At 43.5% G+C, this 72,089-nt stretch overlaps 1 long non-coding RNA gene across 3 annotated transcripts; it reads right to left on the bottom strand.

The window, feature by feature from the left end:
- Window positions 1-42,093: 42,093 nt before the first annotated feature.
- On the bottom strand, window positions 42,094-59,798 carry LOC110469304 (uncharacterized). Of its 3 annotated transcripts, XR_014949635.1 has the most exons (4): window positions 56,313-59,798; window positions 51,984-52,037; window positions 42,477-42,577; window positions 42,094-42,249 (listed from the first exon to the last, which is right to left on the bottom strand). It is a non-coding gene; the product is annotated as an uncharacterized LOC110469304 (long non-coding RNA). The 3 variants fall into 3 exon arrangements; XR_014949634.1 differs by lacking the exons at window positions 51,984-52,037; window positions 56,313-59,798 and adding an exon at window positions 42,741-43,699; XR_002465223.3 differs by lacking the exons at window positions 51,984-52,037; window positions 56,313-59,798 and adding an exon at window positions 42,746-43,696.
- Between the last annotated feature and the right edge of the window lie 12,291 nt (window positions 59,799-72,089).

Raw genomic sequence — 72,089 nt, 5'->3', positions numbered from 1 at the left:
CCCCACAAAATGCATGGGAAATCTGTAGGAAACAAAGTGCTTAAAATGGTTAAGAACTGAAGGGAAGAGCAGCCTATGGAATTTCACGTCTTTATCTCTCTAATATAATAAACTGGACTTAGAGTATCTTCTCTTTTCAAATATATGACCTATAAATTAAATTCTTGCATTCTCTTTTTTTTTTTGTCATCTAATTAAAAGGCAGCACCATGGCTAACATTTGTATTTAAAAGAGCAGACTGCTTTATTTTAGTAGTTCAAGAATAGAGGAGACTTTTCACCCCAAACCAAAGGGTTTTGAAGATGGGTGGGTACATAAAGGCTAGCAAGAAACTGCATTAGGTATTGGTCCTGCACATATCTTTGCATTGTTGCAATAGTATTTCAGATGCAGGTTTACTGCAAAATCACTGCATGAGAAGGACAGAAATTCACAAGGAGGGAAAATTTATGACAAAAGACAGTGAAATGGCAAATCTAAGCAGAAAGCTACCTAATTTGTACTTGTTGTATATTTTGCCTCAAAACTATGGGCTCAAATTATATAGAGGCTGATCTGTGCAAAGCATCTCCACTTGGAAGCATTTATTTTACAGGTTAAATTAATGCTCTTTATACTCAGTGCAGCTCCAAGCTTTTGGACAGCTGTGGTTTTTGGGTTCATAAGAAGCCAAGGAGCATGTCTCTCTCTCTGATCCTGGTCACTGTGGGCAGTGTCAGGACTCCCTCCTGCACTGGTGGTGAAACATCTGGCTGGTCCACACAGGTCTAGAAAGGAGAAATTAAAATAGCTATGGAGATATGGGAACAAGGAAAGAAGCCTTTATGGGGGGATGAATACCATGAATATGACAGCAGGCATGAGATGGGAAATTAGAGGAATTGGAATGACAGGAGTTTGTGGCTGAACTGGGAAGAGAAGTACTTGCATTTTAAAGTGTCTTGAGGCAGAGGGAGCTGACAAGGACAGGCAGAAGTATTTGTAAGCATTAAGGTTAAAGATGACTGGCCTTCCTCCAGAGGGGAAGACATCCTCACAGGAGCACACCGTGTCCTGCTGCAATCTGCTACAACAAAAGTACCAGATTTACAAACCCTCCTGACCATTTACAGGAGACAATTATTCTGCAAAAGGGCTACTCCTCATCAAATCCATTTTCTCAGCTAGTCTATCACTCACAAAGTCTCATGTAGGAAACTGGTAATCTACATAAAAGTGAAAGGAATGTCATGCAGAATAGCTTAAAATATGGATCCTCCATCACAGAGCCTGTCATGTCTTCCTACTGTATTTCCATCACTGCAGACAACATAATGCCACTGCACCAGTCATGTTTCAACTAACACCTCAAGTCAGGTAGACACATAACAGGTTAATTAGGGGCTTTGGCAAATTGAGTCCATGGGCTGTAATTACCAGCACTCAAGACCTACAATTTCTGCTTTAATTAAAATAAACAGTGTGGAGAAGCTGACATCACACCAGAGTAACCAGCGTGTAAGTCACAGTTAATTATATTAAGCTGTGGCCTCCATCATAAAAAATACTCGGTTTGGATCTGGATTTATAGAGACTGACTTTACCATTCCAGCAAAGTTTAATTGCTGTACAGAGGCCACCAACTGGTCTGGACAAGTCAGGGTTGGGGTGATGGGATATGCTGTGTGTGGAAGAGCTTCTTCTCCTCTTGGGGTGGCAGCAGGCAGTGCCAGACTTTGAATATTTCCTTCATTGCCTCCTGCAAACATCTCACACCCTGACAGGTCCCAGTTGTATCCCATCCACACTCGAGCTGCCTCTGTTGCATCAAAAAGGATGGAGAGATGCTGCCTTTCCCAAAAAGCATGGCCAGGGAAATTGAGCCTGAGGAAAAAAGCTGGAAAATGAGTTTTGAGGAGAGTCTGGGAGATGGCTTTGATGTGCTTTGGGCACCTCTAAGCTCAGGGAATCCCCCAGTGACAGACAGTCAAGGCCCGGGTGCCTGAGCATAGCCAGGGCACGGGTGGCAGGTCCTGCTCTGCCCCAGCAAAGCTCCTGCTCGGGCACAGCTCTCACCCTTCTCTCCTCCCAGGTAATTCCCTCGGCGCTGCTGCAGCGTAACCACGGCCCACATCCAGCCTCTCATCCGCCACCTCTCCCGCTTCTCCTCCTCCGCCCAAGCTTCCCTCCCAGCCCTGCCTTTTGTCTCCTTCACCCACTTGCAACCCCGGGCCTCCTTTGATGCCACCCGACGTGCGAGGTGCAGCCGGACCCACCCTGCCAAGCCAAAAACACACCTGTTTTGCAAACCAGCCCAGGTGTATGGGACACACGCTGCTCTGGGATGGCTTTTACTGCGTTACACAACCCCTGCTGCAGCCTGGCAGCCGGAGCAGCCGTGGAGAGCAGACGTCTCGCAGGCTTGCCAGGACACCCAGCAGGGCCCTGCAATACCTGGGCAGATAATTAGACACTCAGCAGGGTAGAGGTGACAGATCTCAGGTTTGTACTTTTCCAGTCTGGTTATGAGGAGCTGTCAGGTGTCCCCACAAGCATTTGCTCAACCCACGGATGACAAAGCCCCTGACAGGCTCCTCGCAGGACCTGGGAGGACTCACCTGAGCTCCTTGTTGCCAAGGATCTCCAATAAAATACTGGAAAAATTGTCTCAGCATTTCCTGGGGGATGTGATGGTAACTCCAGCAGAAGCTGCAGGGCAATGCCAAGTGTCCCAGCAGTGCCTTTGGGGGTACAATGAGACCCCCTGGAAGTGACAGATTCAGCTTCTGCAGTGGAACCTGGGGAGTGAAATGCTCTGAATTTCCATATGTCCCTATCCTGCACTTCATCTCTAGGACCAGCTTGCCTGTGGAATCCCTGGAAAACAGCATTTCAGTGGAGTCCCTTTCCTGGGGAGGGAGAAAGGGAGCATAGGGCAGGGAATGGTGCTGTTTTCAGTTGTGAAAGGTGTGGACCTGGTTAATCATCCCAGGATGTTGGATGGACAGCTCAGATACAGACCAGACAGCATCTTCTTTTGCTTTTTCTCAACAAGAAAACATTTATTTCAGTCTATTTTCAAGCATGTAAAAGCTATGTAAATTGCTTTTTTTTAGGTTTTGCATTAACCTACCCCCCTTTTTTTTCCTGAAAACAAATAATATGCTCAGGCAGTATAAATAGAAACAGTTGCTCTTTATTCATTCAGTCACTTCAGGATTTGTTTCTGACTTCCACAATGTCAGAAGTGGTTGATCCTTATTTAGTTAAATATGGTTTCCCTGTTACCTCTCCATATGAAATTTTGACTCTCTGTGATGTTTTGATTAGCATATGATTAACCAGTAATTTTTTCAATGCCATAGGCCTCATACAGAAATTCTTCTTTTCAACATATCTTTCATTGTCCTGCCACTATTTCCTAACAGTTGCTGCAACTGCAGTCCAATTATTTTCATTCCCACGATATTTTGAGCCCAACCTAATAGAAGCAGCCTGGTGAGCTTTAAATTCAGCAGCTAATATTTTAAAAAAAACCTCTTTAACACTGCTGTCCAGCTGGCCATGGGTATGGCTGTGGGCTTGTTGCTCACCTACAAAGCCCCACAGAAAGGTGATGTTTGTTTGTTTGGGGTGTTTAAATGCAGGATTGCTCTCTGCTTTTGGTAACCATGTGAGGCACCCCGTGCAAGCTCAGACACTGGTGTTTGGTGTAGCCCAAGCAAGAAGATTGCCCTGTGCTCCCTGCTGTGGGTTACTAATGCTTTTGGCTTCTGCAGGTGAAAGCCAAGTGACAAAGCAAAGTCACCAAGCAGGGTGAGCAGTGGCACTGCAGGCACCGGCAGAGCTGGCGTGATGTGGGCACTGCCTGATCAGAGTGACCTGGGAAGCCAAGGGTGCTCCTTCCCCGCAGGTGAGGAGGAGGAGGAAGAGGAGGAGGAGGAAGAGGAGGCAGGGTGGTGACTCAGAGGAGCAGCAGAGCCTTCAGGGCTCTCCTGCACACCCCGGCTGTGCCCCCGGGCTCTGCCAGCCCCTCGCTGCCTTCAAAGCACCCAGAGCAGAAGCAGTGACCTCCCTGCAGGAATGGAGCTCTGCCCCAGCGCCCTGCTCCTCCAGAGCCCTGCACACCAATTCTGGGACACGTCTGAGCCCTCCTCCTCCCACCCCACGGCTCCTCAGCCACAGCTCCAGCTCTGCTGGGTGGCAGTGACAGGGGCACAGCGTGGCTGCCCAGGCAATGCACTGACCCAGGGCAGGGCCACTTTCTCTCCTGGAAACCAGCAGCCAGGACAGAGGCTTCCAACAGCCAGGACATCCAAATTACTGTTGTTTGTGCTGCCAGGATACCACAGTGTCATTCAGGGTTTTATCCCACTGGAGGGATGGGCCATTCCACAGCACTTGGACTTTCACTGGCTCTGAGGATGTGTGGTTTTAAACTTTAAAATTTACCTAATTGTAATGAGCCATTTGGGTTGTTTCCTCCTCTTTTTAGAACTGTTGCCAGACAGTTTGTCCTAAATTGCTAGTTATGGTGTTGTGTTTTTTTTTTTTTTTTTTTTTTTTATTTTCCTCCTTTTATCAAAGCAGGATGCCAGGAGACAAATTTATTGTCCTGTGTAACATCCTCTTTCACATCCTTCCTTGCACACTCCAGGAAAAGCAAAGTGCCTGCACACCAAGCCCTTGACAGGTCAGATCAGGGAGCCCGCAGGAGCAGGCCCCAGTCTGTGCTCATGAGAGGCTTTTGCAAACCCCATTGGAGAGATGGGATGAGTTTTCCCTTACTTCTTCCAGCTTGGGAAAGGGGCCAACATCCTTCTTGAGTCCTCTGTCCCTACATAAACAATATACCTTTCCTTTGGTATACCATGGCTGGTGATGTGAGGAGCCTGAGCAGCGTGTCTGAGATGTAATAGGGGGGCCCATCACTTGGACAGAGATAGGGGAGGCTGGAAGGAAGAGGAGAAGAAGGGAAGCCCAGAAGCAACACAATCCAACCATGTCCTGCTGCTGGGACATAGGCAGAAAATCCTCTTCATGTTACTGGAGTCTTGTTGTCCTTGAATCATAATCTATTTTAATTCAGGTTATTGTACAGTGACACCTAAATACTCCTCAGTGAGTGGAGTGTGTTCTCTTGTGTCTTCTCACAGGCCAAGCTGTGTGATGGGAGCACAGGAGCTGGTACTGACCAAGAAGCCACAGAGCCCATTGCTTTCTGTTTTGTAATTACTACATCCATTGTCTCCAGGGGCTTGATTAAGCCTGATTAGAACTGCTCACTTTTGAGGCAAAATGAAGTCCATTTAAATCTACTGAAACTTTTAAAAAAACTCCCTCTCCTGTTTTTTTTTTCTTTTTGATCATTTTGCTCTGGCTGAACCCTCAGGCCTGGAGCTTGTAGGACCAAAATCAGCTCCCAGTAATTGGGAACCTGAAGCCTCCCTTCCCTCAAATGCTGCCATAAGCATTTCCAACAGAGTAATATAACAAGGAAGCACCTGCATTTCTAGAGTCCAGCACTGCAGAGAAATATCACCTCTGCCCTGCAATCTTGCTTTTGAAGTGACCTAGCTGTAGATAGGATAATGGGTGAGCAGCAGCAACCTCGTTAAAGCCAGTGGAGCACCTCCCATGGCTTTTGGGGGCACAGGCTGCCTGGGTGTTGAGGCTGGAGCAGACCCTTTGGAAATGTCTAAACAAAAGGAAAAAAATTAAACCCCAATAGACTTGCTAAAAAATGGGGGGTGGCATCTCTGTGGGCAGAGAAGGCTGCAGGCCATGGGTACTCATTCACAGTCAGGATGTGCCCCTCACAGCTGCCCTGGGGTGTTCCCATGCTGGCAGTGTTTTGGGGGACTGTCCTGGCTTTTTCTCAGCTGTTTCAGCAGGTGCCCTGTGTGGCATTGCTCCCACAATAATTATGTCATCATCTGGATTGCCTTTGGTATTAAAAATAGCTTCAAACTGCAGTGGCTGGGCCATGATGGGTCAGCTGGTGGGGAAGGAAAAGCCCCTGTTCTCCACCCACTGGATATTTTGGAGACCTTGTGCAGGCAAACAGCCAAGGTGTGTGAGTGAGGAGCTTTATTTTGGCAGCACTTGGGTGAAGCCAGCTGGGAAAAACAACTACTTTTTCATAAAACTTTCTTCTATCCCACTGCCTACATGTTTCAGCACACTCTGGGGAACTCACTGCAATGAGTGACGTAGATGCTGCTGAGAGACCGCCTAATAAAACTGTATCTTCCACATTTACCCCAATTAAGAGAACAGGAGTCAAAGTAGGTTGACGATTTCTGTTCAGTAAGATGTTTTGGGGTGAGGACAATGGAGGGTTTGAGAGAAATTTGTCTTTTCTGTGAAATAAAGTGGATACGAAATTGATGAGATGAATATCCACACATTTTTTGTTGTTATTGATTTCTGCAGATGTTGAAAATTTTGATTTCAAGTGAAACTTTTCTTTTTACTGTTTCTATTCTTCTAGTGCTGTTCAGCCACAATTCCAGCCCATGCCAGCAGCAGTGGTGGGGGTGACAGATCAGGTGTCACATCACACTGAAGATTTTACCCTCCTTTAGTTAATCCCTTCACATTTGCTCTGCTAGGGAGGGGCAGGACATGACCTGCTAAATCCACCCTGAAGTGAAAAATTACTTTAATTCCTAAAGGGACAAAAATACTGGATATTCACCCAATTGCAACATCAGGACCCCTGGAAAGCCTCAGGAAAGGGCAGTGGAGACTCCAGAGCTGTGTGTGCCCCAGGCAGGGTGCCAGCCCCACGGAGATGCTGCTTCCCCTCCAAGCCCCTGGGGTGTCAGTGTGCATCCCCTGTGCTGGAAGGTCAATGCTGCCTTTCCCCTGTGCAAGCAGCTTCTCCTGAAGTGACCGTGGTGCTGCCAGCTCAGCTTTTGTGCCTGGTCCTTCCAGCTCTTCCCCCCACATCCAGAAAAGAGGACCTAAAGGAAACACCTTTGGCTGCAGGGAATATGTAGTGGCTTTTGTGTTCCCTCTGCTGCCCTTCCCAGCCCGGTGACGTGGGCTTTTCTGATATTTCCTGAGCAGCTGCTGGATGCTACACCTTTAGGAGCTCCAGCTCTGAAACCTCCACACCCTTTCCCCTTCAGCAGAATTCACATAAAACAGCAAATAAAATTAAAAAACAGCTATAAAAGCCAGCCTGGTGCTCACTTGGATGGAGTGGTTCTGCTCTCAGTTGCCTTTGGTGCAACCTCAGTGTCCTAGTGGCACCTTTGGGGTGAGATGGGCAATTGGAGTATTCAGACAATATATCCCAGCCCCTCCTGAGTTTACTGGAATGGTTTCTTAAATGTAGTGTGGATGATTTTACTAATTTGGGGTCTCTTCTAAAAATAACCTTTTTTTTTTTTTAATAACTTTTTCTCTAAACAAAAGTTAGGATCCAGGTGCTTTCTGCCATGTATGGAGCAGGCTGAATGAGCCCTGGCTTGTTCTGTTCTTGGTAGCTGCTGCTCCTCTGACACCTCTCAGATCACACTGACAAGGAAAACTTTTATTCCTCAGCCTGTAATTCCTGTCTCTGTGTGTGGGACAAGCTCACACACCTTGTAACTATTTCACTTCGGCTCAGAACTCATCTCCTCATTACCCAGATATAATTACATCTGACAGAAGTATTGAATGCACCAAAGCACAGAGAAAAAAGACAGAGGGATTAAATTGATTCAGGTCTCTCACCCCTGAACATTATGCCCCCAAAAGAGCTCAAGGAGGAAGAGGATGAATAATTGTTGAAGGATAAGTGCCATGATTACAGGGTATGGTCTTTCATACAGCACCTGAGGAGTCAGACTATAGAAACTATAAAGAAAAATCAATCTCAGCACTAAGATGGGAGCACAGGGGTATTTGTTTGTTTGTTTTTCTAACAGAAAAGCAGAGAACTTGATTTGTGACTTAACATTTAACTTTGCATTACAGGTGGGCTTTCACAGGCACTTAAGGACAGCCTGGCAGCTGCCATGGAGCCTATTGCTAAAAAAAAAAGGAAATAAGCAGGAAATCATTTGAGAAGCACTGATAACAACAACAACAGCAGCACTTCTGGAAACAGGGTCAGGTAGAGGATGCCCTTGCTGGGGTCAGGGCTGCTGTGGTCAGGGCTGCAGGTGGGGCTGGTGATGGGCAGCCACAGTGGCTGTGGGGTCACCCAGGTGCTCTGGTCACTGGGGATGCTGCCTGTGCCCCTCTCAGCCCCTGCACGCCCTGCCTGCCCCTGCTCCTGGGCAGCAGCCTGCCTGCAACAGGCCTTCCATAAACTTAGCAGCAGGTTTATGTGCTGCTGAAAACTTGCGAAGAGGTCGTGGCGAGAGGACGGCGCAATTTTCTCGTTAAAGCGCTGCTGACGCATGCCAGGGAAAATGTCAGGAGTGAAGGAGAAGCTGTGGATCACTGGCTGAAAGTTGCTTTCTTTGTTGCCTCTCCTGTTTTCTTTTAATTACTAAAAGGGGAGGAAAAAACAACTGAAGTATCTTCTTGTAACAAATGGAGGAAAAGAGAAAGTAAACTCATAAAGGAGTGCCAAAAAAAAATTACCTGGGAAATTCGAAAATGAAAGTATTTTGTTTAACAATTTCAATTAAGGTTGCTAAGTAACAGCAGTGTATCTACTTATCAGCTCATTTACAAAATCCAAGCACTGAAAAGCCAAGACATTAATAGTGGTGGAGATCATAAATCTTATGCTGCCGACATAATAAGCGTACATGCATTATTCTTATCAAGTACAAAGAAAGTAAATACATATTTCATCACAACAAGCTTAATGCTGACCTCTAAATAAATAGCTGTCTTTCATTAGCAATCTCAAAATAAAACATAAAGCAAACCCTATTAAAAAGAGCCATAAAAATTATGTATGTAGACACTAATGACACATATTGATCAGCTTCACATGCAAAGCCATACGCAAGCATAAATCTGCCACAAATCAACATGGTTATGTGGTTTTTTCCCCTCAAATTAGACATTCCATAATATTCTCAAGGAAACATAATTATCAAGGATTAACTAAAAGTCAGCTGTCACTTTGATAGATATATATGTTTTATATAAACACTCTTGTAAGCCTCAGTACTCACTGTATCTCTATAAGAGCACTTTAGCATTGTAACTGAGCTTACCAAAGGAATATGATTTTAAAGGTCAGAGTCAGGGTTGCTGAGTTCTGCTGGGACCTTCTGCTGTGCTGTGTTTTGTGCCTCAGAACGCTCCCTCTCTCCTCTTGGTGCTAATTAGGAGAGTCCCTTGTAATCAGTGGCGCAATTCCAATTTCCATTAGCTAAGTTTTGGACTCCAAGGGCTATTCCTTCCATGGTTGTCCCATTTCAGTCGAGCATTTCACCATATGCCAGCCCTTCTGCAGGTGCTTAAACTCCTAAGAGTTAAGAAATTCTAATGTTTGGGTGTTGGGATGGGTCACAGGGGTGATGCGGGAACATGGAGGAATGTGCTTGCTGCACCTCAAAATCCCAATTCCAAGGTGCTTTGTCAAACAGTGTGTCTTTTCCAGGCATTTTGGCTGTTTCCAGGGGACAGATAGACAGGTACTGAACCTCCAGCCAGGCCCATGTCAGCAGGTGTTGGATTCTCAATGCAGCTGTGACAAAACCGAGATGAAGCAGGATGGATGGAATGGTGAGAGCAAGGGCTGAAGGGGAACAGCCCATCAGCCTCGATGGACCTGGGTGGTCCTGAGGGCAGTTTGAGCAGATGATATAAATTTGTCACAGGTTTTAATCAGCATTGTCAGAGTTCCAGGTCCCAGCCTGCCACGAGCCAACATTCCTGGCTGTGCTGATGTCTCCCAGCCAAGCCTTCCCACATGACATCCATGGACTGAGACTTTCTGCTGGATGAACAACTGATTTTGACTCCTTGTAGGCAGCATTTGCTCTGCAGTTATTGCCACAATATAACAAATCCTTTTTTTAAAAAAATCACACTAAGTGCACTGAGGTTCATATTGTCACTGAAAGAAACTTCTGAAAACTCATGGATAATAGTTAAATCCATTCAGCTTTGAACACTTTAAAAACTGATCAGACCTCTTTCTTAAAGCCCTGAAGTGCTTTTAACTCCCACTGAAGCCAATCAGGGCTCTTTGAAAGCAGTGAATGGCACAACTAGCCCCTGAAACATGTGAGCCCAGCTACTGAGAGTGGAAGCAGAAAATAGGTTACCCCTCCCAGCACAAAAATGCAGATGTGAATTAGCTCCACATATGTAATGACATTTAAAAGCTACATTCAGTAAATCTTATTCAGAGTGAGGAAGAAATATGAAAGAAATCCATCAACATTAATTTAACTCAGACAAATAACTATTACTCAATGTAAGCCAAATTGCAAACTGCAAGGACTCGTGTATCAGTATATTTTAATGATCACTCCACCCCCAAAAATGTTTAGACAAAAAATGGATAAAGTAGTCCTTTCATTCAATGGCTCATTAACAAAAAGAAAAAAAAAAAAGAAAGAAAAAGAGCAAAACTATGCTGAAATTTGAATTAAAGTGTTCATTTTGAAGTAACGAAGAACTATAAAAAAATCTCTCAGGTTCTACCCTCCTCCTGGGAGAAAGAGAAGGGAAGAGAAAGAAGTTTGTGTAGCTGTTCGTGTTGTGCAGAAGGCGAAGATTTTTCAAAGCCTTTCAGCTCTGCTGATGAGGAAAAAAGTTTTCTTTGAAACTAGTTACATTGCTCACCTTCCCTGTTTTCCCCTCCCATATTTCTTGGATGGAGCACCATGGAGCAAGAGGTGGTGAGAGGAAGATTATGTCTGTGTGGGCAGAGAACCACCAGGAAGGGACTTCCCTTTAAAATTCTTATTCTTGTACCTTATGAGTAAGCTCAGAAGGGATAGAAAATTGGGAGAAAGTGAGGAAACCCCTGAGGCTTCTTGCCCAGTAGCACTGATTCGTGTTTTGGCTGCCTCCTCTTCCCAGTAATCCTCTTCATTTTCCTCACTGCAAAAAAGGAAAGCCTGGGCTCAGACCTGGAACAATGGTGATAATGAGAGCAACATTGGTTTCAGATTAATTGTGAGCAAGGAATTAACAATTAAATTGCTGATTGCCACCATGGCCAGTCCTTTTCCTTCAGCAGCACTGAGAGCACATGGCTGTTGGACAGTGATGTGCAGTGATGGGAGAAAAAGTATTTTCAGCCAGAGATAGAGGGAAAAGTGTGTGTCTAAGATTTCTGCATTAAAAGTGGAGGGAATACCCTGTGTAGGCAAAGGATAACATACACTGGGTGCTATGCATATGTCAAAGATATTTTTTTAATAAAAAATAAGCAAAATAAAGGTATTTCAAACTTAATGATTTTATAGACTATAATCAGTTTGTGTTAATCTGTCTAAACATGTCAGTGATGACAGCACTTCCCTGTAGCCAGATAATAAATCAGGGTCTAAGAAGCAAAGAAATTCAGAAGCTTATTTAGTATGTTTTTTATGCTGGAAGAAGTAATTTATATCCATTTAGATTCAGTAGGATATATTTAGTCTTGAGTCCGAATTTATCTTTAAAATCTAAATGTATGGGATACTGAGAAAGAAAATGCTTTACACCTGCTGATACCTGCCTGTGTGTCTGTGCCACTTGCACTGTTTATTTTAGGAAAACAAGTGGGGATTTTCTGTTTGGTTTTTTTTTTTTTTTGTTGTTTTTTTTTTTTTTTTTTATCCCTTCAAGAGGGTGCAGAACTAATTTTTAGCTGATTATGGAGGTAATCTTGCCTTGCTTATTTGACTTGGGCTGTTTCCATAACATCTGCTTTCGTGCAGAGGCGCTGGGCGCTCCATGGATGGAAGCAGCTCTGTATGTGGTTACATTCACATGTTGTTCACTTAATGAAACCCTGGCAATTGGCCCGTGTTTGAAACACATCTGAACCACAGAGAGCTGCTCCACGCTGCTGCTATCCAGGAACCTCCAGAGGAGGGCCAGGGCATTGTCTGTGCTTTCTTGAGAGAGCTCAGCTAAAAATATTAAGGCAAAAAGAGCACACATGCTTTCCTAAAACAACCAAGAATGCACAAGGAAATTCTGGATCAGGTGCTAAGGGGTATTCTTAAATAGAGATGGAGGGAATGTTCTTGCTAGTGCTTTTAAATTGCTTTATACCGAGTGTGCTCACCCGTTGGCTCTCGGTGCTCTGCACAGAAATCCGACTTTTGCCAGGCTCACAGGCAGAAGTGGATGGATTTGTTTCCAGTCCTTTGAGTCTAAACCTGAATCCCCAACTCACCTGTGTGGTTCCATCCTTCCCTCAGTGACCAGCACTGGCACCCACTGGGCAGCACAGGAGCTTCCCATTCCACAGAACAGGTCACCTGGAAATGCTCTGGTGCTTTTCTCTCTATATATACACATTTTAAAATGTATATGATTTCAGCTGGCAGATAAAAAATAAACTTGCAAACAGAACTTTTTTCCTGTGAAAAACACAGAAAAATTCAAATTTTAAATATTGTTGCCCAAAAGCAAACATGTCATTTTTTACTGTATTTTTCAAAATTATTTCCATAATTTCAATTAATCCGTTTAGTCAGTGAAGTGGAGAAGGAGGCAAGAAGGTTCTGATGTGGAACAAGAGTTATCAAAGGTGAAGTTAACTATTATACTCTTACAATAATCTTCTGGTGAGTGTGACCGTACAGGACTGTTCTTCCCCCCATGGGCACTGCCAAGGTAGGAGCTGGCTTTTCCCAAATCCACACATATTCCTTGCTGGGACACAAACCCCATCGTGTGCTGTTTGCTAATGTAAAGATATTTGTACTCCCCAAATCACAGCAGAAATAAACTGATCTATTCTGAAGCCAACCCAGACCCAAAGGCTTCTTTATGTGTTTATTCACAAGCTGCTGTTTTATCTCAGGGCATGTGTCAGCCAGCAATTCATTCCTTTCTGTTCCAGGGATTTCATGCTATGGGAAGTGATGGGGATTTTTGAATAAGGCAGCAGAGAAAGCCAAATGCTTGGGGCTCTCAGGAAAGGCAGAGGGACGTGGCAGGGAGAGGAGCATGCCAAGGGGGATGGAGAGGGAAAAAGAACCTCAGAGCTCACGCTGTTTGCATCACTGCTTGGAGTGCCAGCTCATCAGCAGGTAATGCAATCCACTGGGATTGCTTCACGGAGCTGCATCACCACCAGGAACTGCTGAGGTCAGTGGGCGTTCAGGTGGAGGTGCCCTGAGTCAGAGAAGACATCAGTTGATGGAGCAGATCAAGGGGCTAGTTGTGATTTTATTTCTTTTTTTTCCAAGATAATAGACATTAATCTCCTGAACTCCAGCTTGGTGAGATGAAAGTGCTCTTGTACCAAACTTCTCCCAGCCCGTGAACCGAAACCAGACACACACATGCACAAAGTGCTGCCATCTAAGATGTTAGAATTTTTTTTTTTTTTTTTTTTGCTCTGCTAGGAGCTACATATTTCCAGAAGGATTTGAATGCAGAGTTGTGAGAGCAGGTTTTGGTCTTCAGCAGGGTCCAGGTTGTGGCAGCTGGAGTTCCTTTCTGCGAGGGCTCTGGCCATCAGTGTCAGCACCCACATAACCGACCTTGAGCTCTTCCAACATCTAAACCAGGAGAAACTGTGGCTGCACAAGACTGTGTGTGGGTAGGTGTGTTTGAGAGAGATAATTATTGGGTAAGGCAAGAAAACATTTACCTACTGCTGTAAAGTGTTCTCTGAAGACAAGAAGAATCCCTATCCTTTAGCCTTTTAATTGATTTTAATTATTCAAAGCTCCTTCTCTCCGTGCTCAAATAGCAGTGTGATACAATATCGTTGCAAGTGTCTTGGTGCCTTTTGAGATACTTAAATATGAATAGCTGGGAAGCTGGTGCCTGCTCCCCCTCTCAAGCACACAGCCAAATCTTGCTGTGCAAGGCAGAGCCCACCGCACAAGAGCCAGATTATTCTAACAGCACTCTTCATTTCATGGGGATTCGTTTAAGTGGATTCCACACAATACTCTAAAAATGTTATGAGAGATGATTCTAATAAGGCAGAAGCCACTATGGCATTTAAGGGGAATTTAATCTTATTCTCCTACCACATAAAAAGGAGAGAAGTGCTGACATTTCAGCCCACTACTGTCCTGCTTCACAAACATTTCAAACTGTGCTGTTCCATTATACAGCTGTGTATTCCACTTACACACATATGTAGATTGCATCAAATCTCTTTTTCTCCCCTGTGATCCCCTGTTCACCTTCCTGCTCTTTGGAAAAGACAAACACAGAGAATGGTCTGGTTCCACTCTTCAGAAGCTGAAGTGACTCTGCTTTGAGGAGCTGGGGTGTGCTGAGTGTGGCAGTGGTGTCGCAGCATGAAGGGGCAGCACACTGCTCTGCTCTCACCAAATCCCAGCAGTCAGGAATGTTTAAAGAGTGTGCTGGCACATGGGAGCAATGCTCCAGCGTGCAGTGGGTCATTGCTGTGATTCACTGCTGGATAGGCATGGCTGTCCAGCCCACCAGAGTGGGAGAAGCACACTGAGTCCTTGCTGTTGCTCCTCTCAGCTGTTCTGGTTTTGGCTATCCTGTCAGACCCTCTCTGGGAACCTGCCCCAGTGCTGCAGTGAACTCGTGTGTCTCAGGGACTGGTTTGTCATCCCGTGAGCACAGAGGTGAATGGAGGGCAATGAGCAGGCCTTTGGCAGCTAGGGGATGCTGCTGAAGTGCTTAGGTGTGCTCACATACAAGTTCACTGGAAGAGCTTGCAGAAGAGGGAGGCCCTATTCCCCCTAAAGCAGCAGTGGAAGCAGGCTGGCTGGAGGTGCAGGGCTGCCCAGGTGCATGGGTGTGGCTGTGCTGAGCCTTCTCCCTCTCCTAAGGCTGAACAATCCCTCCACACAGGCTGGTTTTCTACTGAAGGCTTCCCACCCCAGCCTTCCACACTGTGCTTGGACCTCCTGCACCACACCACTGCTCTGAGCCACACAGCCCCAGGGCAGGGCTCGGGCTGCCTGAAGCATCAGAGGGCTCCGCTGGCTTTGCTCTTCCCACTGCCTCTCCCACTCGGTGTTGCACAAACCAGCCTCCTCCTTCCTGAGGCATATTCCTGCCATTATGCTTCCCTGGAGTTGGCTTCCTGGGGTAGCCTTCATCCCTGTGATTGAGCTGATTTACCCAACCCTGTTCCTACTCCTCCCTCTGATAACATTAACCTATCTATTGCATATGCCAGGTATAAAGTTACAAGGGTAATTATACTTCCAGCCATCCTCTGGAGTGGCTGTTTTTCTAGTGCTGTCTCTGACTTTGTGGTGGGTTAATGCCTGGACTCAATGACCTTAGAGAGCTTTTCTATCCTAAATGATTCTGTGATTCTACAGTAGATCTCTAGCTGGTGGTGGGCTCCCTACTCAGACAGAAGGTTCATACACAGAGGAGTTTGTGGACTGTTGAATATAGGGACCATTTTTCATAGAGGTTTGCATAGTATCCACCAGGAAATACCTTTTTTTATTTGTATCTTTCGGTACTGGCGATGCTGCCAAAGAGATGAGCCATACCAACATTAGCTTTTGTTATTTGTGTGGCAATGATGATGTGGGGTGGGATGGGAGCACTCTGTGTTTGGCTTGGGGATGCCCCAAATGCCTGTACTGAGTGACAAGGAGCTCAGGAAAGGGGGTACGACCCCTTCGTTTGCCATTGCTGCTTAATCTGATCCAACAACCAGCTGTAAAATAATCCCAGTATAAAAGGAAAGGGAAAAGTCCCAGTTCGAACCCCAGATTCGAGTCTTGGCTCAGGCAACTTTCTTTTCATCCTTATGCAAATCTAAGACAACTCCTGCTTATTTCATCATGAAGTGGGAGGCAGGGTAAGGCTGACGTAGTCTGCAGTACCTCCCAGGAGTATTAGGAAGGTTAATTAGTTAATGTTTCCAAAGTGTGATTATACGAGTGCCAAACAAAACTAACAACAAGAGGAAAAAATGACATGACAAAGAAAATAAACAAGCATAAAGCCAAATTAAACATAGTTAAGGGAGGTAACTCTATGATATTAAATATGAAATTGTAGAACAAAAATAGAGATTGATGTAACTTACATGAGCTACAGAATACTGAGTGCAAAACTTTTTGCTGGGTGCACTGTTATGACCAGACAGACTGATTCTTAAAAGAGAGATTTTAGTTAAGTTTTAGGCTGCTGTGACAGTGATTTATTTTAATGATACACAATACTTCACTTCACATTTGTGATTTCAAGACCTCTCTAAGTTTATGTAAATTCTAGCTACTAGGGCACAAGATAAAATCATGGCTCTTACTTACTTTTATAGTGTCACATAAATGTGAAAAATTGAAGAGTTGCTCCAGGCCAGCATGCTACATTTTGACACAGTGAGAATCTCTGTATCCTGCATACCCTGCTCTGATCAGGGAATATCTGTGCGAGCATGTACAGAGGAAGAAACAGAAAGCAAAGGACAAAGCAGCTGACATTGTCGAGGATCCAGAAGCACTGCTCCCTCATTCCCAAGCTGTTTCACTATGTGGAGCAGCAGGTAAACAGGAGAAAAAAAAACTTAGCAGGCCTTTAAACATATGAAATATTCTCAGTGGGATCCAAACAAGATCAGAATATTTCTCATGAGCCTGTCAGTTGGGAAACACAGAATCGATCCTCTCTCCATGCAATCCTCAGGTGGAGATGGGGCTAGCTTGGAGTGAAATTATGGTGGAAACATGCCTTGCTTTGCGATTTTGCTTGGTTCTGTAATCAAATTTCACAATAATGAAAACCGTAAGTCAAGAAATTGAGGAAATGTCATGAAAAAGACACCCACGAAATAAATATGCACTGAATAAATCCATCGCCATTAACTTGGGAGAAACAGGAATAGTGGCTAGCACAGCACGTCTGCCCTCACAGCTGATCACTGAATCATGGTCTGACTTGGAGCACATGGCTGAAATCTTGCTTAGCTGTGGTTTTCTCCTCCAGGAAAGAGAGAGAACAAAGGATGTGTGTGCCAGGCTTGCTCCCTGGCTGCCCACTGCCCCGAGGCTGAGGGCGAGGAGGTGCATTCCCGAGGAGGCTCCTTCAGCACATCCAAGGCAGTGTCACATTCTGGCTGGCTGGTCCTCCCGCCTGGTGACAAAGAATGGCAGCGAGGACAACGCCGATGTGCACCCTGGTGTGCCAAAGGGCTCTGGGAGCCTGCTGGCCCCTGGCTGCTGCCATGCTGAGGAGCCCCAGGCCAGCTGTGCCCTGCAGAGGAGCTGGGAAGGCTCAGCATGGCAGGAACTCGGTGTTTCTGCTCTTACAGTCACTGCAAGGCACGGCTGGTAGCTTTAAACACACCTTGGCTGTGTGGCACCATGTGTGTCCCGGCTCAGCTGCACGCTGTGGTCTGCCCTAGGACCACTGCCTCTGCAGAGCTGAAATCACTGAGGCTCCCATGGGTTTTGTCCAAAATCCTTGCAGCTATGGCTGCAAGATCCAAGGAATGTGTTGAACTGTGTCAGTCACACCAAGCTTCACCCATGGAAACTGGTCCAGGATGCTGGTGCACTTTTCATGCTGGCAAGAGTGTCTCTTCTTAAATGGGGATGTGGCAGCTCCTGTGTGAGTCTCTCTGCCTTTCCCCAGGGTCAGGGGACAGGTATCACTGCTTCTCTGTGAGAAGTGTGTGCTACACAAACTGAAAATGAGTATGGCATAAAATGAAAACTCCAGACCCTGATGAGGCCAATCTTTCTGCTAGCACAGGGAATCCTTCAGACAGTCCTATTCAGATTTATTCCACATGCCACTGAAGCCTAGTGCCTCACCTCTATGATGTCCATGGAAATTTCATCCAGTTGTTTTTTATTGCTTGGAAATTACATTTATTCCAACACACATTTAACCCTTTTCATGCTGTACATAACATGCTTTTCCTCCTCCAATCTATGATCTTCCACTGCAGGACGCTGAAGGCATTTAGTTAATTCTACAACCCATAAAAGCTGTTCTTAATGGCTTTTTTTTTTAACCTGAGCAGTCCTATAGATGCTATTCCAAAGGCCTCTATGTGATAGAAGCCAAAGAAATTGCAGGGCAGGCCAGGTTAAAGTAAGTTCTACTGAGTTAATTTTGATTGAGAACACTTCTGAATTTGGCCCATCTCTTTTCTCCAGTATACATATCTTCTGTACCTGGTAGCAACACTGAAAGCACCCTGCAAAGGAGAAGACAGGAAGGGGAAAGAAAATGTGATTATGAAACATCAGAGTGGATCTGATCATGTCAAATTCCTCAGGAGAAAAAGACAGAGAAAAAAATTACCAGCACACCGTGCTTGAAGTCAATAAATGGAATTTACCCAATTCAGCAGAGGCATCAGGGAAATCACTCTTGATTTGTCTTTGATAGGTTGTTTTAATGCGTTCGTAACTAGGCTTCCAAGTACATTGAACCCAGGCCAGATCTCAGCTTTATAAGACCAGCCCTCCACGTCAATCAAATTTGTAGCTGGTGAGAAAAATGAACCTTTTTTTGTGCCCCTTGTTCTCAAGTTGGGCAAAGAGCCCAAAAGTGTCTGAGGTTTTACTTTGCCAAGCTTCTGAAGGAAAATTTACTTACAGGAATGAAAATGCCTCATGGCTGTCTGTAGCACAATGAAACAAGTCAGGCCAAAAACTGCCCCCAGAGGTTTCCTTGTGGCATCTGTTGGAGTCAGCAGTGCCATCATGTAGGTGAGCTGAGGGCAGAATTTAGCTTGTTGATAATGGAATTAGGCATTATGAAACGAAGGTATGTTCTGCTCTCCGTGCCGGCAACATTAATGAATTAATTCGCTGCTTAATTAATATACAAAGCCGCAGAGTGCTGTTGGCAAATTAACTGTCAGCAAGACACGTCGCTCCAAGGGTGACTGGGTATTTCTTTTTTCTTCACCCTGCTTGTGTCAGGGGCAGAGATCACGTTAGGTGCTGAGTCATGGAGTTATAATGGGAACTACTGGGACCTGAGCTCTTTGGAAAAAGCTGCTCCATCTCCATCTCTGGATGCAGGAGAAAAGGTCAGAACTCCATCCAATGTGAGGCACTGCAGAAGCATTTCTGCCTCTTTTCAATCCTGCAGTGACAGTCACCACCCCCTCACCAGCACTTGCTTTATAGTTGAGAAACAAGATTATCTATATTAAAAAAGGCTAAATATATTGGAACTTCAGTGCCATAGGTGTAAAGAAGAGCTGAAAATCTAGCTGCAATGGTATTATATGAAGCTGTGTCTGACTTTTCCCCAAATCTGGTCAGAATTTTTAAAAGGGGTCTAGATTCACAGCAAAGCAGAATCCTGATTGCTTGCTGTTTTAACATAGCTGATATTTCTCATCTCAGTAAAAGTGAAATACATGCTTGGACTTTCTTGAAGTGCTTGAACTTCTGAACAGACTGACAGTGAGTAGAAAACACCAGAAAATCAGGGAACTGTGCCATTCTAATTCACCTCAGGAGTGAGCTGAGGACTCAGCTTCCCCTCTGACCACACTTTTTGTTGTGAGCTCAGAGTACACCACAGCTTCAAGTGAGACCCCAGCTTTTCAGCATGTTTCTGCAGAAATCACATGAAAACAGTGAAAACGTTGGCCAAAAATGAGCTCTGGTGCACTTGAAAGGCTTTGTGAATCATCTCTGCAAAGAGTTGCACAGTCATGAATCGAAGCTGAAAGCTGGCAGGGTGCAGTGGGTGGGTTACTCACTGCACCCAGAGCTCAGCACCCAATCCACACCTCACTGGATCCTCTGGGAGCTCTTCTGGGCATTCCTCTAGGCTTTGGCAGATGCTGGATTGACAGCTAGAGCAGGATCTCTTTTCCATGTGTGATGCTACTGCTGAGGGTACTGAGGAGAGGTTTTTTTACAAGGAATGCTGCATCTCAGAGCACGGGGAAGACATGATTACAGAAAAAAAGACGCACCAAATGTTTTACAAATCTGATTCTCTATCAGAAAAGTAATTTCACAGCTATGTAAATGCACAGTTATTCCATGAAAAAAAAAAAAATTAAAAACGTTGTCTTGCTACTTGCACAAGAGGCTCCTTTGCAGTGATGAAGAACACCTGCCACCATTTAGAGCAGACTCCAGCGTGTGTTTGCACTGTGTTCAATCTCCCAAATGCACGGGGACATGGAGTGGAGGAACTTGGTTTGTTGGCTGGGAGAGAGATTTCTACAGGAAAACAGGGGGGTGGGAGCTCAGGGAGAGCTCTGATCCATTGTCCACTCTGCCTAAAGCCTGATACCTCTGTTAGAGCCATGGGTGATCAATGACAGAGCCTCCCCACCTCTCCAAAGTTATCTCCATGGACTTTCTCCATTCCACATGCAAAAGAAAGATTATTCTCTTTCACAGTAAATCTTCAGATAAAGCAGAGTCTATGATCCATTAAGAAGGATCCTGTATTTCACAGAACAGTAAAGCTGAATTTGATTAGAAGCTCAGCAGGAAAAGCAGAGTCACAAACAAGTGGACCTTAAACTAACTGGAATCTTTGTATTGACTTCAGAGAGCTCTCTGCAGCACCTAAGGTATAAACATATGAATTTTGATACTTCTTTGGCATTAAAACATGGGATGAGTGACTGCTTATAAGAGAAATGAATGAACTGAAAAGAAAACCTCCTCCACAAACCAAAAATAATCGACAGCTAATGAAGTATTTCCAACATACAAATTATAGGAGAGCTATCCAAGCTGCTACAACTGAAATGCCTTTCTGCCCTCGTTACTTGTCTCCCCACTTTGACAGCAGTTATCACTAAAATGGATGTGTTTCAGGTCACAGCTGCTATCAGGAGGACACTTTCTAGCCATACCAGCTTGACAGACCTCCAAAACTGTAAGGGATATGCTACAGGGTTAGTGATGTGAGTTTTTAAAATTTAATCATAATTGTTTTTCTGTATCAGTGTCTTAGTTATGCAGAACTGTATCTTTTGCATTTCAAATCATGGCAAAAGTTTATTCCTAGCATGCAAAAATAGAAATAATCTTGCTAATCAGAAGCTTATCAAAAGGCAGATACTGACTGTGCATTTGATTCATGTGCCCAGACAATAGACATTGTGTTTTAGAGCTGCACTGCTCTAAATGTAACATCTGCTGGTGTACCTGGCTGAACTGTGCTCCTGCATCACATCCCTGCTGCTTCCCTCCTGCCCTGGGCTTGCAGCAGGGACCTGTGGGCTCCTCTAACCCTGCAAAAGGGAGAGTGGAACTGTGTCATTCCACACCCAGGATTAAGAGCCCACCTTAAGCAGGATCTGACCTTTTGTTTGACGTGGTTGGAGCAGGTTTAGCTCAAAGCTTCTCAGCAGGGGGAAAGAAGCAGAGAAGAGAGAGATAGTATGAAGCATTTGGGTGGTTGAGAAGTGTAGAAGATGATTCTCTACAAGTGTGGTCTGTTTTGCAAAAGCTCAGTGTAGGCATCTCTAGGATCCCTGTGAAGAAGAGAGAGGAGATGTAGGTGGAACAAATGGGCAGCAACAAACCAGTTTTAAAATCTTAGACAAGGGGTTCCCTATGAAAAGCCAGAAGCTTTTATTTTTTTCATAGTTTCTTAAAAAATAGGCAAAAAAAATCTGTTCTGGATCACTCAGTCACAAGGTACCATCGATTCCTACCTTCAATGCGCACCGGTGTCAAAGCCAGTTTGTCAATCCACCACTATTGACTCACTCACTTTGAGAGACAAATAGAAAAATGCCCAGTGAAACCTCCCAATCTTCTGCTTGTCTGGGCTATTAGCAGCTCCAGAGCTAATGATGGGTGAACCTCCTAAGGTCTGAGATGTCAATGGGAGTTAAATGTTTGGATCAAAGACGTGATATGACCCAGATAAACTTAAGACAGAAAGGTAGATCAAAATATGGGTCAGGCAGTCGTTAGTGTTTCTTCAAAGATGATAGAGGAATGGTTTTTAACACTTCCGAGGAGTTTTGTTGATGTTCTTATGTGTGCTCTTTGTTTAAAAAAAATAAATACATTTTTCATGCCTTCAAAATTCCAAGCTGCAGAAAATTTCCTCTTGTGATGAGAAGCATTCAAAACAAAAACATGTGGCCTGATTTGTCTTTTATAGAAATCAAAGGCTGTATTCTAAAGAGACTTCCTTTACCACACAAATGTAGCAGATGTTCTTTAAGATTATAGCTGCACAAGCAATCTACAGTTTGAATCTCAGAAGCATTTAAAGTTTTTTTTTAGAGAAAGAGTTTTTGTGTTGCACTGTGATAAACTGCAAGTGGGTGTGAAAGGGATTGTTTAAGACAGGTAATTAAGGTGACAGTGTACAGTAAATTTGGCCAGCATTGTTTTAATTCAGGAAAATAAAGTTAAAAATGATCAGACCATCCCAGCCTAGTGTTTCGCTAGTGGGTTAATTAAAGCACATTCTCAGTGCCAAAGGTGAAGAGATTAAATCTATGCTAAAAGCAGTCCAATAAAACAATATGTCCAAAAATGTGTATCTGTGTTGTTAATATTGTCAATTATTGTTAGTAGGATGTGATGGTATTTCTGCTGTTGCTGTCCCCTCGTGTGTGCACGGAGCCCAGGGCTGGGCTGGAGACCTGGCTGGTCCTGTGCAGGTGCACCAAGAGGATTTCTCAGTGTGTTCCATGTTGCTTGGTCAAGCTTCAAGCAGAAATGTCAGAGCTTAATCCTGCTTTCTGATCCATAATGTTCTTTTCCCTGACTGAAATCTCCTGCAACTCCTGAACAACTGAGGGACCATCGTAGGGGGCTTTGAACCCTGAGAGTTCAAGGGGTCACCAGGGGGACACTGCTCTGACAACCTTAAAAAATTGGCTCCTGAAGTAGTCTGAAATGGGAAATGAGGACATAAACCATGTCTGCAGCCTTTTTATTCGATCTAAAGAGCACTGGTCACTGTATATTCTAGTGAGATTACTGTAAATAAATAAATAATAAACAAACAGGCAGGAAAAGTTGAGGCCTGAAAAGACAGACCATGCAAAGGGGAAGCCCTAAGAGGCTGTGTGTGTTTCAACACCCAGAGCACTGCAGCAATCAGCTGCATGGGCTGCTGCTGGGTGCTAACACTGAACAAATTCAGCCAGGGAGCATGAACCTTGCTGTGCTCACTGCTTCGTGTGCCTGGGGCACAGGGACAGTCCTGGCTGTTTGTTTTAACATCACCATCAACTCCAGCCTCGACAGAAAAAAACCTGCTTGGTCACTAGCAGGGGAGGTGGAGAACACCAAGCTTTGAGAGACTTTAAGCCAGAATTAGATATCACAGCTTTGGCTCTCTCAGTAAATGTGAGAGTATTGCTGGCAGGAAAAAACACTCTGTCATTCCAGGATGGCTCTTCCATCACAGCAGTCTTTTATTGATTTTTGTGAACCATTAACCCATTCTTTTCAGGAATTCAGCAGCAAATGTTGATGTGGGTTAGTCCTGAAGAGACCTGATGAGGAAGTACTTGGAAGTAACTTGCTCAGGGCTCAGAGAAGTGTGAGCCAGCATTTCCAGGAGTGATGGATCCCACCTCATGTGGTGGGCTGTGAACTGGGATCACCTCTGTGTGCCTTGGGGAGCTCTTCCTTATCCCTCTACAAAGCCCCTCTCATTTTTAATCTAACATATCTTTACTTTTTTTAAAGAAACGTATAGATGTAGTGTTACTTTCCTATTTAGGAAGAGTTAATCACAACCTATTTACTGGAAAAGAGGAGTGCACGAGGGAAGGCAAGTGTAGCCTTTAAACCTGTTTTTTTGGTGATGAGACACTCATGTTGTCTGGCGGAAGTGCAACTTTTGTGTTTTGCTTCCCTCAGTGTTGGGCAATCCATCCTGAACACACTGCAAACATGTTCTTGGCTGTGTTTGCACTCTCACTGGTTTTCTGATCCTTGTGGTTATATATTAATGGTATCTTTGCACAGAGGAGTCTCTGTTTGTTTGTTTGTTTTGGGGCAGGATAACAGCTGATTAATCTGCAAACAAGGGGCAGGTTTCCCTGTGCAGGGTGTCAGGCCCAGGGAGGAAGGGAGAAGTGGAGGGCAGGGCAGGGAAGCAAAGGACATTGTCACTTCCCCATTAGTGCCAGCACTTCTGACATTTGCTCTGGGAGCAGCTGTGTGACTGCCCTGTGTCCTCTCCTCAGCAGTGAAGTTTTAACCCAGCTCTAAAAATATAGGGAACACATTTTGTCAAAATGAGGAAACTTCTCGTGTTGGAAGCATATGTGAAAACACAAGATGGTTTTCTGCACCAAAAAAAGCATTAGTAGCACAACTTCTTGGGTGTGCTGATGCTCTGAGAGGGTGTGCTTCAGAAAACAGAGCTTGGGTTAATTAACCTGTTTTTTATTTTTCTCCCAGCAAAGATGGAAGTTTTGTCACTCCTGAAATGATCACTTTTATGAAACTGCCAAGTGGTGGGAGATACCACCCAGGGGAAATTGTTCATTTCCCTAATGATTGTCCCAGAGTACAAGATGGCACAATTTTGAGAGTGTCAAGAGCAGGGCTAATTTTTACATTCTAATTGCAATGCATCACTACCAGTGCATGATCCCCTATCAGATGCTGCTTCTCTGAAGATTGGAGAGGACCACAACTATGATAATGAAATTTCCAGATACTGGGTAACACTGTCCCAAATTCTGCCTTCAGTTGCACCAATTAGAATAATTTCACCTTCCAGACTTGTAGTGTTGTCTTCTGTAGCTATCAAGTAGACACATCCACATTTTCCACTGGTTGCAGGACAGAGCATAATTAATTTATCAAGACTGGGCCAAGATGATGGGGTTTCTTGTCTGCATTTGAGCCACCATCAGCTGCTCCTCCTTCCAGGACTTGGTTTTCTCACTGTTCTCATTCACTTATATGAGGCTATAAGCCATAGCCCTGAATTACAAGAAAATACCTAAAAATGAGCCATGGCCCCATCCAAATGGTATCAGACACCTTCCTAGTGGATATTGTTCACAACTGTTAAATGTGGGAGGGAGGTTTGTCACGACGCTGGCGGAGCTGAACTGTCTGGAGCTGACACTCACTAAAAGACATCTCCATTAACTCGGGCCAGCAAGAGTCCCTGCCCTATTTAATTCAGGCTTCCTCACTCTTTAAATGAGATATTTACTGGAAGACTGTACAGCACTTCTTGCAGGATGCTGAGTGCAGAGAAACAGGGGAAGGGAGAAAATGGAAATGTGAAAGGAGACAGAAAGACTGTTGGTCGTGGTGATCAGGGGGTGGTTAAGAGTAAAAAGCAAAATACCTTGTATCATCTGTACTTTCCCCACAAATCTCTATAGACAAGATATCAGAAATGTGTCCAAAATAAATAGAAATTATCTAGCTGAGTAAATCCTGAGAGAAAGTAGGATTTAGAAAGTTAATATTGTGCATGTTAAAGATCTGATCTATTGCTTTTCCCCTGGTGAGCAAAAAAAAGCCCCAGGATGCTGCTGATGAGGCTGAGAAATAGAGTTATAATTTCAGTGAGAGTGGAAACAATTTTGACCCTGGTGGATTCTTTAAAATAAAACTCAATGGTACCAGAAAAGACAAGTAAGGATTGCTGGAGATGTGTGGTAGATTTCCTTGGGTTTTTCCAGATTTGTGCCCCATCCTTTCACTCACAGAACCAGCCCTAAGGATGAGCAAGCAGAGCCAGGGCATTTCCCACCTAAATTTAAATATCTTGTTGAGGTGCTTAAGGTCTGCTGGTTTTTCCAGCCTCTTATTTTAGTCAGTAGAGAGACCAGCCTTGGGAAATGCAATCCACATGGGAAAGTTTCTTTTTCTTCGCTGACCAGAAAAAGGATCCAGACTGCTGATGTCACTAAACCAGGTATAATGAGTCTGGATAAAAATGAGCAACAACAGCCCAAAACCTGGAACATTTGCTAGGAAAATATTTTAAAAGTGAGTGAAAATTCATTACAAATTCTGCTTGTATTCTCAACTACTTCTATTAGTTTCCCAGGAATACTGTAGCAAATTATTTTAATGAGGGGGAAGTCATAGGAACATCTGGGGTTTTTATTGAAAGCAGGAGAATTCTATATGGCTTGAAAGAAAGACTGAATAATTTTCTAGGAGATAAAGCTTTGTCAAATGTACTCATACGTCAAAGTATGGGGGGAAAGAACTGCCTGAAACCTCTGGTTTGTGCTGCTCAAGGACATGGAATGAATGAACTATTATCTCGTTGGATTGAAAGCCTACTAACTGAAATCAAATTCTGAATTCTCACCTCCAAATCTAATAATTCAGAAATCTAAAACTCTTCTAATCAAGGGACCAAAAAAAAAAAAAAAATCACGGTATCATCAACAAGGTCTTATCAAAATAATGTAGATTACAAATAATTGTTATGAAGTGTTGAAGAAACTTATTTTTTTACAAAGCATCTGCATGCAGCAAGTGATTTTGAATGGCATCATAATCTGAGGACAATTTATGAAACAGAAAAAGCAGTAAAATTCATTGATCGCTTTTTGTACTTTGCATTGTCAGAGGTTGGCAAGAAGCTCCAAAGGCTCCTGCTTGAAGTTCTGAACAGGGGTCAGTAATGGTTTTTCACCACTCCTGACTGGAGAGGGTTAACAGGAACTTTGCAGCTGATGGCAGCCTGACCTTTCCTGAGGGACTGATTGCCTTGGAAAGAAGAGGATGACAGAACCTTGCACCATGGCTCTCCTGGGGCCCTGTTTGGGTCAGGCCTTGAGCCAGGGAAGGCAGCAGCTCTGTCCTGGCTGCGCAATCAACCCTGCTGTGCACCAGTGACCCTGGAACTACAAACCCCCAAAGAGGAATCAGTTATCAGGCACTGCTCAAAAACTCCTGTGCACCTCCTGTGCCAGCAGCCCAACTTTGTGTTCCATGTGTGGAAGGGCTTTTGAGGGGCAGCAAGTCAGTGGCAGGTTTCTGTTTGAGTATTCTTGCTGAGGACATTGTATAGCACAAGCCTACACGTTGCTCTTCAATTAATTTTCCATTTACATCCCCCTGTACCTGGCACATTCTGTTTGCATTGAGAATTAATATTTGCAAGACTAATGGAACCATCTTGGGCATCAAGGAAGAGAAAAAAAGAGGAAAAAGGGGGAGAGAGACCTCAGGGGAGGTAGAAAGAGAGACTGAGAGTATGTAGTCCTTGAAGGACTTCTTGCATTCTCAGTGAAAGCAAGTGTTGTGTTCAGCAGCCATTTCAATTAATTTATGTTGGGCTGGTGACTATACATGGCTTATCTATAGAATTAGATGATCCCTTCAGAGTTACTTAAAAAGAATAAAACACTCAGGCAAATTAAAAAAAATATATCATGTTTTACTAAAATCCCATTAAACCGTCACACCCTCTTCTTTCTGCAATTCCTCTGGCACTATTTCTTTGGCAGAGTATTTGAGCCTGATACTGCAACAAGAGACATTAGTTTTCTGCTGAGGACCCTGTCTTTATTATGCTTAGCTTTTGCACCACTGAGATCCAACTGATACTTATCCAGATTGTGACTGGGAGCCTAATTTTGCATATGCATCAACTTTTACTGTGCGTGATAATTTGGCTAATTTTGGTCCCTGCCATGTGCAGCATTTGCCTCAAATCAATGTGATTCTCCACAGAAAATCGTTTCCCTGGGTAGTAAGTTCAAGGTGCTTTGGTTCTACCTCACCAGGTAAATAAAATGCATTCAGGAGTAAGCACTGAGGCCAGCAGGTGGACAGCATGCATACAAGTAAACTCATTTATCCTCTCAAAAAGTGAGAGTTTCATGGGCCATGCTGTGATCACTATCCATTACGGGGGAAAAAGGAGCTGGAATGGGCCAAATTCATGCCAGAGAACAGCTTAGCAGTTGACTGTATAAACAGTTTTTTCTAGTCCTGGGAATGTTTCCAGACACATTTGAATTTACTAATTTAAATGTAGCCTTGAAGTCCCAATGCTTGCAATACCACTCCAACATTTCCCTGGTGAGCACAGGGAGAGGTCACGTGGACAAGATCATAACCACATCACTTTAATAAAACAGACAGTAGAAAGCAGGCATTTATAGAAAGCAAAACTTACTTAACAGGATGGGAACTGGAATCCTTTTATAGAATTGGTTTACATTTTCTGCATAGCAATGCAGTGTTTTCTGACTGGAGAGGATTACAGTCTCTCCTAGCTAGGAGTAGTAGTGAAAAGCACCGTTCATCTCTGAAGTGTTTCCTGAAATCATGTTGTTAGACTTTATTTTAATAAACAACATTCTTAGATGCTTGACGAGTAATAAAAAAACATTATTAATATCAGGAAGTAATTCAGAATAAAATAAGCCCTCTGGACCAATATATATTTGTAGGGTGGAGGAAAATGTTTAATCAACTCCAGAGGAAGAAGCAAGAGAGAAGGGTGAAAAGGAAGAAGAATCTTAATGTGAGAGAAATCAAGCAAGCCTGGAATTTGACTTAGGACCTGATTTTCACGATTCCCTCAATTTCAGCTTCTAATTTCCTAATTTTTCATACCTTTCTGATGCAGCAAATATTTGCATCTTCTGTGTCAGTCTGAAGAGTTCAGATGAAAATGCCAGCATTGGACATTGTGGTGTAGCTTTCCACAGGCATCTTCCATTTTTGCAGACAAGTCTAGATGCAAATATTCGTAGTCTGTAGAAGTAGTTTGGCAACCTAATTTATAAGCATTAATGGATAATTGTTAGTAATTAAATGTTTGATTACCCAACTGGGCCCACAGATCATGTTGCTAGATTTCCATCTGCTAATAGCTGCATGCACAGGGGATCCCAGGACTGGAAATGGGAGTGAAGGCTGGGGTTTGCAAGATGCAAAACTGAAAGTGCAAACATGAAGCTCAGTCTGTAGATGAGCTAGAAAATATGAAACATTATCTCTCTATTCTGATTGTACTTCTCTGCATTCAGGACTGCAGTGTAAATGTCTGCAGGTTTAAATATAATCCAGTGTATTAGAGATCAATGAATTAGATTGGTGTGTAATTGGAATTCCCTCTCTGCTTTTGTAGGCTGCAGGTAGGCACAGATCACTTCTGCTCATTTGTCCTATATAACCTTCCCACATCTAAATTTGCAGGTCATGAAAATAAGACCCCTGTCTGGATCTCTCTCTGTTCCTCTGGTAGATTAATCTCTGTGCCAATGGGGACTGGTAGAGATAGTCTGGAAATCAAGGAGGCTGCAAACCCTTTCCAGATGGGCAGAACTGCAGTGATGGTCACAAAGAAGTGCCCAGCTTTATGTTCAGTGGGTGAATCTGAAATTCTCCTTAACTGATGATGGAGCATCATTCCTTTCTTTTGCAGAGGCTAGGAGTAGAAATGACATGTACAAAGACCTGATGGAGCTGGCAGGGATAAGTGATTTCTTGTTCCTGGTTCTCTTGTTGCCCTCAGCTCATAGATTGCCTTTGCCCATCCTGGGAGACCTGTACAGCAGATAAAGGACTCAGAATTAAGTCAGCTTTGAATGGATTTAAAGCAGCCTTCTGTTTGTCTACAGACATGGACATTATACAGTGATTTCCTGACCAAGAATTTGGCCTTACACAAGGGTCTAAGCAACTGTCCTGCACAGCCATGGATTCAGAGTATGGCATTTTTAAAAACTTGTCTCACTTTGTGTGTATTTGCTGCATGCCTCAGCTTAGTTCCCCTCACTGACAACTGTCCAGCTGAAATACAGAACAGAGATATGAACAGCACACTCTACTAGTGGGCAGCACCAATTAATATTTGCATGTAGGTGCCCAGGTTGCAGTGAGATCCCATAGAAAACAGATGAGTCCCTGCAGAGGCAGCAGCTCTCTAATATCACTGAAAAGGGGTTCTTTTTAGATGGTGGGAAGGTTCTTGAAGTCTGAAGGGAAAGCAAGATTCCCATCCCTGGCAGCATGGGAGCTGCACAACCACTCAACATCAATAAGTAATCTGATCATGAGAAGTAAAGGTTAATGACTAATCTGTTTACCTGAGCTTCATTAATCAAAGATTTACTAGAAGTCAGAATCTTACTGCTGCTCAGGCACAGACAACTTTGCTTCCAGGTTGAAAAAGACAACTATGCAAACGGCACGGAGCATGTAATTCAACAGAGAGCAATTTTCCCAGTGTGTGGATGACAAAGGAAGGCATCAAAGAGAAAAGGCTCTAATCAGAAGGGATTATATCTGGCCTGTGTGGAGCAGAGGGAAAGCCTCAGTCTGCAGTGATGTGAAGAAGAGTTCGACTATGCCTAGCAGCAATATCATCAACCTTCTGAAATGATTAGGGAGTATTTTGATGTCATGAAATATTATCCCGTTCTCCATGACAACTGACACTGCAATAATAGCACCTGTAAAGATTTAAAAGTTGCCAGAAGACTTCCTAAAACATTGTGCTAAATATCTAGCACAGGGATCTGGGAAACATGGTTTAGATCACAGGGACAGAACCACTGGAGAATTGCCCTTTCTAAGGAACTGGTGTGAGGCCTGCTGTAAAATCCATCTAATCTGAGATCTTTATGTCTGTTGTGATAGTTAATGTCCACATTGTGGCTCTAATTGCCCTCAGGTTAAAGGCACTACAGGAAAAATGAACACAACTTAGGTTCTTGGTGCTGACTAATCTTTGTGCAACTTTAATCCAATAGTTTTCTTTCTCCTCAGAACTCCCAGAGGGACAATCCAGTTTTCCTAGGGAAAGCCCTGGAGGCAGAAAACTTTCTGATGGGCCCAATTCTGCAACTTACTGAGTTGTGATGACAGAGTCGCTCACCTGTTTTGGCTTCAGGGGCTGAAAATGTGGACCTGAACAGAGCAAACCAGAATAATAATAATAAAAAATCCTATTAATTCTTTGAATTCAAATGACAGTAAAGCCTTTTTACATCAGACTGTCACTGTACCAGCTGATGTGAAATCAATTACATGTGCACCTAGACATGGGTAAAAAAAGAAATAGGCAAAATATATTCTGAACTAGAGAGTCCAAGGCCCTGTGGAGGCCTGATGTCCTTTATCTTGGTTTTTTGTTAGATTCCATGATAACACTGTTGTTTGCAGTGGGTAGAGAACTGCAGCAGGCAGGGGAAAAGTTAATTCAATGATTTGTCAGCCTCAGGCTGTGTAGTTATTGTTCCAGTGATGGCAGAGGCCACGTTCCAGTGCCACACTGGGTGGGTGACATGGGACTGTCGTCATGCAAAAATACAGAGAGGCTGTGGGGAGTGAAAATGGAGACAGAGGAATCAAAGACCAAACCTTCCCAAGATGTAGCTGCAAAGCCATCTACTCACTGGAATACATTTTTTAATGCCGTGTGTAGTGAAGTAATTAATTCAGGGCCAGATTATGGTTTCCTTTTTGTTACTTTACTTCATCCATGGGAATATGAGACTCAGAAAGTCCTTTGGTCTGTGTTTGCTGCCTGTCTGCCTCACCCAGATGTCTGGAAGCTCAGGCAGAGATGAGCTGGGAGATGTCCCAACCTCAGCTGGGACCTGCACTGGCACATCAGCGTGGAAAGAGGAAGTGCATGTATGCTACATTTACCAATTTTAAAAGTATCTAAAACACTTCCTAAGGTTCTGAACTTCCTCTTCTCTGCCGCACAGCAGCCCACAGACCCGTGAAGGGTTGCTGTTATCAAGTGCAGCACCTCATTCTCTGAAGTGATTTTCAACCACCAGCTCCAATGCCTGTTATCACACAAACCCAAGGGAAAACGTTGGTTTGCAGAGGCAGACGTGGCTGGGTGCTCTGGCTGTTTTATCTGTGCACCAGGCATGGATGGCATTATCAGCACCTGGCAAACCTGGCACCCTTGTTTGGCGTCCCTCAACTTCAGCAGGAGCGATGTGACCTGACAAGGAAGATTCTGTTTTTAATAAAACATATTTTGGCTATAGGCAATGCTGCTCTTTCCCTGGAGAGTGTTATCAGCTTCATGTGAAGCTGCTTTTTGCCTGCACGGAAGAGAAGCTACAGAACTGCACAGACTGGGAGCTCCCTGTAAAGTGGGAAAAGATCTCTGTGTAGCCACATATACACCTTTACTACAGAATTGCTTTTTAAAGACATAACTTTTCACTTTAACACTGAAACATTTTGCATAATTTTAATTCTCTTCCTCTCTCTTCTTATATATTTAATTTATAGTCCAAAGGATGCAGGTAACTACTCCTCTCACAAGTAGACCAATAAAAGTAGGGAATATAATTAGATGAGCAATTGGAATTCATTTTGGAATGATTGAATTGAAATGAGTAAGACCAACACTTAAGTTATTTTACTGGGGAATGTGTCCTTTAGGCTACTAAGAGTACAACAAAATAAAGAAACCACATATTTCTTCATAGAAAAAAACATTGTAGGGTCTCCTGTGCAAGAATCAGGGCTCTTTTTTATGAAAATAGAATGGGAACAGCAGAGGGCATGGACTTAGAGAAATCTTTGGAGGTGGTTGGCTGAGATTCTGTTGTATTGATCATTTAAAACCACTATGCCTTAATTGCATAGTTAATGACATGCTACAGAATGACATTCTTCATAGAATTTTCTTTTTTCTTTGTGATTTAAATCAAATGCATATATATAAATATATATATGTATATCTACCTTCTTCCTCAGGGACAACTCCCCTATCTCTGGCAATGGGAATTAATGAAAGATGTGCAATCCTTGAAATCAATGTCTTTACATTGATTTATACTGGTGTAGGAACTGACCTTTGAGTTCAAAACAAATCTAATGATGTTAGAAGGAAAAAATCACCCTAATAAATATACATAAGACAAAATTATCAGAAATGCCTAAGCCAATTATTGTAAGATCAGGCTTCAGATTACTTTTCTATATAACAAAATTTTAAAAAGAAATGTCTGCTCTCCACCAGGGGAGAAACACCAGAAGGGACAAAAAAAACCCCAACAGCTGGGGCAACTGTGTGAGGAAGCAATAAGAAAACGGTGCAAAGAAGCTGGAGCAGCCTCTCAGTATTGCCAGGAGTTATTTGCAGGGAATGCCAGCTCTCGGAGGGGCTGGGGAAGGTGCTCAGAGCAGGGTTTCAGGAGCAGCAGGTGCCCAGGAGCTGATTGCCAGCCACATTCAGGGCACTGCTGGCACCCCTCCAGGCTCATAGGGAATTCGGAGCAGGAGAGCAGCGTCTGTTCCATGTTGTTCCTTGCCTGGATGCAATCAGTGGTATTATACCTGAAAAGTGACTGGTGAGCATCTGTGAAAGAAACGGGGAAATGATATTCCCGTGGTGTTTTCTTAAAGTGTCTGAGATTTTTTTTTTTTTAAGTGCTTTTTTTCATTGTTTCTTACAATGAACTTTCTGTAAAAGTGCCCAGGAATAGGACTTGGTACCAGTTTTTGTAGCTGTTGAGGGCCTGGCTGTGGGTGTTCACTCTCCTACCATTACTGTATTGACATCATTCTAGTGTGTGTAATTCTCATCCCAGAAATTAGAATTACATGCAGTCGAATCAACTTCACTGTTACCAAGTTTTCACTTTATATTTATTTATTTATTTATTTATTCATTTATTTATTTTTATATATTTTTATATATAAATATATATATATATATTTATATACATATATATACACATACACATACATATATATATATATATCTATATTAAAAAGACTCCCAATAGCTACTCCATTCCATGATATTAAGGGAATCGGCCAAAGAATCAGCCGAGAATGCACTGATAAATGCAATTATTGCTAGATTGATGTTTTTAAATGTTCTGTTGTTGACAAAAAGCCCTCAGAAACCTGCAATGTTAATCTGTTTTTCTTTTGCAAATTGAGTACTGCCTGCTGTGTACATCCTTTTATTACTGTAGGGCTGCTCATAAGCTCCAGGCTGTTGGCACTTATTTATTAAAAATGAAAAAGTATCAAGAACAGCAGTGAAATATTTTTTCACTTGGTTTCCAAAACAAAAATAATCAGCAGATACAGGGGAAAAAATTATGAAATTTGGCCAAAAGAGTGTTGACAGACAAGAACAGAAGGAGCAGTGTTGGTACCCCCAGGCATGCAGAGCCAACAAAACAAAGCTGACTTTCACAAGTAGTTGTCTAGACCATCAAGAGGCTTTTTACAGATTGATGCTTAAGTTTAATAAAGAGGCCAAACTGCTTGAGTCTACATGAAGCTGTAAGAAATCAAAAGCAAAATTCCACGGAGTGGTGCAAGAGCAGTACAATATAATTGCAGGGGTTTCAGAACAAAATCTTTATGAAAATGGGCAGCTTTTTGAGCCAAAAGTTACCTCCTGGTGTCATCTATCAACAGCTGCTTTAGAAACCTGAGGTATGCTACAGTGATCACTCACAGGCAACTCTGCTGTCATTAATGGCCAGATTTTTTCCACTTGTTCATTTTGCTCCTTTGAAAACAAGAAGCTGCTCCAGAATTTGTTTTCTCATACTAAAGAAAACGAGTTTGTATAGGTGCTTTAGCATGAACACCCATGATTCTTTTTGTAAATATATCTGAACAGCATCTAGATTAGAATTTTCCCCCAGACAGCTTCACCATGGACTTGGAGTGAGGAAATATCTCTGAGGGAAAAGCGAACTGAAATTAAAGTTGCAACCACCACTACACCATTACACCCCAAGAACTTCAGTTCTTTAAATACAAAAGGAGGAGTAGATCAGCAGCAGACATTTACTCATGCTGAGATTTAGGAGTGTTTCTCCTAAATTATGCTTCTTTTCCTCTTCTTCTTTCTCTGAATTCTGCTTTTTTCCCTCTTTTTGGGGAAAGCAGTTATTTTCTTGAAAGACTGTTTGACTAGTGTGCCTCTTGAATTTCCTTTATTATAGTAGTCCTTCATATAGAAAAAATCTTTTTATTTGTTTGCCAAAGGAAGCAGAAAATATTGTCTGCATCATTTGGGTAAACTGAGCTCCAGTTTTCCAATTCCACCTGCATTTTACAGAAAGGAGCTACCCAAATATGACACAGGATCTGAATGCTGCCTAATGGAAGATGCAGCAAATAACAAGAGGAAAGATTGCACTTGGTTAGTATTTATATGGTTTTTAACACTCTTGGAAAGGACATGCAATTACTGTGCTTTTCCTTCAAGTCCACAGACCAGGTTTTTTTGCAGTAATGCAGTCGATGCTGAAATCCTAACACAGCCAAGGTTCCACTATAACTTACAAGAAGTGCTCTGGGAGATCTGTATTTTTACATTTCCTTCAAACAAATCACAGACAAGGCAAATATGAAGAAGAGCTCCAAAGCACACCCCAATGTCCATAGACTTCCACCTGGGCAGGAGCAGATATGGGCATGGTTTCAAGGGAGTGTGCTTCATGCCTTGTGCTCTTTAGAGGCATGTGTTCCATTTTATTTACTTACTTCAGTAACTCCTCTGTGTCCCTGAGGTTTTGAAATCTGAGGCCAAGGTCAGCAGCTACAATGGGAGTTGTTGTGGTCTTTGTAGGCAGGAGGTGGAAGGAGTGAATTTAATTCCCTGCTGACACCAGTAGGATCTGGGAACAGCCAAGCTAACCAGACTGCCAACCTTGTGATGTAGGTTGGGAACCAACCAGGAGGACTCTCCTCAAAAGTGGAAGCACAGAAGGTTCCTAAAAGCAGATGCTTTTACTTTTTTTTTTTTTTTTCTTTTTTTTTTTTCTCTCACTGTAAACACTGGGTGCAAAGTTTGCTGCCAGCAGCAATTAACCCCTCCCAGGTCTGCTGGACTGACAGCCCGTGTCGACGAACTCTGAAGTTTTGGTTCTACTGCAAAGGGAATAACACTGAAATGAGGAAATGAGCACAGAACATGTTCAAGTACCAGAGGAACTATGATTTCTGGCTTGAATAATTTCCTAATAATTAGAATATTTGTCCTAATCTGATTGTTGCTGTTCCAAATTACTCTTTTCCCTTATTCTCCCCATGGCTTCATAACTTGGCAAGTCTTATTCACTGATCAGCCCTTGTCTCCTTCTAAAATGGAAGCCCAGGGACTTTATGTCATCTTTTAGGTCAGCTGGCTTCTTCACTATAAGCCCAACCTGAAAGAATGGGATAAAATTTGCACATTCAGACCCATGAGTGCACTTCCACAGAGCTGGCTGTCTTCAGGAACAAAGACAAAACCTGTGTCCAGCTGTATGCACAACCAGGCCTCTGGTTCCCAAATGTTCCTCAGTACCTGGCAACCTCTGGCAAGCAAAATATACCATTTTAATACTATGCTGAACATTTAAAAAGTGGTAATAAATAGATGGTAGCTCAGAGGTGTGATTTATTTGTTTTATGAATCACAGACGAGTCCACAGCTTATGAAAGATTAAGGCTGAAGGAAGTTGTATGGCTCTTGCATTACAAGTGGAGATTAATGTCTTTTTTCATGAAGCCTCATCATTAACTGCTCTGCATTACAGTAGTTTAAAGGTAGTGACAGAAAAAATTGACTTTTAACATTTTTTAAATATTCTGCCATTTGATTGGTCTTTGCCAGGGGGATTTCTTCCAGACCTGAGAGATTTTGAAGGAAATAAATCCTATCTCAGCATGGGCTTTCTTACACACACCTGCACCCCACATGATTATTATGAAGACCCACAATATCAGCAGGATAATACAGATGCTTTTTGCCCTGCACAAAGAGTGCTTCAAGGCTTTGGGGACTTTTAGTCGTGCTGAGTCACCCTGAGAGACTCTCCTTCGTTAAGAATATCTCAATTTACAGCTCCTCTGCTGTGACAAAAGTGGATTCTGTTACAAATGCACTGCAAAAGTTTGGAATTTCTCTCCCCATCCACTGTGACTGCTCCTGCTTCTATCAGACCAGAGTAGTGATGTTTTATGGTTTTCAGGGCTTCTCCCTTTCCAGGGACATATTTAGTTAAATATCATCTTACAGGGGAATCATATTTATTTTCGAAGCACAGATTATCTCTGCAAGTGACTTTATCTTTCATTGTAGTGTGTCATATCACAACACTACAGTATTGGATACAAGTAATTTACTTAAATCTATTAAAACACTCCCATTTTAGAAATCCATTACAACTTTCCTTGTTGTTATTAACATATCCAAGAACGCCAGTGCGGGCAGGAGAATTAACTTGATGAACAGTCCTGCGAAATGTGCCGCTACAAGCTGTTTCTAAAACATCTTCCAAGGCATCTCCATCAGCTCATGATTCTCTTTGGTTTTCTTTCTTTTCTAGAACTATTTGCTAGCCCTTAGTTGTGGTAAGCGATTATTTGTGCTTTCAAGCAAACTCCATGAAAAACATTTTTCAAGTGGAGATCAAAGAGCCAAGGCAACCATAAAAGCAGTCTTATAAAAACTATGTATTAAAAAATCTAAGCACCATCCATATGCCAATTACATCCAAACTTCACGGTCCCTTCCCTGTGAGGCTTCTTAAAGGTGATAGAAAAGTCAGATGAAACAAAAAAGGGTGCATTATGGAGAGGGAAATTATGGAGAAGTGGCTCTCAGGAGCCATCAAATGAGGAGTTCTGGTTGGGAAGGGCAGTTCCAGAGAGCAACACTGGCAGCACAAACTGTGGTCCCCAGTTATTACAGTCTGAGGACTGTAATAATTTCTAACAGTTGCAGGTGTAATGAAAAAGAATTTTCACAAGCCCAGGGGTTAAAATGATGCTCTAAATCTACAAATGCAAACTCTTCAGTCCCTAGGAAGGATTTACTCTTAAGAGCTAAGGGCTGATTTTACACCCTGAGATCACACAGCTGTAAAATTCAATTCTAAAATGAACTTATGTCCTGTTCTGCTATGACTTCCCTTCACACCTCTGCACCAGGATGTTCATTGTTTTGACCTCTGCCAGGGGTGGGATGGAGAGGCACAAAGATTTCCTTGTAGAGCACAGTGTTACTGAGCACTGGAGACCCTAAACACTCTGGCATCTGGAGCACTCATGTCATCAGTGCTCAGTGAACTTAAGCAAACAGCATAAAGGTCTTGAGGAGTGCAATTATTTGAAGTAATTAAACTACTTGCACTTGCTGACTAAAGTCGACCCAGATTTGCTGCCATCTCCATGCAACCACAGAAACTTCTTCCTTCCATCCTGTCCCAGATTAATGGGAACACCTGGAATCAAAAACCTGAGGCTGGCAGGGAGGTGCATAAAACTTTATTGATCCTTGGTGGATGGCAGGGACCCAGTGCACGGCAGTGATTCACTTTCCAAAGCCCTGCCTCAACAAGGAGCAGTGGTGGGCTCTCCAGAGACCCCTCTCTTCTCTGACTGCTTCCAAGTCCCAATCAGGAATATTTTAAGGAGATGATTACAGGAAATCACACATTCTTTCAAGGGATGTGAGCCTCCTTCACTCAGATTTTAGCATACTCATATTTTTAAGGATGGTTCACAACTAAATATGGTATTGGCTTCCTTATTGTTTCTACTGGGTTAATTTCAACACTTTAAAACACCTACATGCCAACAGGGTTCAATGGCAGCAGCCTGTGGGCAATTAAGGTTAAATTTTAGTCTTGGTCATATGTTACTGCTCCTGTAAATGTGGTGAAACACAGTTGGAGCACATATTCCCCAGAGAGAAAGTAGGCAATGCTTTAAGGCAGCCATGGAAAGATAAATGGATGCAGAGAGGCTCTGGAATTTTGCTTGAAATAATTTTTGCTTTGCTTTTAATGATCAAAACCATTCCTCCCACTGAACCACATAAAAAAATAGCATTTGTGTCTGTGCCAAAGGTGGAGCATAGTGTTGACCCACTGAAATGAAAGACAAGTGAAAAATTAATGAGAAACTGGAAACCAGCAGCTCCCACCCTGTGAGCAGTAGTCTTTTATATCCTTCTTCCATAGTGAGCATCTCAATGGGGCAAAAAATCACAGTAGCTCCTTTGACTTCAAAGGAGATGCACTGGTTGGGAAGGAGGGAAAACAATCCGGAGAGAAATGTGCCAAGTCTACACAACTCAGGAAAAGAAGAGAGCCCCTGGCAGAGCCAATCACCACTCAGGAGAGTGGGGAATGTTTTTGTTATAAAGAGTTTTATGTAAAGAGGAAAAGCACCTAATGGTGACCCAGCTTTGACTGAGGCTCTTCTTGGGTCAAAGCAGATGCAGCCTGGAACTTCAGCTCTAACTCTAGAGTTAGGGGGACAAAGACAGGTACAACAAATAAGCCTGAAGGTCACAGACTTTTCTGACAAACCCTTCAGTCTCCAATATCTGCTCTAGAAAAAATTCGCAGTCTGAGATTGTCCTGAACTCATTTCAAGAGGTATCACAATTTTTGGATTATGTCCTGGGAGGGTCCTTTTCTTCCTTCACTAACTCCAAAGAATTCATTAATTAATTATACCTTTTTTATCTAACACTGCAATGTTTAAAATAACAGTTTCTCAAGCTCTCTCAGGAAACTTAAATGAAATAAAAGGAAACGGTGTATTCCCCCATCTGTTTATCCATCATACAACCCAAAAAAATGAAAATTTATGAGAAGATCCCTAAAATCCCCTACAAGTCATTAAAAGTATTCATGTGTGTTCCTCCATTGTTATTTATGAGCCAAAAGAAGCTGTCATGCATGTAATATGCTAGCAGAAACCCAATGAATTTTCCTGATCTATTGTCTTTCATATATACATATATGAATATATGTATATTCATATATTTGTCTTCCATAGCATGTTTAATAAATTCACACTATCATTTTGAAATGATGCCTCTGTGATCTGGGGAGTTCATTATCAGCTGCTCACTGGAAGTGGTCCCTCTCCAAACCCACCACTTCTTAGGAATTAGATATAGAGTGTTTTAATTGCCTATCATCAAGTGCTGTACCTGTGCTGAGCATTCTCTGTGAAGTCTGTGGGGCTGTAATTTCCACCCCTGTAATTAACTGAGTTCACGTGGCAGCACTGGCAAGGAATCGTTTGGAAGGCAGGGAGGTTTAAAGGAGCTGCTCTAGGTCTGAGTGAGACCCTGACTTGAGCTGATTCCTGAGCCCTGGGTGTGTGAGTGCTGCAATGACAAACCTCAGCAGCATCACATCCCCTGCAGCCCTGGCAGAGGGCACTTTTGCTCAGGTCAGATGCTCCTGAGCCCAGAGGAACTCCTCATCCCCCTCTAACCTTGCTTTAACCACCTCAGCTTGCAGCAGGGAAGTTTCCCTGCCATCCCTTGGCATGCTTTAAAGGGCTGTTAGCTAGCAGAACCTCTCAATTTCACTTTGTTTTACAGAAAACATGACAAAGTGGGAGATGAGGTTTGAGAGGCTCACCAGTGAGTGTGTCAGTGCCAAAGAGGAGCAGCAGAATGTGCTGTGTGGATCCACCAGCAGCACCCTGGCTGTGCCATTGCCTCACCCCTGGCTGAGCCACACAAACTTTGCTGCAGGGAGCACCTGTAGCCTCACTCTCCTCTACTGATTTTAAAATGCCTGCAGGACCAGAAGCACTCCTGGAACCTCTACGCCCCTGTAGAAATTGAGCAATGAGTCCAAAAGTTATTGGGGAGGGGAGGAGGATGTAGACAGAGACACGCAGACAGCATGATTGCATAAGCCTCGTTCCCATGAGAAACCAGGCAGAAAAACAAACTGTCCTGACAGGGGTTCTCATAACTCTGCCTGGAACTAGGTCATGCCAGGTCCCAAACTCGTGCAACTTTGCCTTATCTCCAGTGGGCTCTCCTCTAGGAGGCAATCCTGGCTTCGGCAGGTTTGACCTTTCAGTTTTTGTCTCACTGAGACGTCATTAAGAAAAAAAACTCAAACAATGTTGATACAATGCAATGTCAAAACTCACCGTGGTTTTGTGCTGCAGCAGGATTTGTGCTGTGGGACAGAATTATGAGGAACAAACCAGCAGGGAACAGCTCTGACACTCACCCTACTTATGCACCAGCTCCCACTACTGTAGGGGATTGGGGGTCTAAAATAATATCCTAGATCTCTAATGGGTCTGTTCTTTCCTGGAAGCAGGAGAAGCTTCCCCCATTAACATGAATGGGACTTAGGTGTTTGCCCTGAAAATAGAATGGACCCTTAGGCCTGGTCCTTTTATTTCCAAAGAAATAATATCTTTGCTTGCCTGCTGCAGGGCTATACATTTAAAAATAATCTGTAAAAAATATATATTAATAAAGGTAGTCCTTCAGCTTAATTCTGAGGCTCACACCCTTCTCTAGGCCTTTCTCTCCAAGCTCGTGGTCAGTTCTAAATAAAAAGCTGTACTTACAGGGGACTCCCAGCAGACAAAATCAGTCTGTTTTTTCAAACTCTACAAAACCCTGGCAATGGTCACCCTTCAGCAGAGACCAGGTTCAGCAGGGCAGGTCTCCAGAAAGAGCTGCTGAGCCCTGACACCTCAGAGCTGAAATTTCATTTTCCCTCTCTTTTGTGCCACATCATCTCAGTGTGTGAGAGGGGCTGACCATGCTATGGCTGGAAGGGAGCTGCAGGCATCACTGTAAGGAATTTTGCACACTAGGATGTAGAAGAGGAAAGACTTCTGCAGTGGATCAAGATGCTTTTGAAAGCCTTCCCCACAGTCAGGTGGGTTTGCAATGTTAAAGGCTGTGCCCTGGGCACAGAGAAAATGTGAGAATGGAAGAGAGCCTTGTGTTGTTACACACAGACACTTGTGCTGTTTTGTAACACATAGAGGAATATCCTTTCTCTTTCTGTTTCTTTTCTTTGAAACAAACAAAAACAAAACCAGAAACTTCTCCAACTTCTGTAGCTTACAAAGTTGCTTTTTTTTTTTTTTTTCCCTGTAGTAACTCTTAACTAAATATATCCCCTGTAAAACTCCACATGTACAAAAGGAAACCCCAAGTTGCTTTCCATCAAACACCCCTAAGCAGGGATTAGAACTGGATGATCTTTAAGGTTCTTTCCAACATAAATTATCCATGTTTCTATGATTCTTTGGTCGAGTGTATGCTAAGGCTCTCACTGAACTGCCCTATAGCCCTGCTCTTTGTCTCTGCATATTTATCACTATAAATTTCAAAGAAGTTGACCATCAAAGTCATCAGGGTTTGGTCAATGAGTGTTTATTATTATGAATATGCCTGGTGATTATGAAAGGTTGTCCTATATATGTCTGCTCCTTACACAGTCTGCTGTGCTCACTTCTTACATGTGCTTTCCTAAACGTTCCAGTCACAGGCCAAGCTTCATCCAGCACAGGTGTCTGAAAATGAAATCGGAAGAATTCTGCTCATAAATTGGCCTGGCATCTCAAATTAAAGGGCAAATGGCTTTGCAGCTCTGCCCCTTACAAGCCAGTCTGTGAGCACAAACATTACAGGAGCCAAACACCCCTGCAAAAAAGGACAAGCATAACCACAATAAAAAAAAAAAGCCTATTCCTTTTAGAAACTATTAAATAAAGCAAAATGCATGCACTGTTGTACTCACTGTTGATTTCCATACCAGGTTGCTTCAGTCACACATGGGAGTTTTGCAGGTGATATTACATGTCTTGGATGCAGCATTACAAATTGATTCAAAGCCATTTGCTGGGGGAAAAAAAAAAAGGGAAGGAACTCAGCAGGGCAGAAAAATAAACATTGCTCTGAAAAAAAAAATCCATCTACAATCAGAAATAAATTACAAAGGAATTGCAAAAAAAAATTATACCAAGGAACAATTTGAAAAAAAAAATAGATTTTTGAGTTTTACCTGACCATGGAAATAACCAGTGTTCCTTCAGCTGATTCATTCTCCACAAAACTGTTCTATTTTCTGTCACCTAAAAATATCTGGCTCCTTTTTGAAGAACTGATGAAGAACCTGGCACCTTTTTCTTCTCCCAACATGCTCCAGCTTGAAAACATCAGAGCTGTGATGCTGAGCTTCTCTCCTCAGCCAGAGTGTGAACAGCAAGGATAGGATTTCTCCCATGGAGATTTAACCACTGAAAAAGTGGGTATCAAGTGTAAGCCAGCTCTCTGGGCACTTTTTACCACCAGGATAGAGAGAAAAGTCTTTTGGGGGTGCCCCTGATTATTGGCGTATAATTTAGACTAAACACCTGTAAGTAGGTGAGATGGATCCCACCCACAGAGCTTTCTTCTTCCTCGAGGCCAATTAGATATAAATGCTGCTTCATGATCTAATTTCAAGACTTTGAAACAAGGCTTTCAGTCAAAAATGCAAATTCAGTGAAAACCAGACCTTTTTGTGGGAAAGGGCTGGCTTCTGATTCCTGTCTTTAAAAGATATTTAGAAGAAAACAATAGGTGTGGTTTCTATATTTTCAAAAAGCAAAATTTCCATTTTCTGTTTGAAACACGTCTTGTATTTGAAATTCACATAATGTATAGTCATTTTAAAAGAAGGGTCAACATAAAAAAGGACTCATTCCACTGGCCCAGCCTTTCCCCTTATATTTAAATCACAGATCTGCAAAGAAATTTCAATTTTTTTCCCTTTCATCCTGATTTAGATGAGGAAAAAAAAATCCAATCAAAACTTCAAACATCTATTTGGGAAACAAAAGCTATTTCCAATACAGCTTTAATGCTTTACCTACAGGTGAATCACTCTGTGTAAAAAGGCTGAGGACAGTTCAGCTGTGTTGAGAGAATCCTCCTGCTATGGTTTTCACTCTTCTTTTGTTGGAATTTAAAATGTCCCTCAGACATTTTTGGAGGTTCCAGGCCCAGGTCAGAAGCATTTGAGACCCTGGCAGGCAGCTGGAAACAGCTGTGATTTTGGGTTTGAACCATGGAATGATTTACCAACCTTGCAGGAAGAACAAGAAGTCACAAAAGTTTAGATATTAGAGTAGAAGTAGCCACAAAGTAGAGGGAAGAATTTTTTAGTGCTGTACAGGAGGGTTTTAACACCTGTACAGGGGGGGTTTAGTTTTGTACATGGGGGTCAGAGGTTTTAAGATGGAGGAATGTAGGCCGGTCTCGTTCCTCCTCTTTCTCCTTCCTTACCTCCATGTTCTTGGTGATGTTGGCACTCACAGATTGGTTTAGAGTAGAAAAGCACCATTTAATATAGGTAATAGGCATTGGGAAAAACTGTAACCATGAAACACGTAATGTACCATATAAAAGATAGAAAAGAACCATTTAATATAGGTAATAGGCATTGGGGAAAACTGTAAACATGTAACACGTAATGTACCATATAAAAGATAGAAAATCACCATTTAATATAGGTAATAGGCATTGGGAAAAACTGTAACCATGTAACACGTAATGTACCATATAAAAGATAGAAAGGCACCATTTAATATAGGTAATAGGCATTGGGGAAAAACTGTAACCATGTAACATGTAATGTATCATATAAAAGATAGAAAATCACCATTTAATATAGGTAACAGGCATTGGGAAAAACTGTAACATGTAACACATAATGTCCCATATAAAAGAGAGCAGCAGCCCTGGGCGGGGAGAGAAGAAGCAGTCGGGGTCAGAGAGGATGTCAGGGTGTGTGTGTGCCTCTGCCTGAGCTGTGAGCAAACCACAGCAGCCCCAGAAGAAAATCTTTTAGATAACTTGCAATAAACTGCCTTGAGACTGAACAACAGAGACTGCTGAGCCTTTCTTTGGAAGCTCGGGCTGGAGGAGAGACTTTTCCACCACACGGAGCCCCTGAACCAGGCTGGGTTCTGACACTCTTTAGCTGTTTGGAGCCCAGCCCCAGCCCTTGTTTGTGCATCCAGCTGAGCTGTGGGACGCAGGAATTGGCTGAACACCATGGGAGGTGCTGGGCACAAACCTGAGCGTGCTTTGCTTGTGCTCTGAGCCCAAAGGACTCGCCCCAGGTCCCCTCTGAGAGCCACGCAAGAAGGTCAGCAAGGGACCAATAAACCCTGTAACAGATAGCCAAGACCCAGAGGAAGATTTGCTTTTCCTGTGGGTGAGATGGTGCTGGGCTGTGCCCTGCAGATGGGCAAAACAGCTCCTGGTTTCACCTGGGCAGAGCAGAGTTGTCCTCTCCTCACAGACACAGTTTCCACCCCAGCATCCTGTAGTGCCCTGGGAGCTCTTGCCACCCCTTGGAGCAGCCACAGGGACACCACTGCTGAAACAGAGCTGGCATCTCAGGAACTGAGCTGTCCTGCAGATGCTTTTAACATCAGAAAGAGGAAACAGTCCAGGGAAAAAGATGCAGACCTGGCAAGTTCTTCTTTGTGGGGGAGAAAAGAAAAAGGAGAAGGAGAAATGGTGAAGAGTTTTGTCTTTTCTTCAGATGGAGAGAGGACAGAGGAGGGAGCACTGGTTGGTGCCTTAGCTGCTGATGTTGCAGGCTGTAAGTGACAGGGGTAAATGCCCCATTCCTGGCCCTGAGAGCAGGGTTGTGTTCACAGGGTGCCCCTCTCCTTGTCTCTAGGCTGCAGGATGGCTTTTGCAGTGCTGTGCAGAGCAGCGGGGGGAATTACACCGGCTCCACGCGATACCCAGGAGGACAGAGAAGTGATGCTGACAACTGTGGGGTTCAGTGCCCTTTCAGAGAGTCCCCAGCTCCTCCATCTACCCAGAAATATCAGCCTTCATTTATTTCAGTAATTGAGATTGTAGGGCATTTTTGCTACAGAGAGGGACTTCAAAATAGTCATTGTGTAGATTCCAAAACCAATAAGCAAATATATGGAAGCCTATTTATTTATTTATTTTAACTGGGGGAAATTTTTTTTTTAAACCAGTCTCAGTATCTTTTGATATTTCAAATGCTGGGGCTAATAGTGTTTTCACTGGGGTAAATAAAATATGCACAGATCAACCCTACAACAGCAGACCTTGTTCTCGTTTCTCCAGTGGGCCAAGAATGGGTGTAGCCAAGAGTAGAAGCAGATCCCCATCTGATAGAGGAATGGGATATTGAAAACAGCAGGAAAATGCTTAATTGTTGGTGCAGTACCCAACAAAGCCACCCCAGCTGCCATCTTGGCTTTTCCTTCTGATTTTTAAGCAGTGTCATTGCAGGTCTCCTAATGCAAGCCAGACTGAAAGTCCTGGGGGATGGCTGTCTCACAGCTGACAGTGCAGCAGAGCAAGAGGCTGCTCCAGCCAGGCCAGCCCTTGGATGTTCAAACCTTTTTCTTCTCAAGGCAAATAGTTCACTGTGAACAGTTATGAGCTTCCAGGTTTGTGGGATCCACATGTGGGCTTAGGTCTTGTTGCAGTTAAGGGAAATAAACACATTATGTGCTGATTTGGGAGTTACACAGTCTCTGGTTTGTCTTTCACAAGGGTACAGCTCACATGTAGTTTTAACCACTGAAAAAGTGAGTATCAAGTGTATCAAGTGTAAGCCACTTCTCTAGGCACTTTTTACCACCAGTATAGAGAGAAAAGCCTTTTTGGAAAGAAAGAAAAGAGAGAGAAAATGAGAAAACTTTAATTGAATCCACTTTGCTTCCATCCCTCTTTTCTTCCCTTCCTCCTGTGCATTTTCTTGATGTATGAGAACACTCGTGTGATGCACACAAATCCAAGGCACTGGACTAAATGTTTGAATATTATTTTCAAAGAGATAGAGCCCCTCTCTCTTGGCTGAAATCAGAAAGAAACTGGAGCTCTGAAATAAGAGTCCAGGTAGAATACCAGGAGTCCTCATTCCTGTCCAAGATGCTCTGAATTCAGATCAGTGTCTGCTTGGATTGGCTCCCAGGTATGGAGCCTCTGTGAGCTCTACTTTTATCTTCTCACCTCCTGATTCCCTTTTACTTCTTGTTTCCATCAATGGTGAGAGCTTTACCTTTCCCCTTCATGAAATCCACACCAGAAACTCCCCTCTCCTGCTGTGACAGGCATGTTTGATGATGATTTGGTGTGGCTCTTCATGGCTTTAAGGGAACTTTCCCTCAGATGTCTAAACCACATATTTTCTCTTCTCTGGAAGAACCAGGGGAAGGCAGGTGGTTAAGAATATTCTGTACATATATATTGTAGGCAATCTGGGTTAAAAACATTTGACCCAGCCTAGGCTAATATACTTCAGTGTGTCTGAAGTCAGAACAAAGCCCATTTTTTTGATTCATGGGCTCTACGTGCAGGGGAATGGCACAAGACAGACTGTCCCTGTCCTCCTCTTGGCTCACGTCAAACGACAGAAGATTTGCACACAAGTAAAAAGGTCGCCTTGAAATTATATGAATCATTCTGAGGGGCTTTGCCCTACCTTGCCTTTTCCAAGTCATCTCTAATTCCTCTTCAAGGTATCACGTGAAAGAAAACCACAACAGACTGTGCCATGGCTTGCTCAAGTAGCTTATTTTTATCCAGCAGTGAATATCTTCACTTCCCTCTTTTCCATGGATTGATGGCTCTCCCAAAATCTCTTTCTGCAACAGAACTCATTCCAAATTTAACTGTATCTGCACTGAGGACTTCTTCAGGAATCAAATAAATTATTTTATCTCATTTTTTCTTAAATGATGTAGTTTTTATCAAGAGATCATGGAAAAAGTTCAGTGGAAAAAAAAAGTACTTTTACCTCAGAAAGTCTCCCTTGGTATCACAACTGCTCTCATGCCTCTGTTTCCAAAATTAAGCTGTCCTGCACTGAGCAAAATCAGTCAGTTTACACTCAGCTTTTTTTCCATTCCATTTTCATACAGATTTAATTGCTTAGAACTTTAGCTGGCAAGAGCTGCATGAAAATTGGTGTAGGTATCAGTAACTGACCTCTTTTCTTCATAGAAATAATAAGGTATCCACGCTTCCTGCTCTTTTTTAATTTAATCAAGAAGCCAAAATAGTTAATTATATTGCAAAGATATAACATATTGTCAAATAAAAAATCAGACAAAGGAAGAAATAAAAATGAAAACTGTGTGTGCTACCCCAGCAGGTAACGTGGGCTGTGACTGCAGCCAGGGATGGGGCAGGGAATAAAGTAGTAGTGCACGAATAAGGGTTTTACAGCCTTAACTGAGAAAGAAACAAAACCAGCCACAAAATAAAGAAACATGCTGGAGAGAGGAATATTTCTAGCCATGCAGAGCAGTGATGTTCTCCCACAAGGACAAGGAGCAGCAGAACACTTCTTTTCAAGCAGGTCTTGATCCTCATTTAAGCACGCACAGCACAGCTGACAGCAACTGCCTGAGAGCTTCCCCCAGCCCTGCATGTCTGTACTCTTAAAACAGTCACTGGAAGAAGGAAACATTGATTTTTTTTTTTCAGTGTGCCTGCTCTGAGCTAACTGGGAAATGAGGAGTGCTGGAATCAAAGCAAGCACTTTATTTTGCTGTGCAGTTTATTGCTTTTAAGCAATTTACTACCAAGACTTGACAAATCCCCTGTCGTCCCCCACCCCAAACATGACATTTTTATCTGCATCCTGGCTTCAGAAGTCTCCTGACTCTGGTAGAAACCTCTGAGCCGAAGAAACCTAAATTCATTACTTGTCTTGCTCATAGAAATACTTATTTCAGTAAACCAGGAAGAGACTGAGCTGTCTTCTGTCTCCAGCCTGGAATTCTGGATCTCCACAAATGTGTGTTCTTCCTCTACATCAGGGACAAAGCATGGCCCCCTGCTGCAAGTGACTGCTCAAGATTTCATGTCAGGCACCCTCCTTTAGTGCAACTTCATGCTCTTCCTCTTTTATCTGAGCCCAGAGCAGGTCCAAACTGGAACTTCAAACATACAACCAACAGATGTTGTGAACATCAAGGGCTGCAAAAGGCAATTCAAATCTCATGATCCCAAAAGAGGAACTTGCTTTGTGAAATGCTTTCTTGCATATACCCACAGATACTAGAAATCTCATGAGGACAGCCAGGCTGATAACATTTCCCCTGTCCTGAAGGAACACTTGCCCAGTCAGAACAAATAAGGACATTTTAGTAGCTGCAAACACAAACCAGAGCCCTGTTTCAGCCACACAGCTGAAGTGCTGCATCTCTGCCTAAGCACAAACCCCAGCTGGAGCCCACAGGCACCCTTCTCACTCACATTCAATTCTAGCAGCCATGAAATTGCTTCTCTGACCCAAATTTTGTCTCCCTGTACCTGGTAGTTCCACTATGCCCACCCAGTGTTCAGCTCTTGGAGACATCTGCAACCCATCAACTAAGTTTTTATTAAAGTTTTTATTACTCACAAGAGGCTATCTCTTTTAAGGGAGAGGTGGGGTGGACTTCTTTGTCCTCAGGCTGCTGAAATACACAAATATTGTCACATTTGCTGGGGTGATTTCAAAATAAATAAATGAAGCCTGTGGGCTGGGCAGGGATGGAGGTTTACAGCTGCAGGGTGTAAAATTGGAATCCCCATCCACGGCCCCGCCGCAGGGCTGCTCCCCTTGCACAACATGCAAAGGAAGGAAGTTGGAAGGAAGCAATTTATGAGTTAGCTCTGAGTAATACAGTGATATGGTTAGCAATGCAGAGGTAGAAAAGCCTGTATGCCAGAGTGAATGTACGTGGGCTTGTAAATCAGTGCTGAATGGGAAACTACAGTGAGAAGAAGAAATGCTGCCCAGATTTACCAGGGAGTGTGTGGCAAGGTCATGGGTAACAGGAGGTGCATAAAATAAAGGGACTAGGGGAAGAAAAGTGTTTTTTTGTATTTTATACCTCCACCTCAAATGTCACATAAATGGACAACCAGTGTTTTCCTTTCCTTCATAATTTCCTCTGAAAGAGGAAACTGCTGCAGAAGACAATTATTTTCTCCTAGGAGCCAGTCAGAGAAGGATGGGACATATTTACTTATTCAATAGGCAGAGTCCTGATTCAGAGATAATAGAAGGGTTTTATCCTGTAATTTTGCTTATTACTCTCCTTTACTTTTTCACAGTTCTTAATAATGAACAACTTCAGATAGAACAAAACACACTCAGAGTCACTCAGCTCCTGAGCTGAGCTTGAATAACATAGCAACGTTTTCTAGAGACCAAAAATATTTAGTGGCTTTTTCCCCTGTCATTTGGCACTTCTGTCTAATTAACTTATTGGACCTGTCGATAATCAAAGATATCATAAAACCCAAGGGTAAAGGCTATGCTTCCAATTCTCTTTTTCTTTTTTTTTAACTGAAAAAGAACAAGACCTCTGATACATGCTTGAGTTTTGATAATCCATGAAGGTTCAGAAAAAGTTTGGGAAATTTATCAAAACAAACTTGAGGCTTTTTAGATTTAGTAATCCATATTTAATTTATTACTTTAGACAGCTCCAGCTACCAATTCCTACACATTTGTTTAAAGGAAGAGGTCTAATAGCAATGTTTCTGTCTCCAAAGATAAAGTCCAGCATTTAAAGGTACAAGAAATGTAAATTGAACAGAGAATTTGAAACCATCTGCTGAATTTTTATTTAATTAAGGCCTCATCTGCATTTGAAACACAAATTAAAGAGTGAATTTAAATGAAAAAGAGATTGATGAATAACTTCACGGGCATCTGAGTTCTGGAACAAGAGTGCATTGTCCTTATTTACCTTAATACAGTTGGAAATGATGTTATTCAAATTAGAAACACAGACTTCTCTCTTCAAGAACAAGAGCATCGATATTTGGAGTTAATCAGAAACACTCAAGAGCAATAGATGTGAGACAGTTTATTGGAAAACTTAGGAAGGAATTGTGAAATGAGCTTTGTGCTCCAGTGTAGCATATTTCATAGAACTTTAGGGAAGTTCCAAGCTCTCCCAAACCTCACAGACTGTCGTTCTGAGGAAAAGCTTCCTTGGGTGTAAATCTGGTGCAATAAATAGAAATAAGGGTTTGTTGTTGAAGAACAAAATGAATAGCAAGCACAAGTGTAATCATAGGCAGTTTGGGGTTGCATGGGTCCTGCCAGATAGATTCAAACTGAACACAGAGAAGTTGCAAAAACTGAGCACCCCAGGGAGAGCGTAAGGTTGAAACCCCAGCCTAGCTGAGCAGATCCAAAAGTCCATCCCGAAACGCAAGATTTCCTGGAATCTCTCCAGCCACAGAACAAAGGATCCATCTCCTTCACTGCTGCACCAAAAAAAGGAGTCCTTTGTGCTTTTCAGAACAGGACTTGCACCCATGAATTGAGAAATCTCTCCTTTAACCTGGCATGAGTGCAGCAAGCCCGAAACTGCCATCGAGCTGCCCCACGAAACTGATGAGACACTGGTTTTCTCTCACAAGCCCCAGTGGTGAAATACACGGATTTCAAGTCACACTTTTGCTATATGCAGTTTTTGCTGTCATCAACATTTCCCTGACCCCACTGCCCTGCACAACAGAACCAACTTCATTATGGATAAGAAGATCCAAAATGTTTCTCACTGAATCTTCTTCCACAAACCAGGCTTAAGTGATTCATATAAAAGAGGTTCTGGAGACAAACAGGCATAAGTTTTCAAAATGTAAAGCATTCTTTTTTTCATTGTTTGTCAAAATGGATAAACCCCAGGGTGTTCAATCTGACCTGTGCACGACCACACAAGCTTTGGAACTGATACAGCCTTGTTCAGCTCTAGGGAGCTTAGCTAGTGATTTCAAAGGAAACGTGAAAATGGAGGCTGAATCTGACCTAAACCAGGTTACTAGTCTTGTCCTAAAAAATAAAACCAAAATTCTTCCTTTTTTTGGAAAGCCAAAATGTCATAGCAGCAGTGGGTCTGTGTCAGGTGTTTCATTACAGAAGGTCACATGTGAACATGTTCCCCTTCCTTTGACAACTGGATGGACCACCATATATGCTGGAAGAGTACTAATATAAAAAAAATTAAAATTAAAATACCGACCACACTAATAGCCCCATCAGGGAACAGCAATGAACTCACAGTGTAGATGATAAAAAGAGCAGCTGTAGCAATTTTATATTCATTACTTGTGTTTACAGCCTTCTGCAGAAAGTAGGAAGCACTGTGCTTCAACACCCAAATACATGTAATTTTCCCCCCAAATAAACAAACATATATTTTAAAAATTATTTCTCCCAAAATTATTTCTTCTCAGAGTCAAAACTTACCTCAAAATGCATGGAACACAGACAGAGCGGGTTGCACAGAAGCCTAAAATCCTCCTGTAAGTAAATAAAACCAAATAACTGTAATAAAAAAAAAGTTAATTCTAGTCTTTTGTTTGTTTCCATTGTAAAATTGCCACGGGACTGAGGAAATATACTAGTGCTTAATTTTAATAGTTCCATCATTGTAGATTGGCTGGGTATTAATTGTGTTAATGGTGATCATACTGAATTCATTTGGTATTTATTGAGAGACCACCTGTGCACCCATATGGTTTCCATCATTATTTAGGAGTAGTTAATGGACCCATTAGGAGTTAGCAGAAAGATGTGGGCTGGCAGTACTTCCCGAGAGTGGTGGAAACATTCTGTTGATATCCATTGCATTTTGAGGATTTTCCAAAGAGCTATTTGCTTCCCACCAATTTTCTCTCACTTTAAATTATGTATATATTCTCATCTTAGCTTTCAAGAACTCCCGGAAAAATTAACTCATGTTTCTTTGCCTATGACAAATCTGAAGGGACAACCTTTAGCCTTTTGATTTTGCAAAAGATCTCCTTGCATGTTTCCTGCGTGGCTCCCTGGGGGAGCAGGGCAGAGGAAAGCTTCCAGCATCTCTGGTGGGTGGGTGCACTCGTGTGCTGGGGGGAGAGGATGGGGAAAAGGGGAAACGTTTACTGGGACTCTTGCCCTGCAGTGTGACAAATTTGCCCACGCAATGTGTAGTGTCAGTTGTGCAAGACCAGAAACCTGTGGTGGGGAGGGGATGGTGGGGGAGTCACATGCAGGGAGTCAGCCTTGACTGTCAGCAGAGGAGAAGGAAGAATGCTTGGGCTGGGTGTGGTGGTAACCAAGGCTGCTGGCTGACCGCAGTGACCTCCTGCTTTGATCCACAGATCTGAAAAGATCTGCTCAGGCCCCGCTGCTGCACGGGCTGAGCAAACACGCCAGGGGCTGGGGCAAAGAATTTCCATTTCTGGTGCCATGACAATGGGCAGATGGAGGAGCATCTGTGCAGCTTCAGTGCAAAAGGACAGTTACTTTGTTCAAACTGCAATCTCTGAAGCAGTCAAAAAGTGCTCATTTCCACAGAAACAGGGATATATAGCATCCCCCACATACTTGAAAAATCCAGGCTTATTTGCTGGGCACATCCCAAACAATACAAGGCTTATGCAAACTTTGCTATGTGCCAGTGTCCAGCTGTCAGCCATCTTCAATAACATCTGAACTTGTTGCCCAATTGCAACCAAATTGAATAAATCAGCAGAGGTCCCAAAGTTTTTAGGTCTTGTAAAAATGGGGGGAGAAGATAGAGGAAGAGGAGAGATCCCAGCCAATGCCCGTACAGAGTACAAGGGGCTCAGTTTTCTAGTCTAGATAGCAAATAATCTACTCCTCAGTGAAGTTTTTTCTCTCTTACAGGTATCTGAAAGATTTCTCCTATGTTTAAAGATTTTCAAAACTCTTTCCTTCTCACAGACTTGCTTTTTGAGGGAAGAAACATTGATGCAGCTCTCCTAGATTTCAAGTAAGCTAGAAAGTCACATATCACAAAGAAACCTAAATTCATTACTTGTCTTGCTCATGGAAATGCTTCTTTCAGTAAACAAGGAAGAGACTGAAATGTCTTCTGTTTTTGCTAGGTAAACAATTAAGTTAACAGTTATTCATCATGAGTATATTCACAGTGTGAATGAGGCCTGAAACAATAATTTCTGCATGTAGGGAATATAATCAAGGTATTTGTGGCGTGACTCTGGTGATTATTCATACTTACATTCACAACCTGATGCTGATAAATTGGGCTGTGTTCTCACCAACACACCTCTGGTATTTAAGAGGTCACTTTTCTGTACCTTAGGGAGTCAGGTCAGACTTCAGTGCACCTCATGACAAGGACACCTTCCTTGTCTAAACTCTGTTTTTTGGGCTGTTTTCTTAAGCAGCTACTAATGAAACAGATATACCTCTACACGAGCATTTTCACAATCCCCTTTTGAAGGAAACCTCTCAAATCTCTTAATTTACTATGCTTAAATCTGAAATGCACAACAGCCTCAAACTGTACAAATTACATTATTTTTGGGGAAATTTCAACCAAAATTGGTGCATTCAAAGGACTTCAACTCTCTCAGTCCAGTGCACTGGATTAGATCTACTGGAAGAGATCCCACAAATATGTGGGATGGGAGGTCAGATTCCCATCACCAGCAGTTTAACCCAGACTCATCCCCATCACCTTGCTCCTCCAGCCTGGCCTGTGTTTGTGCCCATGTCAGCTCTCTGTGGAGATCAGAGCATGAGTGCAGAGTGGGTTACTGCCCTCCACAAGTTTCTTAAGAATTCAACATATTACAAGGTTATTTTCCACATTTTAAGAAAAGTCAGTTCAATTTTTTTCTTTCTGCTGCCTAAAAATAGCACAAAGCTTTTTTTGCTTTTTGTTTCATGTATCGGTGATGTAAAATGTTGGTGGCTTGAAATTTCATAACACTGAGAAGAAGGGAGAATTGGATGGCTTCACAGCAAAACCTAACAGCTGTCCAACCTTCTGAGCCCTCAGCATGGCTGTGCCATGTGTCCAAATCCACTCATAGATGGTTCTTTACTGGGCTGGTGTGAAGCAAATAATGGCTTCAGCTCCTGCCCTGAAAGATTCTGCCTTAAAAGAGGAGAGCCTAATTGCCACCCTGCTTGTAAAACCTTGGTGCAAAATTAATGAGAGCTCCATAAGAGCTGAAGAGCCTTTGTGCCTGGGAGAGGTCAAGGTAAGATCTTAAAAAATGGGGACAATTCTGAACTAACACATTCAGGGAAAAAAGGACTGCAAAAACATGCAAATGTTTTCTGGTGGTTTTGGTAAAACACTCAATATGCTGAGTCCAAAGGCTGGGCTTGTCTGGTTGTTACAGAATTTAGTGGCATCTTTCTGAAACGGGACAATTTGAAAGCAAAAGGTTTTCTGCTGTAAATTGCCTTTGATTCTTCCAACTTTCTTCAGCCTGATATACCCCACCTTCCTTTCCCAGCCATGTTTTCCTCTCAGCCTGTCTCTCCAGCCTCTTAGTAATGCTTCCTCCTTTATGCTTTCATACTTTTTCTAGTCACTTCCGCTCCTTTATATAAAAGGACCTAAATCACAAACCTTTTTAATTCCAATAGCTTCATGCTTGAATTTTTTTCAATATCACAATAATTCTCCTTTACATTTTTCAATTTTTCCTTATTTGCATATTCCCTCATTTCATTCTAGCACTCCTGCTATTGTTTAGTCTACTGTCTTTATATTTCCTATCTACTTTGCAAAAATACAATACTAAAAATATTGGAATTGTTTTACATTGGAAAGTTTAGCTTCTCTGTGGCTCCATATATGTGAAACTCTTCTGTGCTGTTCAAGAGGCACAAAATGATGCCAAATTTCCACAGGGTGCTCCTGTTCAGCTGCACAGAGCTGTGCTTGGTGCTGCTAGCCTTGGTCTAGCTGTTCCAGAGCAGGAGGGGTTTTAGGGGATTACTGCTCAATGTGGGTCTTTTCAGATCTTCATTTTCTTACCTTCCTCTCTGGTGTGATGAATCTGTGCACAAGGGCTTTAAAATCTACTGTCACAGTGGAACCATTTCACTGCCTGTTACTTAAAATCCCTCCCTCATCCTACAGCTGAGGCTGCACTTGAAATCCAAAACACCTCCATGCATTATCTACTGCTTTATTCTGTAAGAAAGCACTGGAAAGGACTGAAAACAAAGCAAACTGAAACTCTTTGCATTTAAAAGGGGTTAAAATCCTCTTGCAACATCCCTTTTAAGCTAAAATGAGCAGACAGTGGATCCTCCAAAAATCCACACTGAAGCAGCTCTCAAGCAGTTCCATAAGGCTCAGATCCATCACATCTTCCCTACAAATATGAGAGTCCATTCCATAGCTAGCTCCTTCCAGTGTATTTTTGGGGTGTAAATACAATAATGAAGCACAGGATGCTGTACAAAGCTTGGGGGAAAGCAGGTAAGATGTATGGAACCAGGAAAGGAATTCCCATCAGCCTTTGATCTGTGTGTTAAGACTCTACAGAAACTCCCCCTGAAAATGAAATATCTCGTTATTATTATTATATATTTTAATGGACTTCTACCCTTCCCTCCCCTGGGTACAGTTTGTGTGGCAAAAAAATACTGTGAGATCTGTTCTGTCCCCCATGTTTTGGCTCCCAGGGAACTGAAGAACCGTGAGAAGGTCTGATCTGATGTTATTTCAGCCCCACAAATAGCTCCCTGAGTGATTCAAAGTGCTTGCAAAAAAAAGAAAAAAAAAGTCAACACAAATACCTGGAATGAAAATATAAGTCCCCAGAGCCACACACACAGTGCAGTTGGTCAGAGCAGGAAGGGCTGACAACCCAAGCCCTCTTGGTGGTGTCCAATGTCTCTGAAAGGTTCTCTGGGTGATTTGTCCATGGTTAACACCATGCTCAAGGGGAAGTGGAAGGAGTTCTATTGTTCCTTTTCACCAGCTGTACTCAGCTGCCTATGGCTCCCCTTCTTCTCTGAGAGCTCAGCAGAGACTGAACCAGACCTCAGCCTTCTAAACCAGTGAAGCTCCACGGCTTCAGAGCTGGATGCAGCATTTTCCTTCTCAGTCCTCTGTGCCTGCGGGCTGCAGGATGACAGGAATTTCAGTGTGCTGCCCTGAGTGAACTGTGCTTTCCCTTCTAAACACTGGGCTCACCACTGAGACCACCTACACCTAAACTGAACCCAGCTGCTCCCAACACAACTGCCTGCCACTGCTGATCCCATCCCTCCCCACTCCAGAGGATGTCTCCTCTGCCCCCACCAGGGGTACGGCTGTGCAGGTAAATTATTTTGTACAAAACTTGTGTTCCAACCTCAGGGAACATACAACCACTGTGTCTACTTCCCCTTCCACTTGGAGTGGGGCTTCCAGCAGACACTGTGGGAGTCCATGACAGCTGATTATGGTGAGACCAACACAACTTTTGTTGCTCTGTGTGGGAGGCCACAGGTATTATTTTCTGTGGCTGTGTAAACCACATATTAACTATAAACTCTTAGTCATCTGCAAGGGGTGTTATACCCTCTTCACTCATTACCTTATTTTTAGGCTTTATTCTCTTAAAAACTTTACTTATTTTCCCTTTTTTAGACATGAACGTGTGAAACACATATTCAGTGAAGATTCTGGAATCTACTGACATAAGAACTCTTGGTCCTAAAGCAAGGGGTATCTAAATATTATAGAATTGAGAGCTTACACTCTGTGGCACAGCAGATTTCAGCCAGTGAGTGCCAAGTTTAGGCTAATACTGAAAAGCCTGACCTTGGTTTTACCCATGCAGCGTCAATGCTTCATTAAAAACCAGAAGTTATTTACAGTGGTGCCCTGGGGTAGATGAAATCTACTGGGACTTTCTGACTGCCAGTGATGCAAAAGGATTATTTGGGTAGGAAAGAGCACTCCTGGACACTGGGCTGTAGGTCATAATACCCAAGATACTACTGTCATTTAGGTTGTGCCCATTTGTTTGCCCTTAAAAACCCTTTAACCTCCTTGTCTCTCCATCCAGCTCTTGGCTGTTCAGCTGGGCTGGGCACAGCTTGGCTGTTGTGATTTTATCATCCATACTGACCCAGGTGATCTCTAAAATGAAAAGGCTGATCAGACACAGAAGGGAATCTGGAAGACAGCATGTGTTTTTGGGGAGGAAAAACCTTCTGGAGAAAGGCTGCAAAGCCACATCTCAAATTCACTGAGTTTACAAATAATTTAGGCTCAGATTTTAAGCTCAAGCACATCTGGAGCCATTACTGCTCCAAACATGCGGTGCATGTTCTAGAATAAGGTAATTTAAAACTAAATAATTATAAAAAGCCCCAGGCAGAACCAACCCTCTGGCTTTTCCACAGAAGCAAGGCAGGACTGCCACCAAACTTGGTGACAACAAATTTGGAAGCCTTAAATGGAGTTACATAATAATGACAAATATCAAACAAACTGAAGAAAACAAGGGTGGGGGGAAATGTTGCTCTCCCTTTCCCTGTGCCTTCCTCATCTTTTCCTGGCCCACCCCTGTGTAAATGACTCCAATAAACCATGGAAAGAGCAACTTACCAGCAGCTGGCACTTTGGATCTGGGCAGATGCCAGCCATGGGGCTCACACTGGTTTGGAAACATGTTTGGTTTTTTTTTTTTTTTTAATATATGAAGTACATATGTGTCAGTCTGAATGGCTGAGTGAGCCACTGAAACCAAGATAAGCAAAGGCAGTATGTAACATGCACTCTGCATATTCTCTAGACCCTATGTTCTCTCCTATGCCAGGCTAACTCCTGTAATGAGGTTCTTATGCAACTTTATTCCAGTTACAGGGAGCCTGACTCCTTCTTCCAGTCAGCAGGAAATTTTCAGCTGACTATGGAGACCAGTTTTTGTCATAGATTTGTCAGGCAAAAGAAGCTGCATCATTTGGCTTTCAGTGCCCCAACCACGAAGATTTCTCTGTGCAATAAGAAATCAATTAGATTTTTCTATGCAATTAGATACAGAAATAAGCCATTTTCTTATTTGTGTCTGTGATTTATTCTGTGGAGCATCTTCTTAGTGGGATGACACTTGATGCTTCATAAAAAGGGAAAAAAATTACAGTTTCTGACCTAAAGAAATGCCCAGTGAGATGCTTGTGGCTCATGTTTGAAAGCAGCAATAAGGGCTGAGAAGAGGAAAGTCTCTCTGAACCAGTTGTGTAGTGGTGAGACTCCTACAGGGTAAAAGGGCCCATCTGAGTCAGAAGTGCTGAGGCTGAGGCAGGTTGGTATCACCATCCAGAGGAGCAGAACCTGTGTGAATCCCTCTGGCTGCACCCTGTCATCAGGTGTTTCATGGGGAACCAGGGCCCACATCCTGAGCATTCCATATCTTGGAGTCACACTGACACAAATGTCACTTTTTTGATTTTCTGACCTCCCCCCACAGAAGGTCTTTGAGCATCTGCCCTGTTTAGTCATTCAGCCATGTCTGAAAATAAGACTTTTCAGGAGAACAAAGTGTTTTCCTGTCTCTTAACTTGAGCTGGAGAATGGAGCATAGATTCCAGTTCACAGACTAAACATTGGGATGTATTATTTCTCCTTTTGTATTAGGACCCACATCAGTGACAGGGGACGGAAAAAACGTGTGAATCAGGTCATTTCCAAGTTATGTGATTCACTCTGATGGGATGTTGCATTTCTTTGTCTCTCTTCAAAGAATCACGTGGAACAAAACCACAACGGGCTGATGACTTGCTATGGGTGGGGGTGGGTGGAGGGAAAGAATAGAAGTGCCTCTTATTTTAGAAAATAATTATCCTGCTTATCTTCTTCCAGGTGTCTCTGAGGCTTGTGGAGGTTTGACAGGATTCCCACGAATGAGAACTTTTGCCCACAATTCTGCCCCATTATCTCTCTCACACATAATAGAGCTGGAGGCTTGTGGTCGAGTGACCTCAGCGTGGTTGTGAAAGCAGTTTGCTTGCATTATTCTCCCCACACGTGATTCCATAAGAGACACCACTCCATGCCTGGTTTTTTCCCTTAACTCTTCCCTCTCAGAGGAAAAGCACTGCATAAACTCTGATATGTGCCCCTCTATGTGTGGAACCTACGCTGAGCAATTTTTGGCATTTGCCCACTCAGTGCCCCCCGGGGTGGAGACTTTTTTGCCCCAGAAGGGCAGCACTCTTGGAGAGCAGTGCATGGCTGTGCCATGGTTGGAGCTGTGTGAAGAAGCTTCGCTGCTTTTTTGTTTGACAAAGACACCTGGACTCCAGATAAGGTGCTGTGCACAGGCAGAGCCCAGCACTGACCTCGTGGTGCCTGTTTGCCAGCCCAGAACACTCTGGCTCTCCTGAAACTGTATGATGGGCATCTGAGTCCTGTGGTATGGTGCAGGAAGGGAGCAACAGGGTCTGGGATAAAACAGATTTTTTCTTTCTTTAGAAAAGCTGAAATCCTGGGAGGGCATGAAATGGGGAAGTCCTGTTATGTTAAATTCCTCTATCAAGTCTATGCTTTCTTCTTGCAGCACTGCTTTTTCCCTCCTGCTTTCTTTGAATAGAGATATTGGGTCAAGGGGCAGTTAGAGGAGAAGTTGCCCTCTCCCTCCCTGAGCCCTGTGCTAGTGTGAAAAAGCAGACCAACTAAAGTTTGCCACCTCACCAGGCTCTGGTCAAAGTGGGGAACAGCTTGCAAAACTGTCTTCCTGCATGTTTGCAAAGCACTTAAGGGTCTGATTGTATTACTACGGTGCTGATAATAAATATTTTTAATAATGAAAGCAGGAAGACACTGTTTACTGGGTGCTGCATGAGAAAGGCAAAGTTGGCTATGGCTGCTTCCAAATGTGAGGAGACTGGGACAAGGAACTGTGTATGTAGGGTGGTGTTCAGAAAAGATTGCTTCTGATATCCAAATGAGGATGCAGAGGAGCAATCCCTAATGTGTTTGTTGCTGATTTGATGTAAAACCTCTCTCACACGACGAGACCCAGCCCCATTGCAGGTTCACAGGAGTCCCCAGGCAGCAGGGGTGCCGTGAGTGTGTGCCATAGGGCAAGGCAGGCTCACACCTGACACTGCAAGCAGCACAATGAACCTCCCTACTGCCATGCAGGGGAGCTCTGCTCAGTTAGTTAGGTCTCCCCAGTGTTCTGGAATAAAGATGTTCTCTGAGTGACAACAGGTTCAGACAGGAGACTCCCAGCAGCAAGCAAGTAGAGCCAGTAAAAGGATGGGAACACACAGTAACTTCTCCCTGTGCAGGAGCAAAGTGTTCCTGCCATGTCATAACGGAGACAGTCATATTTCATGAACAGCCCTCATTTGGTTGTTGGTTGAAACCTGGATGAAATCCAGGTGTTTCAGAGGGCTAAACCATCACCCTCTTCAAGAAGCTGCTTGTGGTGTGGGTGCTGGGCACACAAAGGGGTTCTGGAGGCCACGAAAGCTCTGCAAGTCACAGGTGCCACCATGATCTCCACTCCTGAGTCAGGGCCCGTGCTGGCTGCCAAACCGTACGTGGGGATTACACAGTGTGGACACCTCAGCAGCTGCTGAGGCCTTCTGACTCATTCCCACTTAGAATCTAGATGACAGTTTGGTTTGAATTAGCCGTGGGCTGAAGCCAAAATCCTGGCTCTGAACTTCCTCAGATTTTGGGAAGACTCCAGTCTGGATCCAAGCTTAGCACATGGCTGTAACTTACTCAAAGATTGGAGCCAAACCCTGGATCAGAACGTTCCCAGACTATGGGGAAGCTCACAGGCCGTCTTTGATGCTGGGATCATCACAAAGATGAAATACTGCCCTTATCTTAGGATGCTCCTTACTTTCTTCCATAGCTGGTGCATTTTTAACACTGCAATTGTTACATTTCAGCTCTTACAATGAGATTAAAGAAGAAAAAAGAAAACATGTGTTTGTATTTATTTCAACTGAAAAAACATCTTGCTTTCAATGTGCCTGTTGGATAGACAAGAGGCATTTTGGCTTAAGAGCATGACAGTTGTGTCTCATTAAAAAAAATTTGGACAGAATTCTCTTACCCAGCCATCAATACCACCAGTACCACCAGTGCCTTTAGTGCAGGAGTTACAAAAGTGGCACAGTGAGCTCAGCAAGAGCTCCTTGGGAGCGTGCTACCCCTCAGCTCACCCTCACAGGATTCCTTCGAGGAGAAGGAAAGGGCTGAAGAGTAACAAAATTCCACTTTCAAGCTGCTCAGAAGACACGGTGCGAACAAACAGCCCCCAGAAGGCGAGATCCTGCAATCTGCTGCCGCGGAGCTGCCGAGAAGCGCCGGGGATGTCGGCGTGTGAGGCGCGGGCAGGGCAGCACGAGCAATCCCACAGAAGGTGTCCCTGGGAATGTCTGGAAAACGTCGAGCCGCCTGCCACGCTGCGTGAGGGGAATCTCAGCCCCGGCAGAAGGCTCCGTTAGCTCCAGGTTTACACACTTCACTTGACACCTCTCCCTTGTCCTACAGATGTTGCGCTGCATTTCGGATCGAGCCCCCGACGATACAGCTGTTTGAACACATGTGCATTTTCCACTCAACAAACCACAAAAATAAGGCAGCGGGGTTACAACGTTTGGATCCTAGGGCTAGAATGAGAGAAGCAGGAGAAGTGTTTCTTTGGGAAATCTCCGTAGTTTCTCCTGTAGTTTCTCCCTTTCCGATTTTATTCGCTGACTGTTCTGCACTCAGGCCATGGAGAAGGTAAGGTCTGATTGATATTGCAAGTGACAACTGAGGCCTTGAATCCTTTCTTCAGTTCATCTTTGGGAAGTGATAAGCCCAGAGCGTTTTGCTCATTCTAGAGAAGTATTCTACCTTTTATTTGCAAAAATGCACTTTATTCCGGTTCCTGTTAATTCACTGCACTGTTAGTTGTGAATAAATTAGAGTCTGCCCCAATAATGGATTTTAGAGAGGAATTATCACATATGCTCAGAAGAGAAATATTTTATAATAGTCTTTTGCCATAATAGAATATGAGAAGAGATGGTTATGTCCCATCAAGAGTCTCACAAAACCATTGGAAGCCTTTTTTTCTATCAATAAAATACAGAAATTGGGGAGACTCATGGCTTAATAAAATAAAAAGTGAGCCCCAAAGTGGACTTCTTAAGGACTATGAGATCTCAGGCATCATTATTCTCTCCTTGCCAAGGGCATTTATTGCAGGTACCTTCAATTATTTGACTCCTGATTTACGTCAGTTGGTTTAAGGCAAATTGCACTTCTTTTTCCTCTGATCCAACATCTGTTTTTTTGAAAAACAGATGTGCACAAATCAATCTGATTAATGTGCTTGATTCTGCAATTACTGCAGGATAAATCAGCAGCGCACTAAAATCAGCCTAGTGTCAAATTCATGCTCCTACACCTTCAGCATCCAGCCTGTCTTGACTTAGGTATTTGCTCTCTGAAACTTCTTTAGATACAAAAGGGCCAGAGTAAAATCCTCAGTGCCAGAATGTGCTGTATTTCAGATGAACTGATGTGGAGTTATCAATAATGGGGCTTCAGTGAATAAATCAGTGCCTTTAAAATGGTTGCAAGTTATCTCATGTGCTAACCGGGCAGAAATATCCCTTTCTCATTTAGTTACAGGAGCTTCTTAGATATTACTTGAAGTTGTCAAGGCGAAATAGAAATATATCTAAATATAAATAAAACCTACATACATGTATATATATCATACAGATATAATATAAAATATAGACTGACTCAAGGGGGATACACCTTTCTTAAAGTGATGAGGGACGCAATGGATTATCTGGTGGAGAATCAGTCTCCATGCTGGAAGTCCCAACATATGTTGCTGGTTTTTCTTTAAGGTCTTGCTGCTATAGGAGAATTAAAATTAAGGAAGTTTTCTTTATAGATTGGACTGTGACTGAATTTTGTTGTCCATATGAAGGGAAAGGTGAGTGGAAAGATCCACATGGATCCTCTGCTTCTGTAATGTGCTGTTTGCACTGCCCTGTGCTGCAAAAAACCTGTCACACAGGGGTTGTTGGTGTCATGTTCTGCATCACTTTTGAGTGAAGCCCATTTTGTACCCCTGCCTTCCATCTCCTCGTGTGGGTGGGAGCTGGGATCCCATCCTGGCTCAGGGCTGCTGATGGTCACCAGTCCTGGTGGCAGCAGCCATTCATTGTAGGTCTGGTGCTGCTGCTAATTGTTACTTTGACCTCGGTATTTGTATGAGAGGGAGCAATTAATATAAGGAAAAAATGAGAAAGAATTTTTCCCCTTATTCATTCTGTCACAGCTGCCCTTCATCTCCTGCAATGTGGGTCCTGCCATCAAAATTCCAATCCAGATCCAAACTTGCATTTTCCCCAAATCTCAAAGTGCTTTAAGCTGGAATCCATCATTTTTTTCCCCCTAGCTGAAACCTAATAAATGTTATCTATAAAAAATGAGTTTGGCCAACATCTGGAGTCAGATAAAAATCTTCCAAGCTACTGTTCCACACTCTTAGGGATCATTAGTACTGCAGAACATCTATACAGAATATTTATCTTAAGTGTGTAATAAAAGGAAAGCTACTGTGCCAAATTCAGAACAACCTCTGATGAAAAGAAATGCCTCACATCAACATCAAGCTGGAGCTTTTCTAGCCAGAAAGAATCTTTTCTCTAGCCAAAGCACAGAAACTTGTAGTTACAAACACTTAACACTAAACACAGGGGGCAAGTTTATTATTTTAATTGTGATATTTCATCACTGGTTAGTTTAATGTCTTTCCCCCCTTTTTTTTCTTTTAATCACCCTCCCCCTCTCCTTGGGATGGTTTATCGCTTGTAAATTATTTGTCACATCGTTGTAATTCTATCCAGATCCTTAACTTTCTAATCATGCATCTTTTATGGGGTCTCTTTTAAAGAAGCACTATAATTACTTGCCAAGAGTCCCTGTAAATTTTATCAGGCTGTAAAATATTATACTTTAATTATTTGAAAAAAAAAAATTGGAAATGTTCCCTCTGAAAGGCTGCATGATCAATATTGCAAAGAGCAAGGCACCTTCTGCAGTCCTGCACTGTTGGTTCTGCTGTACACCTCAGAAACCTGCAGAACTCTTCCACTTCATTCAGTGACATGGAAAAGTATTAATGGAGAAACTGGCCTTTGATTAAGATGAAAAAAGTGCTTATTGTTTGTTTCAGCTGTTGTAAAATACACCAATAAGTTGACAAGGGTGCTCTCCCAGTCTTGTAGGAGGCACAGGGACTCCCCTCCCAGCTTGATGACAGAGCAGAGCAGAAATGCAGAAATGAGTCCAAATTTCCTCACAGAAAATTCAACTTTTTTTAGAGGAAAGATTCTCTGTTTCTATGCAGACTTTGAAACTTTCATCTTGTTGATTTGCTTAATTTCATTAGTAGTAATTATAGAAATACTAATACTATTTCTACAATTATTTTCTATTATCAGTAAGCATTTGTGACTAATTTCTGTAATCCTTTATTTCACAAACTAGCAACTTCCATGATGTAGTGTTCTAGAAGTGTGGGGAAATTAGGTACTTGACAGTGACCTAAAGTGCTTTCTGGAACAAAGTTTCCCATGTACTGTTAAAATAAATAAAGCTTTGCAGTTAGTTTCAGGCTGGATGTGCATAAGGTGTGGAATTATATCTTGTACTCCTCACCAGCATTTCAATTGTGTGTGCACATAGCTTGTGCCCATTTCTGGTAAGTTTGCATTTCTTTACATTTGCTGAGCTGAAATATGAAGGAGTTAAATGATTTGGTCAAGGAGCATGGTGAGCTGGAAAATACAGATCTCACCTCAGCTCTTTGCTTCTGGGGTGCACTAGGGGAGAAGCTTAAGAGAAATGACATACTGCTTTATCTGTACAATTCCTCTTATTTTATGAGAAGTTCTTATCCCATCTGTCCAGTGGTTTTCCAGGTTTTATCCCGGGAATATCACTATTATTACCCTCTAAACAGCACCAGATAAGACTCACCAGCATTTAAACAACTGGAACTGTGAGATCCATGCCTGCTGAAGAGACAGTCGTGCTCTTTCCCAGGTTTTCTGTAAATAATGACTAAAAGTACTTTTCCTAAAGCCCTTTCTGTAAGAGCACAGCACTGCTGGTGAATTGTCCATATTCTGCACAGCAGTAGATTTTGCAGGAGGCTTTGGCCTGGGTGTCAGTGGCGTTGGCAAACCTCTCATTTTAATGTGGAGAGTCCCCTGTGCACCATCCCACCTGTGCAGGTGACACATTCTCTGCACAGATCTGTGTCACACCATGGCACCCAGGAGATTAAACAGCAAATATCTCATTCACCACTCAGGCAATGATCTTTAATGATAGTTCATGAATGACACAGACATTGATATTTATTTACAGTGGTTGTTGACCATCAGAACCCATTAAATAAATACTCTTATAAACCACACGAGTAAATACAAAGCTGGCTCAAGCTACTCTATGTTGTTGCTATTTTTAATAGCTGGATGCTGGCAGAAGGCAGTGGCAACAGTGTTTAAACATGGACGTAGCTATGGATGGTTCAATTATTCATTTCAAGCCAAGATTTCAACTGAAGTAACCTTTCTACCTGTAGCAGGCTGTCCATGAGGAGGTCTGTGTTTGTTTCATACCCACTCCATATTAATATAGGCAAATAAAGACACTGTAAAGCCTGAAAAGCATAAAATATATTGGCAAGCAATTAACAAGACACAATGCAGATGTTTGAAAATCAGTATAAAACTGATTTCCGTGGCCTGACATCTGGTCCTACAAAGGCCCCTGGGGACTTCTGTGCTGTTGTGTCAGTTCAGGGGTCAGGTTCTTGCTCCAAGACAACTCCCCAAACCCTTCAGCTGTTTTCCTTGCTGCTGTGGAAGTTTACACCCCTACTCACTTCTTCAGGGAGCCAAGTGTCTCCTCAGCTGGAAACTCAAGTACCTGGTTTTTAGTCCTTCAGAGCTGTTCCCTCAGGCAGGGACAGTGTCAAAAACTGAACTAAAACAGGTTTAAATCTGGAGATTAAAAGATATGTGGGGAAAGAAAGGAAAAAAACCCACTATACACAGAGCTATTCTGCATCCTGAAGGAATGGGAGCAAATGATGGAAATAATTGGCTTTTTGGAGTGTTGGGGAAGATGAAATAGGAAAGCTTTATAAATATGATTGCCTGGCAAAAGATTTATAAAATACAGAGATTGAGATGGTAACAAGTTGTGACATACCAAACATAGTTACTGAACAACTAGAAAACAATAGTACAGCCAGGATGAAGACATCTGGTTTGAACAATGCCCTTACCTACAGGCAGGTCCAAGGGTCAAATGGACTGTTCTATCTCACCCCAATGTGTGGTTCATCCCACACCTGTAACCCTCCCCTGAAGCATCAGGAGTCTGTGACCCCATTGGCCTAAGTTCTTGTTCCAGACCACCTTGAAGCCCCATGATAAGGGGTCCCTGAGGAGCCAGATACTCTCTTGGAACTTCCACTCTCTTGGAACTTCCACTCTCTTGGAACACCCTCTCCCTCCTGGGATCCTCTCTTATCTCCCTCTACCCCTTGCCTCTCCCTTCCCCCACGCCCTAGGGCCTGCCATGGGTCACGTCTGGTGCCTCCAAGCAGGGCCTTTCACCCTCTCTAATAAACCAGATATTCTAAGAGCAGCCTTCAGAGATCTCTGGTCTCCATCCATGCAAACCATCCTGGAGCCCAGCATCCCTGTATTGGAGCCTGGAAGGGTGCCACTGCCTGCAACCAGCATCACCCGTTTTCCAGTTACCACCAGGCACTTCAGCCCTGCTCTTGTGTTCCCCACTCCAAACAACAAGGAATCCCTTTGATTCCCCCCAGTCGGGGCCAGCAGTTGCATTTCTGGGCTCTGGGATTTGCGGTGTTCCCTGGAGCAGCCGGGATGCGGGCTGGGATGCGGGCTGGGATGAGAGCTGGGATGAGGGTGGGGATGTGGACTGGGATGAGAGCTGGGATGAGGGTGGGGATGTGGGCTGGGATGTGGGCTGGGATGCGGGCTGGGATGAGGGATGGGATGAGGGATGGGATGAGGGTTGGGATGCGAGCGGAGATGTGGGCTGGGATGCGGGCTGGGATGCTGGGATGAGGGCTGGGATGAGGGCTGGGATGCTGGGATGAGGGCTGGGATGAGGGCTGGGATGCTGGGATGCGGGCTGGGATTCGGGCTGGGATGCTGGGATGAGGGCTGGGATGCGGGCTGGGATGCTGGGATGAGGGCTGGGATGAGGGCTGGGATGCTGGGATGCGGGCTGGGATTCGGGCTGGGATGCTGGGATGAGGGCTGGGATGCGGGCGGGGATGCGGGCTGGGATGAGAACTGGGATGAAAGCTGGGATGAGGGCTGGGATGCGGGCTGGGATGAGGGCTGGGATGAGGGCTGGGATGCGGGCTGGGATGCTGGGATGAGGGCTGGGATGCGGGCTGGGATGCTGGGATGAGGGCTGGGATGAGGGCTGGGATGCTGGGATGCGGGCTGGGATTCGGGCTGGGATTCGGGCTGGGATGCTGGGATGAGGGCTGGGATGCGGGCGGGGATGCGGGCTGGGATGAGAACTGGGATGAAAGCTGGGATGAGGGCTGGGATGCGGGCTGGGATGAGGGCTGGGATGAGGGCTGGGATGAGGGCTGGGATGCTGGGATGAGGGCTGGGATGAGGGCTGGGATGAGGGCTGGGATGCTGGGATGAGGGCTGGGATGCGGGCTGGGATGCGGGCTGGGATGAGGGCTGGGATGAGGGCTGGGATGCGGGCTGGGATGCGGGCTGGGATGAGGGCTGGGATGCGGGCTGGGATGCGGGCTGGGATGCTGGGATGAGGGCTGGGATGAGGGCTGGGATGCGGGCTGGGATGCGGGCTGGGATGAGGGCTGGGATGCTGGGATGAGGGCTGGGATGAGGGCTGGGATGCTGGGATGAGGGCTGGGATGCGGGCTGGGATGCGGGCTGGGATGAGGGCTGGGATGTGGGCTGGGATGCAGGCTCAGAGCGCTCCTCCCGGCGGGCCGCAGCCAGGGCTGCTGCAGGGCAGGCAGCCGCTGGAAAGCAAAACACGCTCCCAGCTCGGGGGGGACGAGGCGTCCTGCGGGCTGCCCGGCAGCTCCAAATCAGCTCCAGAGAACGGCAAGGGAGGGAGGCATTGCTGGCATGTAAACTTTGCAGCCTGGGATTCGGGGACTTGCTCCTTTCCCCTGAGGGCGTCTGTCACAACCCACATTTTCTTTGGAGGAAACAGGGAAAAGGGATTAAGTAAAGGAGCAGAAGTAAATTCTGATTTTTGGTGCAGGTTTTTGCTGATTTATGGCTTGCACGTTTCAACAACTACTTTGTAAGTGGTTCACAAACTGTAATAATTTCTGGGAGTTTAATGATCAGTATCTATATTAGTGAGAAATGACAGTAAAATACAGCATGTCCTCAAATTGTATTGCTATAGGCACACAAAATGGAGGCTTACAAGGTATATATTAGTAAAAAGCTATAACTGCTTTCCTTGTCCCCTTTTTTCCTCATGCATGACTATAAAAGCATCTTAACTTCTGTTATGAAAAGAACTGTACCCCATAATGTCCCCTTTATTAGATCTCCTCTACAGAATAAAGATTTTTATAAAATATAGTAATATAAAAAAACAATCAAAAACAAAACAAAAAAGGCAACTTATATTGTAGTGAACATTGAAAGATTTTCTTAACAGTGATGACCTAATGTGTCACAGTCCCTCATGTGTCACCTCAGCCTGACGCACAGCATTCAGAAACACCAAGTGTACAGCCTAAGCATGTGAAATTATTACATGTAATCACAAAATGCTAATTGGTTACTAAGGCAAGCTGTATCAGATGAAATGGAAAACAAACCAGAAGCTGTTTCTCCAAGGCTTTTAAAGATAAAAGTGTGGCTAAGCTTGGGTAGTTAGAACCAATAACACTCAGATATTCTCTTTGATCCCATATTCCTGCATGTCCATTATGAAACCATCAATATTGTGTGAAGGTTGGAGGGAAGGTGTAGGCTCTCTGAGGACTGGCCAAGTGCTACATTTGCATCTCTCCCAGCTCCTCTTTCCGATATTTATCTTCTTCAGTGATTCTGATACCACAAACAGGGGCAGCTCACATCAAACTCGAGGCAGGGAGGGCAAAAGAAATGAGAAATGTTTGGTAGGGAGGACACTGCCATGGGTCTAGGCCAGACTCCTCAGCCGGGGCTTTCCTGGAACACTACACCTCTAAGTACTGTTTTTGCCTCAGGCAACTTCCCTCCACATAATGGTAAAGAGAAACACTAAATCAACAGATACACACATCGACTGAGAATTCAGGGAATGCAAAAAAACCATTCCATCTCTGGGCCTTGAACTGTACAGAAGTTATTAGGAGGACAAGGCACTGATACAACAGCAGTGAAGTCTCCCACCATCTGTCCTTAGCATCAGAATAGGTGGGAACTTCATTTATCTGTGGAGGTGAGTAATGTATATGTGTTTAGATTGCTCCTTTAGATATCTATTGGTTTCAAAAGTTTAAGAAAATATCAGTTATGCCTGGCAAATGATTCACATAAAAGGATTGTCACAAGATTATCTGCCAGGCTAGGGGGATGGAGGAGGTAATTGCCCACAGGAGATGTACAATTAGCCCATAATTAAAAGTTTTAAATACAGCAAAACATCTGAAAATTTGTTGGAAACATGAGATTGTGGACAAAATATCTATGGATGGAGTTCAGAATTCTTTTTACCATATCTAAAATCAATGAGATGAGGCAATAAGCTGACAGAGGTGCATATAATTTACAGGGTGTCATTGAGCTCTTCTGCCTCTGAAAACAGTAGAGTTTGTACCAGGGAGAGGCTGCAGCATCTCTCAGTTTCCCTGGAGCCAACACTGCCTTTTTTACAATGAGAAAACCCCAATCTGAAGACAATGATATGTGGGAATCCAGGGCTTCCCTCTGACTGCCCTGGAAGGTTGGGGATCCTGGCAGGGGTCAGGAACCCCCCTGGACAGAGCCCCCAGGACACTGTCTGTGATCTCTGTCCATGGAAAAGAGTTTTCAGCCTTACAGGATGAATTACCAGCTCTGAGTGTTTGATATAAGTAATAATTAAGTGTGGCATGGGTGCAAAAGTAAAATTTTAGGATTCTAGATTAGGGGTCCAAAGGGGACAGAGGGAGGAAATTGGGTGTGTCTTGTCCTTTTTCTCCTTCTTCATGCCCTCCATGTCTCACTGTGGTGTTGGCATTTTTCTGTTGGTTCAGGCTGGGGACACACTGTCCAACGTAGGTGACAGATATTGGCACGTTATTGTAAATGCAGCCCAGGGAGTTTCTGGTATTTAATGTTTGTAACATCCCACTGAGGGCAGAGCCCCACACGCTGCCCTGCAGGACAGAGCTGGGCAGGGCAGCAGAACATGTGAGAGATAAACAGAATAAACAACCTGGAAACCAGCACAGACCAATTATGGCTTCTGCTTTGGCAGGGGGGCTGAAAGACAGAGACTTTCTGCAATCTCAGAATCATCAATACCTCAGATTCCGACAATGATGTGTAGAGGAAAGGGGCTCAGATGCTGAAAGTCCCATAAAGAGACTCTCAGTGGGCTGTTCCCACTCTCAGGGCAAGCCTGCCCTCAGGAATGATATGCCAAATCTCAGGAGCCTCGTACACCTGGCAGTGGGCACTGGTTGTTCTGGGGTCCCACAAACTCTGAGGGGACTGCCCTTGGGCAGGTCTGAGCTTTCAGAGCCATTGGAAAGCCTGGTTCCCCAAGGAGAGCCCCTGGCTGGTGCAAACAGAGCTCTGGAGCTGCACAGCAGCCCAGCTGAGTGTGCTGTTGCCATAGCAGGGGAGGGCATCTATGGAAACCCCTGAAAGGGCATCACTCCAGGCAGTCTCCAAACAGCAGGACCACAGACAGTACCAGGGCACTTATAAGGCATGCTGTGAAGCCAGGATAATTTCAATCCATTTAGCAAAGTGCTTCCAGTCCTCGTTTCAGAGCAGGTTAAAGGAAAACAGAGTAAGTATTGAACAAACAAAGTTGATCTGTACCTACCACACTTTACTCAAGAAAAAACTAAAACTCTGTGACTGTTGCCTGCTCTTGGTTTTCTATTTTCCTACCTGGCAAAACGCCTTTTTCTTTCTTTCCTTTTTTTTTTTTTTAAATTCTTCTTTGTTTGTTTGTTTGTTTGAAAGACTGCTGCTGTGTGATGGTGAGCTGCTCTTACACAGACTTATTAACCCAAAAGGCACAGGTGAAAATCATGGAGTAGTCAATACCTTATGGCAATGGCAGACACTTTGGTAACATGATATATATCTGTGAGTAATCACACCTTTTCTCCTCACTTAGGGTGGAAAAGTGCCCTTGAAAATTGCTTACTCTCCCACTAAAACATAAAGGATTTGTACTCTAAGGGACAACACAGAAGTCCAATGAATCACTGAAATCAGGAAAAAACCAAGTAAGGTTCTTTGAATTTGACCTTTCCCAAACAGAGATTGAAG

The sequence above is a fragment of the Lonchura striata genome, chromosome 20 (genome assembly GCF_050655825.1).
Source record: "Lonchura striata isolate lonStrDom1 chromosome 20, ASM5065582v1, whole genome shotgun sequence".
NCBI classification, from domain to species: domain Eukaryota; kingdom Metazoa; phylum Chordata; class Aves; order Passeriformes; family Estrildidae; genus Lonchura; species Lonchura striata.
This window is presented reverse-complemented; position numbering and strand designations above follow the sequence as displayed.